We start from the raw sequence: 72,089 nt of genomic DNA, 5'->3' as shown, positions 1-72,089 counted from the left end.
TTCATCCACAGTATATAGATCAAGGAAATTTGTGTTTGTATGTTAAAAAACAAAAAGCTGCTGGAGTAATATTTACTGTTATCTTCAGGGTATAATTTAATTGCAAGTGAAAACATGAATGCATCCCTCCATATACATAAAATATGTGTCTCTCTGATTCATAGCCCCATATCCATACAAACATTCTGAGGAAATGTATTTCTTTTAGAGAACAACTGGGCGTGGTCCATAATTACTTACAAAATGAAGCAGTAAGAAACGAAGGCAATCAATTGATAAGAAATTTGGAAATGTTGAATTAACAGTTTCAAGAACATCTGTATAATGTTCAAAACAGTATTATAAAATATCTTAACACATCAATTCTTACGTTTTCTCACTGAAAACTTGGAAATTTTCAAACTGTAAATGTGCATGAATATATATTCATATATTCATATGTATATGTGCATATATATATATATATACACACACATTGATTCATATATGCTTTCATATATGAACATTAAAGCCCATCATCGGTACGAGCTGTATGGTAGGACCACTTAGCACTCCATTTGACATTCACAGCTTTTCAAATTTTGACTTCACCACTACCTCCAAATAATCTTGTACATATAATTTCAGAGATACATTGATGGAATTTAAATGAAATTATGATCATACTTCTTTAAAGACACAACTGATTTTGGGGTACCTGGGTGGCTTGGTCAGTTGAACATTAGACTTTAGCTCAAGTCATGATCTCGAGGTTCCTGAGTTCAAGCTTCACATTGGGCTCAGTGCTATCAGTACAAAGCCCGATTTGGATCCTCTGTCCCCCTCTCTCTGACCCTCTCCAAATTGTGCTCTCAAAAATAAATAAATATTAAAAAAATTTTTTTAAAGATAAAAAAGAGACACAGCTGATTTCAAATCTTATTTTTATATATCTTAATACTAAAAGTGAAAATGAAAGAGATACTGGTTTCTACCAAACTTTTAAGAGACTGATAGTATGGTCTTCTTTAGTGGAGGATTATTTTTTGAGAATACATATATATATAAGATCATTTATCCAGTTTTTTTTTAACGTTTATTTATTTGTTTTTGAGACAGAGACAGAGCATGAACCGGGGAGGGGCAGAGAGACAGGGAGACACAGAATCGGAAGCAGGCTCCAGGCTCTGAGCCATCAGCCCAGAGCCCGACGCGGGGCTCGAACTCACATACTGTGAGATCGTGACCTGAGCTGAAGTCGGAGGCTTAACCGACTGAGCCACCCAGGCACCCCTCCAGTTTTTAAATTGATTTGTATCACAGTCCCAAATTTCTATTCATTCATTCATTCAACAAACATTTATTTAGCATCTATAGGGGTACCCACTGTGCTGATACTAAAGATAATAGGGCAGGGGAGCCTGGGTGGCTCAGTCAGTTAAACTGCTGACTCTTAATTTTGGCTCAGGTCATGATCTTGCAGTTCATGAGTTTGGGCCTCACATCAGGCTCTGTGCTCACAGCACAGAGCCTGCTTTGGATCCTCTGTCTCCCTCTCGATGCCCTTTCCCCACTATCTCTCTCTCTCTCAAAAATAAATAAATGTTAAAAAAAAATTTTTTTAAGATAATAGTGCAACATTTTTATCCTCAAGAAATATACTAAATGCACTGTATTGTAAGGGGAGGAAGACATATAAACAAACAAACACAAATGTTATAGTTGATTTGAGAAAAGTCTGTCCTACATACATGACATTGTGAATGGCAAAAATGAATTAATAACTTCTAAGAATCAAGACAATGGCACAGATCAAGTTACACTTGAAGCAGAATTTATATTTTAGGTATGGTTTTTTTTTGGTGGTGGTGTTTTTTTTTTTTTTGTTTGTGGTTTTTTGTTTTTGTTTTTTTTTTTGTCTGGAGAGGGAGAGAGAGAGTGTGTCCAGCGTGGAGACTTAGAGCTCAATCTCATAACAGTAAAATCATGACCTGAACTGAAATCAAGAGTTAAAACACTTAAGCCACTGAGCCACACAGGTACCCTGAGAAGTTATATTTTAAATGAATATTGAAAGTTAAGTAAATTTCACTAATTCACAGAAGAGAAAACAAAGCATGAGCAATGAGCCAGGGGGTATGAAACAATATGATGCATTTGGGGTCCTCTAGGCTATTCACTATGGTTGATTTTCAGATAGGTCATGGAAAGACACATTAAAAGATGAGGCTGGAGACCTAGCAAGAACCTGCCATTGATCTTGTATTTGAAGTAGTGAGATTTGTTTCTGTATTGTTCAAGAAGATAGCCACAGCCATATGTGGTTGTTTATTTTTATTATTTTTTTTAACGTTTATTTATTTTTGAGACAGAGAGAGACAGAGCATGAATGGGGGAGGGTCAGAGAGAGAAGGAGACACAGAATCTGAAACAGGCTCCAGGCTCTGAGCGGTCAGCACAGAGCCTGTCGCGGGGCTGGAACTCACGGACCGTGAGATCATGACCTGAGCCGAAGTCGGACGCTTAACTGACTGAGCCACCCAGGTGCCCCCATATGTGGTTGTTTAAATTTAACTTCAATAAATTAAAATTAAATATAATTAGAATTAAATTGCACCACCACCTCAGCCACATTTCAAGTGCTTAATTGCCTCTATGTCTAGTGGCTGCTATTTGGGACAGTACAGATATTGATCATTTTTATCATTGTGGAAAGTGATCTATATCATTTACACTGGGAATCCCAAATTTTAATGCCTACAAAGGCCAGACATATAAAAAAATAAATGAAAATCTGGCTATATATATATATATATATATCATGTAAAATGCCTATGGGACATCCCAGAGGGAATGTTCAGTAAAAAGAGGAATCGAAAATTATAGAGAGCAGAGCAAATGTCCAGACAGTAGTGCAGTGTTTTGTAAATAAAGGCTATTGACACAACAGCATGCACACTTATTTACTTAATGTCTATAGCTGCCTTTTGGTCTACAATGACAGAGCTAAATAGTTACAAAAGAGACTTATGGCCCAGACATCAAAAAAAATTAATACCTGGATTTTTTCTTAGAAAAAGTTTTCTGACTCCTGCTCTAGAGCAAGAGATTAGTTTACTCCATAGTAAACGCACATTGCTCAACCAAATGTGTGGCTTAAGCCCATTCATTCATTCATTTAATCAATTTGAAAATATTATTTATTAAGAAGTATTTGTGTGCCAGGATTAGATTAACATATGATACATGGAAATTCTTCAGGAAAAGGATGCATCTTTTAAAAGGATGCAGATATAATCATGATCTGGGAAAGGACTTAATAATAAAGACTTTTTTTTTCCTCAAGACATCACAAGGAAAATCATACCAAGGCAAATATGTGAGTCCTTCCAGTTTTAACAGTCTTCAGTTTTGTTTAGGCTCATGCAAATTTTTACTGGAATGTTAGGTGATATTGGCTTCTCTGTCATTTCATCCAGAGTAATTCAACTTAAATAATCAACAATCCAGAAATGTGAAAAGGATTCCAGACTGACATCTGAAAACTCCAAAAGAACTTCTAGCACAAGTAGGTCATTGATGCTGTGGTTTGAAGAGAGGACTGTTCCTGGCATAACTACAACTCCAATAAACTAGGTGACCATTCACCTATGCAATCACTCATTCATCCATCCATTTATTTAGCAAACATTCTTGAAGTGCCTACTGTTTACCAAGAACTGTTTTGACCTTGCAGATAAAAAAGAAAAATGAACAAAGAAAAACGATTCTAGGAACCAACATAGATATTAACCTAGCTGAGGAAATTATGTCTTATAGAGTCCTAAGGGAATATAATGGTAAAGTTTAAATAGCTGGTGGAAAATTGAACAATTTCATCAACTTCTATTTCTTTACCAGATCCCATTAAGATAGCAATAAAAAGAGACTTTTTAAAAAAATGTTTATTTTTGAGAGACAGAGCGCACATGTGCGCGTGCTTGTGCAAGTGGGGGAGGGGGAGAGAGAAAGGAGGACAGAGGATCTGAAGCAGGCTTTGTGCTGACAGCAGCGAGCCCAGTGTAAGGCTTGAACTGCGAGATCATGACCTGAGCCAAAGTCAGATGCTCAACTGACTGAACCACCCAGGCACCTCAAAAAGTCTTAAAAAATATGTCAAAAAGGATGGTAAAAAGAGAAAATAAGACTGTGGCAATAGAACTTTGGAAGCCAGAAAGAAGGATAAAGCTCACTGACTTAAAAGAACTAAGACATTTCCAGTTTCAGCAACAATGTATAAGAATCTTGGAAGTAACTCCTGTTCCAGTAAGAAAAAGCTGAACAAACTGAGCAGCAGTGACCTTCTTGGACTCATAAGAAAATGGAGGTTTCAGGGCAAAATACTATACTGAAATCTGGGTAAACAGGTGAATTCAGAGTCACAGCCGGAATGTGCTTAAGTGGAGCAGAAGCCACTGTAGCCATAAACTGACACAAACACATAAGTGGTACTTTTGAGCAGTCACTGAAGGCTGAATGTGTACTACCACGACAATGAGAAACTTGGTCTTCAATGTTAAGGTGACCTTACATTTTCAGGATTTTTGCCTCTGGAAACTCTACCAGATTCTCAAGCTGAAGATCTGAGGAAGATCTTCTTGTGGCTTTGGAATGGGAGAAGATGAGTAAATACTATGTAATGTACCTGGAATGTTCCCTGTAACAAAGATCTATTTCAGGGAAAAGGCTTGACCGGAGCCTTATCCCAGTTGGGGGAAGGGGGGTTCCTACTGCTCCAGCTTGTCCAGCCTTCATGTTGTACCAAAGCAAGTTTGGGGTTGGAGGGGGATGAGGCTATACCAGGGGACAGATAGTTGTGAAGGTCACAGCCCAGACATATAGGCACACTAAAAACTAAGATTTCATTGTGAGACTATTGAATGCCTCCCCCTTCCTTTTCATAACACAATAAGCTCCATTATTGGGATGCCTGGGTAGCTCAATTGGTTAAGCAACCAATTTTTGATTTCAGCTCAGGTCATGATCTCATAGTTCCTGAGATCAAGCCCACGTAGGGCTCTGTGCTAACAATGCAGATCCTGCTTGGGATTCTCTTTCTCCCTGTCTCTTTGCCCATCTCTCTCTCTCTCTATCTGTCTCTCAAAAACAAATAAATAAACTTAAACAAATAATATGCTCCATTATAACAACAGTAGATTATTGTAAAAAGAGCTTCATGGCACTCCCTCTGAGGAAGGGTACTTAGGAAAATCCAAAGGCAAGTGAGGAGACAAGGGCATTAGAAGATTTTGAAACTTTTGTCACTTAAAGCCACAAAAAATACACAGTCCAATTCCTAAACATATTAATGCACATCCTCATGCTACAGGCCTATTGACCTCAGTTCTCACCTAATGCAACATGCTTGGCTCTCAACAAAAAATTATAAGGCAAGCTAAAAAGCAAGGAAAAATAAGAAACAAAGTAATCCCAACGTATATGTTAACGTTAACGTATAACGTAGATGTTGGCATATTCACAGGGGATTTTTTAAAACTTTGATAATGTGTGGCAGTTCTAATGGAAAAAATAGACAACATGAAAGAACAGTTGAGTAACAGTAGAGAGATGGAAACCCAGAGGAAAATTACAGAAGAAATGCTAGAAATCCCAAATTCATAACAGATACAAAGAATGCCCGTGACACGTGCATTAGTAAATTAGATATAAGACATGTCTGAAGAAAGAATCAGTGAGCTTGAAGATAGATCAATAGAAACTTCACAAACTGGCATTTGAAGAGAAAGAGACAATGAGAAAAAACAAAACAACAAAACAAAACGAAACAAAACCCAGAACATCCCCAAACTGTAGAATAATGTCAAAGGATATAACATACTCATAATTGTAATAGCAGAAAAAGAAAGAAAACGTTGATGTTATAATGGCTGAAAGTCTTCCAAAATTTATAATAGATACCAAACCACAGATCCAGGAAGGTCAGAAAACACTAAGCAGGATCCACACCAGAACACAACATCAAGGCAATTTGTATTTAGAGCCTCTCTCCCACCTCCCCAAAAGAGAGAGACAAAAAAAGTTCTCCAGAGGGGAACAAATGTACTTACCTATAGAGGAACAAGTAAACAGTGGACTTCTTTTTATAAGAAATCATGTAAGGAAGAACAAGGCGGGATGAATTGAAAATGTTGAGAGGAAAGAAATAAGTACCAGCCAGGAATTCTATATCTGGAAAAATCATCCTTCAAAGTGAAAGATAAATAAAAACTTCCTTAGACAAAAACTGAAGAAATTTATTGCCAGCATACCTGTATGCACACACAAAAATATGTCAAAAGATTTCTTTAGGCAGAAGGAAAATGATATAAGCCACAAACTTGGATCTACGTAAAGAAGACTGTCAGAGGAAAAAATAAAGAAAGACAAAATAAAAATATTTTACTTTTTATTCTTATTTGATATAAAATATAACTTTTATAAAGTCATAATAGCTGGGTGCCCGAGTGGCTCAGTCAGTTAAGCATCTGACGCTGGTGGTTTCAGCTCAGGTCGTGATCTGACAGTTTGTGAGTTTGAGCCCCACGTAGGGCTCTGGCCTGCTTGGGAATCTCTCTCTCCCTCTCTTTGTCCTTCCCCCACTTACTAAATAAATAAATAAATAAATAAATAAAGTAAATAAATGTATTTAAAAAAACAGACAAAGCATAAAAGGGGAAAAAAGAAAGAAGGAACAAGTTCGGCAAATAGAACAAAGTTACAAACATGTTAGATATTAACCAAACTATGTCAAGAATAGTTCTCCATGTGAATGGTCAAAACACCAATTAAAATTCAGAAACTGTCAGAATGGATAAAAAAGCAAGGCCCGCCTTCACATTGTCTCACAGAAACCAACTTTAAAAACAAAGTCTCAGATTGGTTAAAAGGGATAGAGCAAAATAGGCTAACAATAAGCAAAATAAAACTAAAGAAGTTGTATTAATTGCAAACAAAACATACTTCAGAGCAAGGAAAATTATCATGGGTAAATGAGCATCACATCATGATAAAGAAGTAAATTTTAATTTCTCTTAAATGTGTACATACTTAACAACAAAGTGCCAAGTCAAGTTAGACAAAAGCTGATAACATTGAAGGCAGGTATGAACAAATTCACCACTAAAGTTGATGCCTTCAACACTACTCTTTCAGTAAGTAATAGATCAAGCAGAAAATTGGAATATATATAACCTGGATATCACTATCAATCAACTTGATCTAACTGATATTTATGGAATGCTCCAACCAATGACAACAGAGGACACATCCTTCACCAGCTTGCACAGAACAGTCATCAGTATTGAACACATGCTGGGACATAAAATATGCCTTAACCAAGTTAATAGATTAGAAAACATACAAGGTATGTTCTCAAACTCCGTGGAAATAAGAGATAGTGGTCAAAACCCCAAATATTTGAAATTAGACAACATACTTTTAAATAACTTTTGGGTTAAAGAAGACGAGTGTTTGGGTCAAAGAAGAGAAAGTTTCATTTGAAGCAAATGAAAATGAGAATACAAATTATCAAAATTTGTGGAATACCATAAAAACAGTGGTGAGAAGGAATTTATAGCAATAAGTGCATATATTACAAAAGAAGACAGATCTATAGCCAATTTCATCTTAAAAAAACTAGACAAAATTCAAAAAAATTAATTTTATAGGGGTGCTTGGGTGACTCAGTTGGTTAAGCATCAGACTCTTAATTTCAGCTCAGGTCATGATCTCACGGTTCATGAGATTGATCCCTGTGTCAGGCTCTATGCTGATAGCATGGAGCTTACCTGGGATTCTCTCTCTCTCTCTCTCTCTCTCTGCCCATCCCCTGTTCTCTCTCACTCTCTCTCAAAATAAATAAATAAACATTAAAAAATTAATCTTATGAAGAGCCAAATTTTAAAAAAATGACATGGTACCTCTAATTTTTATATGCCTGTAATGATCTGGCTTTAGAGCTATTTGTAAATATGAGAAATTGGAGTACAGTGTGTTATAAACTCAATGTTTGTATTCCCCCCAAATTCATATACTGAAATCTGATCCTCAGTGTGAAGGTACTTGGAGGCAGGGACTTTGAGAGGTAGTTATGTCATGAGGGTTGGGCCCTCATGAGTGGGATTCACGCTCCTATAAAAGAGGCCTGAGAGAAGGTGCCGTGTGAGATTATAGCAAAAAGACGATGGTCTCTGAACCAGGAAGCAGGAGCTCACCAAACACGGAATCTGCCAATGCCTGTTCCTGGACTTCCCAGCCTCCAGAAGCGTGAGAAAAAAATACCTTGTTTGTAAGCCACACAGTGTCTGGTATTCTATTGTAATGGCCGGTACGGACCGAGACACCATGTTTTCTTCACAGATGTACTAGGAAATGACTGTTGGACACTGTTAGATTTTTATGGGCCTTTTTCTTAGGGATGGGATCACGTGAACATAAAATGTCAGTATTGCCCTAGCTGCAGAGGGGCTTGGGGGAGAATCAGATACCACTTTCCTCAACCTTCACATGGTAGCATGTTTGAAAACCCCTGGATTAAGTTATAATTCATCACACTTTATAACAAAATCAAAAATATAGTCCACTTAGCATTTCTAGCCTGTCAACAATATATAAACAGTTATGTATGAGTCTGTTAGCCCATTTCATGACTTTTATATACTATTAATCCATTGTATTTTGTTTAGGGACTTGTGCCAAATGTCTAGTGGTTTAGTTTCAATGATTGAACAATTATGGAGCAACCATATGACCGATACGTCAGGAATGATGAAGTTGAAAAGACATGGCCCCTACATTTAACCAACTCATAGTGTAGCGAGATAAACAATTACAAAGACCTTTTCAAAGTAATGGAAAATACTATGAACTCTCTCTTTTTTTTTTTTTTTGAGTTTAGTTATTTACTTTGGGAGAGAGAATGTGGAAGGGGCAGAGAGATAAAGAAAGAGAAAGAATTCCAAGCAGGCTCCACACTGTTGGCACAAGGCACAAGGCCTGATGTCGGGCTCGAACCCATGAGCCGTGAGATCATGACCTGAGCCAAAGTTGGACACTTAACTGACTGAGCCACAAAGGTGCCCCATGTGAGCTTGATTCATGTGAAAACATAGCTTGTTTTTCCCTACATGATAGGACTGGAAGCCCTTGTGCCTGCTGTCGTGGGCCACAGACCATCGCCCAGATCTCTCTCCTCAGCAGAGATTGAGACACTCACCTTCTAGCTACCAGAATTTTTGAAGACTGACAGTTCACAGCAGGGTCCCATTGGTGAAGGGAGCTACCTTGCCTAAAGATTAGCCCCTTCCCAAGGATGATTCCTCTGGCTGATGTTGGGGAACGGAAGTTCAGCTGCCTTGCCAAAGGAATTCAAGTTAAGTCTCAAGTCCTTTCAGCTTCAGAGCTTCCTGCCTGACCAGCTGAGGCTGAGGTTGTCACTGCAATGCAGCACCAATGCTCCATATGTCTCATCCTGCTTCCTCTCTGCCTTACAAGGGTTGTTTCTGAGCGCTTTCTCCAGTCAACCTCCCAAAAGAAAGCTTTGGCTCAGAATCTGCTTCCTGGTGAACCTGACCTGAGATATCTCTGACTATAGGCACACATAAGCGTCCCAAGTGTCAAGGAAAATCCTGAGGGGCCAGACTGGACACAGGATTAGGCATTAATTAAGGGAATCAGTTAGGAAAGATTTAATGTGGGATTTATAGGGTATTAGAAGATCCTTGAGACTTAGACTACTGACACCTGCTTCAGTAACTTCACCCAGTAAGAGCAGAGTGGCTGATCAGCCCGGGACCCATTTAGAGTAGTTTTAACACATAGAAAATAAGATTATCGTAGCCCTTACACTGCTGCTATTGGGAGTCTCTGTGCCATTTCAGAAACATGAAGAACTAAGGATATATTTCCCACCTGATTCCAACAAACTAAAGCAGCCTTAGGTGGGAAGCCCCCAAATATGTATATGCCTGACATCTATTATGGACTAATCATTACTAACATTAAATTAAATATAAAATACTGGAATTTGATTTTTAAAGTCTTGGGTTAGGGGTTATTAAATATTTCCCAAGGAGTAAAACCTCTGCCATTGATAACAGGCGATGCGATTTTAGATGATCCATCGATGAACAGTTTTATTAGAATAATTTCATATTTCCTTAAGCATGTAACAGAAAATACAGCTGCCATACAATGATGTGGTTTTTCAGATTTTGTTATTGTTTAGAACAATAACCATTAAGTAAATAAGGAATGATCAATAAGTAACATACATAATCATGGAGGAAAACAGGAGATGATAAAAACTTATGCCATTGGTCATCAGCTGACTGAATTTTGAGTGTCCCTAACTTATGGGGGAAATGGCAGTGGTAACGGAAAGTTGCAGTGTGGAAAAGCTTGGGCTTGGAAATGGAAGTGGAGAGGCACATAAGAAAAAATTTAGACAGATGTGATTTTGCTATTCTATGTGTGAGTGCCTGGGTGTCATCTGTGGGGCTTTGAAGGACAAACAGGGATGGTGATGTCTCAACTCTGCAGTAAGGCAGGGAAGCTGGAAGGGCTGAGCTCCTCAAAATTACCCCTCCGAAATGGTACTCGGCTTAGGTGGCACTTTGACTTGATCCTCTGCCAATCTAAGGGGACTTTGTCAGCAAAGACAGGTTCTTCTAGTTGTTTAAGGGCAGGTAACACGGAAGAAATGAATGTGGGTGCCTTGGGGTTTGTGGAACCTTAGGTCCTAAGGGCTAATTTTCAACAACTATTTACCTTGTCCCACTATGTGCTGTACCTGTTTGAAGGATAAGAGACAGAGCAGTAAACAAAAGAAGCACATATCCCTGCCCCAATGGAGTTTTCATTCCGGTACCCACATCCTGACTGTGGGTATACGTTAAGTATGTATACATTAAGTTATAATAAGTTATACATTAGTATACATTAAGTTTGTGGTGAACTACATTATGGCTCTTAAATGATCACTGAAAGAAACTTCACATCTCCCGAGGTACCTTTGGTCTAATACTGATTTTTTTTCCCTCAAAATCTTTATATGATGCTTAAATTATTTCTCTTGTTTGGAATTAAACATTTAAGTGGTTAGTTGTTAATTTCAACATACTCAATATTTTGAAAGCGCTTTACAGAAATAGATGCTATTCTTTCAGAAAGAACGTGTTTTTAGTACTTTCCTCAAAACAGCCAGCTTGTGTAGAAAATATTTCTAGCAAGACCAAGGTTTATTTGACTATGCTAAGTTGGTCTAACTGTATTTTATAATCACAAAACATGGCCTTATATTCCTGGTTTCACAGAACTGCCGTGACAAGACACAGATACTTTACTGAAGCTCGGTTATCAAGACTGAGCAGAGAACTGAAAATAAATGCCTGGTGATAAGGAGTTAGTACCATCATTCCAAATGCATTAGCTGGTCTTCAGATTATGTCCTCAATGCTTGTAAACAAACACTTGGTGACATTAAAACTTTCTGGGTGAATTGCTTTCTATAGACAATCTGTGTATTTTAATTGTTATGCTCAGTTTGGTGATGATTTTAATTAAAAATGTGAGGTGTCTTTCAATTTCCTCTATGACATAAACATAGCAAGCCCCCAGGCCCAATGACTAGGATTTATTGGTTGAGATCAGGGATGTTCTCCAAGAAAAAACCCTTTCTTTTGAAGAAGCCCTTGTGATAATTTCCTTACATTTCACTATCTTCTCACTTAAATATATACATAGTTTTAAACTAGCAAACAAAAAAAAAGAAAGCTTTTTTTTGTAAATTAAAAATTTATTGTATGATTTTACTTAAATAAGGTATCTAGAATAGGCAAATCTATGGGGATTGTAGAATAGGGTTTACTGAGGACAAAGGGGAGAAAGAAATGAGTTATGGTTTAGTGGGTACAGAGTTTCTGTGTGGGATGATAAAAAGTTCTGGAAATGGAGAGTAGTGGTGGATGCTTTGTAAATGTACTTAATGCCCCCAAATTGAACATTTAAAATATAAAGTGTAACATGTTATGTATATCTTTACCACACACGCGGGCGCGCGGGCACGCACACACACACACACACACACACACACACACAAATACACACACAGCCTTTGAAACCACCAGATTTGCAAAGGCATCACTAAATACTTCCTAGTGTAATGTGGGTGTCACCATGTATGAAAACATTCCAGCTAGCCACCATCAAGATCTGCAACTGATGAGGTTTTTTTTTGGGGGGGGGTGACAGTGGGGTTTGTGGGTCCAGAGTCGATAACCAAGAAAGAATTCTTGAAGGTGTCTTTGGTGCAAAAAGGTGATTTGATTGAAACACAGGGACAGGACCCATAGGCAGGAAGAGCTGCCCAGGGACCATGAGGAAAGACTGGTTATATACTATGGGGTTGGGGGAGGTAAAGTCCAGGGGAAGTTTCCAGTGAGATTTTCATATGCTAAAGAAGACTTCAGCCATAGTGGAAGCCTAGCTATTGTCAGGCTAAAAAGTTGCTTTTCCCTCTAGCCAATCATTAACATGAAGACAGTAAAGGAGTTCCTGGAGAAACATTTTACTCTGCCTGCCTCAAGTATTTGTCAATGGGCTTCAGGTTATAAGGAAATTTAGTTCTATCTGCCGTCTCCTTCTTTGTTTCCCACATTACTATAGAGGGGTGATGGAGACTTAGGTCCTGCAGGATGATGGTTTCTATCAGTTAGCCATTTGTTTTTCCCCTTTCCTTTGTTCTTGGGCAGCCAGGAGTGCCTGAGGAACATCACACATATCCCGCCTGGGTGGGGGGTTGGGGGTGGTGTTTGCGGCCTGGCCTGTCAGCTTGCCTTATGCTCCCTCATCACAACTATATGAAAAAAAAAAAGCTCAATATTTCCTATAATCTCTCAGCAGCTTTTGCTATGTGGTTTTACTCTCATCAGAGAGGCACATAATGTTCTTATCATTCAGAAGTTTACCAAATCACCTATTTAAAGTGCTGCTTTGATAACACAAACTTCTATGGTTGTTGGCCTATGGGAAGAATTAAATGCTCTGTTTCTGGTTAGATTTCGTATTGTTTCAGACCATGAGTAATGCTAGGGAAGTTACTGAAAATGGCCTCCAGGAATGAAGATGTTTCATGAGAAGCCAACCTTTTGATGAAGAAAGCTCCAAAGAGATTTAAACCTGATACACCAAATGTGATCATGCCTCAATTTTCTTTTTTATCCCCATAGACTCATAATTATAAAGTAAGTGCTCATATTGGTGATTTAATCCTTTTATAAATGATATGCTTAGACATCATTCTATTAAAAATGAGCATATAAATCATTTGTGAAGAGTAATATTTCCTCAAGTATTTGAAGTGGATTTATTCAAAATACAGGATTGTTTCCAAATATAAAAGCTCTCATATGATTTAAATGGGAAAGCATGTTTCACTTTGTTTGTCATGTTAATATATATCTGCATCAAAAATTCATCTCATGAATTATTAAAGAAATAACCTCAACAAGGCAAATTACAAGGAATGAATTATTGCTATTACAGGGACAACTTGAATCAAATCAAATAGTTCTCAAGGGACTATAACCATCTCAGAAACAAGTTCCTAAACTAAGTCATTATTGTACAGTACAGACATGAGAACAACACTTTTCATGCGTTTGCCTACTTAAATTCTGGAGGGCTCTATTCTGTGGCGGAGCATTTACTTTTCCTAGGATACAAAGTAAATAGAAAGGAGAATATTTACAGACCAAATAGGTGCCACACAGCCAATACACATTGCACAGACATGACCTGCATTTGAGTGCTCCAAACTAAACAGGACAGAACTTTCAGGTTGGAGTACTAATGAAAAACAAGACGAAGAAGAAAACGATCTCTTAGAGTCCTCAGCCCATTCTAACATTTTCATTACTTGACATAAACTCACAGAGCTTCTCCTCCATGGTTCTGTTCTACCCTCTTTACAAATATAGACTCATTGTATCAACCTGTGAAATAAGGTGTGATCAGGAATGGGGAAACCGCCTGAGGTCACACAGATAATCAGTGGCAGAGCCGAGAATCAAACCTGAGTCGTCTGTCTGGCCCCAGGGTCTGTGTACTCAATGATCACACGATGTATGCTACCTCCCTGAAAAATGAAGTGATCTCTGTTGAAAGTAATTACAAATACAGGGTGTTCTTTGTTTCTGCAATTCAGGCATTGCACATTATTTGATTCAATCTTATCTTGGGCTTGAACTCAACTTTCATCCTCATCTAGTATTATTTTCCTTTGTTTGGAAAGGAAGCATAGCATTGCCAAAGGACTGCTTCAGTGGGTTTATGGTAGCAAGCCTTGTTTCCAGTAGCACCAGTCAATTAGTAAGTAAACAGGCAGGAGCTCGGCCAGGAGGTGGTCTTCCAGGAAACGGGAAGGTCTGGCTTTTATCTCTCTCTTTTGTAGTTTCCACTCACTCCCAAGATGCACATCTCCTGAGCTGATGTCCTCTGCAAAATGTCAACAATTCTGCCTTCGCTCATTGTGGGAAGCCTTCATTCAACCTGAAGTCTTACCCTGTGTGAGACTTCGCAGGGAAAGATTCTACATTAATCTTTCCTTTTTTTAAGCCCATAATTCAGATTGCATGATTTCTCCTTAATTTCTCACACCAGAGTCACCATCAAGGCCACAAATCATTTTCGTACCCTAAAAGCTGAATTCATATAAGATGGTCAATTCCTTATGAGTTTTGCAGACATCCAGAGCTTTACGTAGCTTTATTTTGATTGTGACTCTTCTCCATTTAAAGAATGTTCTCCCAGGAGAGAAAGATGCCTGTAAAGAAGTTGACTCTGTCTTTGCTTACATGACAAAAGCATCTGGTTAGGATGGCAGAGCACAGCGAGGGGAGGGCATGGCTTCTTCAAGCCTCAGCTCTGTGCTTTTAGAACTGATTATTCGAAGGGCATCTAGGTGGTTCAGTCAGTAGAACATGTGACTTTTGATCTTGGGGTTGTGAGTTCCAGCCCCACATTGGGTGTAGGAACCACTTAAAAATACAATCTTACAAAAATTGATAACAAGAATTGATTATAATAGTGCCTCAATGATAGGGTTATCATGAGTCTTACCTGAGATAATGCATTGAAAGAACACAACCAAGAACCAGTGTTCCAAACATTCATCCTTAATATATCACAGCAGCTTCCTGGGCAGTGGGCCTGTTTTCACCATGTCCATCTGCTTGTTACTAAGGTATTAATACATCAAGACTAAAGCAAGAACTTCCTTACTAGTTTCCTTGATTCTAGTTTCACCACCCTGCAGAAACTTGTTAGCATTTATTTGCTAAAATAAAACTTTCATCATAGTATTATACATATATTACCTCATCCAAATACCTTTGATAACATCCAGCTGACAACACATTAATTGGTAGATATTAATCACCAAGTGTGTTTGGTGAGCAAATGAATGAGTAAACGGGTGCCCTATGGGAGACTTTCAAGTCTTTTCACAAACCCTACCTTCATTTCTTACTTCAGCTCCTGTTAGTTATGACCATAAACAGGGACATTCATTTACTGCGTGACTTCAACATGTCAGACACCATGGCAGTTGGTGAATATTCAAGGATGACAAAAGGGCCCATGGCTTCTTTGAAAGAAAACATCCACTTAAGCCCCATTGATTTATTTATTGTCTCTCGCCTTCCCATTGCCAAGATTTTGATAGCGTTGTTCTGTCAGACTAAAAAGCTCTCTCTCTTCTTTCACATTCTTTTTGGCCTTCAGGATTCAGCTCAAATTGTACCTTGTTCTCCATAAACACTTACCTAACTATCCATGTGTAAAATGATCTCTCCCCCACCCCTCCTCTGCCTTTCTAAGACAATTATTTTTAATTATATCATACTTTACTTTGCCTAGGAATTATAATTATATAATGCATTATCAGTTTCATGGTATGATAACTCTAAAATGCTATTAAATATATATATTTAAATAAATATATATTCAATATATATAGGTAGATTATGTCCTATCTCCTTACCGATGTGAGTTCTTTAAGGTCATGCCTTTCACATTGCCCTTTTTATTTCCTGGTATCTTCCATAACACCTAGTATTAATATTTTCTCACATGGTGATCCCTCAGTCAGTATTTGCTGGTTGATTGATCAATTATTTGCTAAGTTATGGGAAATTTCCTATGTAACAGAAAGGTATGTTCTTTGTTCACACTACCAGATATTTAATCAATGTTGACTTGTTGTTTCAGTACAAACTACTTAATTTATGAAAACAATAAAAATCCCTTGACTGCCATTGATAAATGAGATGCTCCTGAGTGTTCAAGAAAAGAGGCAGAGAATTCAGGAATTGAATACATCCCTGTGGTAAAAGAGAGCTACATATCTCCATAATTTTTCCTTATCGTCATTCATAACTTTCCATGTCCCATGTTTATTCCTATTACCGTTTCATTGCTCAAGTAGAGATTCTTCACCTAGAGTCTCTGGATCCTTATGAAGTCCATGAATGCCTTTCAGCAGGACATAGAACCCAGAAAGATGTTATACCTAAGGCAAAGCAGACAGTTATTTAGCTGTATGTACTAACCTACTTTAAACCTCCCTGCAAACCTATGAAGTAGGTAATACTATGCTTATCCACATTTTATAGATTAAAAACCTGAGTGTCAGAGAGGTTTGGTTATTTATACAAGGCACAAGTACACTGAACATGATGGTGAGGGGTCTGGGGAGTGGAGGCTTGTGGGAAAGAAAGATGGCCAAGGTCATAGTTTCCTACTACCAGATTGTGTTTCAAGCCACCCGGCATTCAAGGCTGTCCTGAACTTCACCTGAGGCTTCTTTCTTGGCTAAAGAAAAAATACCTGTCCTGGATGACAAAATAAAGCACCCGATAGTCCATTCCAGCCCCTGACCTGACTTTGAAGAGTCGGTCTAAGAATAAACCAGTCACATCAGGTTTGTGAAGATAATCACTTGTTTCCAGACCTCTTAGAAAATAAAAGGGTGTCCAAAGGAGACCTTTCTAAATTCTGGCATGTTTCACATCTTTAATATACAGGTACAATTTAAATCACTTGTATTTGATGTTGGTGAGGAAGAGTGACTAGCCTTGAAATGAACTTTGACAACATGTAGAATATAGTTACCCTGTTAACTAGTGGGTTGTCAGTAGAAATCATAGTTTAAGGGTCTTTAACAGCAGATGTGGTATGTGCTCTGAATTTGAATATTTCGAATAATTATAAGGCAGCCAAGGTTTCAGTAAACCCTACCCCCAAGCATTCCAAGCCAGGGTAAGTTTCAGCTCCCTGCACAAGCACTACTTCTAGCCTCGAAAGTGTTCCATTTCCCACTAGATTGCAAGATACCTGGATTCTGATGATAGCCCCATGGCATCTTTGTGACTTAACTGCATATGACTTTATTGTGTCTTAGTGTCTCCTACCTAAAAGTGGGTGTGACAGTATGCAACTTAACATCTAATTAAACAACAAATTTTATATTTTAAAATGTTTATTTATATATTTCTGACATAGAGAAAGAGAGAGAGAGAGAGAGATCGTGTGAATGTACAAGGGACAGAGAGGGAGAGGGAGAATCCAAAGCAGGCTCCATGCTGTCAGCATAGAGCCTGACGTGGGGCTCAATCTCACCATGGTGAAATCATGACCTGAGCCAAAACCAAGAGTCAGATGCTTAACCGACTGAGTCATCCAGGCACCCTAGAACAGATTTTAAATCAGATGATGTTGGTAAAATCCTTGGGGTTTTAGAAGTGGGGTTCTTACTGAAATTTAAAAAAAGAGGAAAGATTTGTTCTTGCACAAATACAAAGTGTAGAAAGAATTGTAACTTGGTCACAGATCTTGAACTAGTCTGCAAAGACATGTTGCTCAAGAATTTTGCTAATTAGTTTTTTATATCTTAAGAGTTTGATCTTTCTTAAAATCTAGTCCAATAATGGAAAGCTAGATTAGGTTCAAGAAGAACGGGGCATTAGTTTCTGTTGTGCTTCTTACCAGCTCTGTGAACTTGGGCAGATCATTGGACTTCTGTTTTTTAATCTGTAAAATGGAAAGAGTAAAGACTATTTCCCTTGCTCATCTCAAAGGATTGCTGTGATGTACATCAGAACAAAAAAAGCTAACATTTATGGAGAGTTTAATTAACTGGGACATGTTCTGAGTTGTATGCCTTATGTATATTGCTTTATTTAGTTTTCTCTCCAATGTTTCTTTCCAATTTGAATTAGGTAATAATTTTTACCTATCATACAGATATGGGAACTGAGACTCAGATGTTAAGTATTGTCTGAATTTATACACTTACCATCAGAAGAAAGAACCCAGATGTGAACCATAACCAAAATGTCTCTGCTTTATGAAAATATCTACATATCGAGATAATGTGTCATCTTTTCCATTGCCTCTCCTACTTCTTCTTAATATCCTTATCCTCCCACCCCTTTCTCTCTCTTCAGCAACAATTATCGCCATTATTCATTATATACTCTGTGGTAGGGTTGAGTTTTGATAAGGAGCAAACCAGGACTGGGCAAAACAATAATCATGGTGGAATCCATAGCCAAAGATCTGACTGACTTTATGTGGTCATTCACCAAGTGTTTCTTGAGAGTTTACTGTATACCATGACTGTGCTTGGATGCGAGCACTCTATAAAAGAAAATGATGTGCTCCCTCCCTTGGGGTAAGACACATACATAAAAAGCTACAATACGAAGAAGAAGGGATTACCTGTCATATGAAAGAAATAGATACAAGAGGAGTTCAAGAGGAAAATGTAATTGATTCCACATAAGAGGATCATGGACTTTGCACCAATGTCCAGGGAAAATAATTCTTGGCTTTTTTCTAAATGATCCAAATAACTGGGTATGTGGTTATTAGATGTCAAAGAGAGGAGGTGTTGGGCAGGGAGTTGTAAAATTAAGGGAGGCTGGTCTTGGGAAACAAGGAAAAATATCATGTGACAGCACCCCTCCCCTCCTTTAGATATCCACTCAGGAATTTAATTCCTTCAAGTTTCATTAAGGCAGAAGTATTTACTGTAGAATTGTGTAGTTGGATGGCTAGAGGAGGGGAGGGGAAGGTGGAGGAGGGGAGGGTTAACCTCTCATGTTTCACAGATGTGGATTTCAAGTTTCCACCTGGTAACAGCCTAGGGGCCATGGCGTAAAGATACAAGTCAAAACATAGAGACACAGAGGAAAAGAATTAAAGAGCATCCAGCAAGGGAATTAAGAAAAACTCAAAAAAGCTTTCCAGTGGCTAAATAAATATCTTTCCTTGTGTTTACATTTCCTTTTTGCTATTTACTGAAATTTGAAAAGAGCCATAGACTCTGTTGCCTTTTCAAAATTCTGGATTATATAAAAGTGTGGTCCATGAAAATCAAAATTTTCATATACAGGCTAAATTAAAATGAAACCCATTTCTGGTATCTATGTGTTTTATTTAGAAAAACAAAAAGAAACCTAAAGGCTGGTAAACAACAAGAGAGACTATAAACTATGAGTGAGGAAATAATAATAACGTGATATTCTTTTCATAAAAAATCATGACTTTTTTCCAGGACACTAGAAATATGTTCAAAATACACAGGAAAACTCCACAGCAGAGTGCTTGAATTTGCGCAAACAGCCCAAGACAAGTAAGAATCTGAATGAAAATTTTCACATAAATCTACTCATTTATTTCTGCAGACCACATTTAAAATAACTACAAGATTAATTTCGTTCCATTTGCTGGATTTACACATCCTGATAGCAAGAAAAACTGTCATTTTGGAAGTATAAATGCTTCTTATAAACAAGACTAGAAAGGGTGGCTAGTGCAGTGAGGTTGGGGGTGGGGAAGCAAACCCTTTAGCTACAATGTTTTAGGGAAATGAATCCACACACTAAAACAAATTTCAAATCAAGTTGCCCCTCGCTACCACATAAGCAGTTTAGAATCTTAAGCAGATGCAAAAGGAATAAAGCAAATGGGGAGAAAAAAGGTCGATAAACTTTCTGGCTGCAATACAAGAGACATATCATTACCATATGATCTAATGTGGGTGTCAGCCGGATTGTGTTCATTGAGGGAAACCTTATTTTTTAACCGTGCTATGGAGTAGAAGCAGGAGGTTTTCAACCTAGTGACAGTCACAGAGCAGCACCTACCCCCTCCTCCTTTCCACACCTGCAAACTCTTTTGCTGGGGCTGAATATTTAGTGTAATTACATCTCAGCTTTGAGGGCTCCTGTGGCAAATCCCCGGATTAAAAGGTATGGTTTTCAATAATTGTCCTGAACTCTGCTACAGACTAATAAAACTTCGATCAAGTTGAGAGCAAAAAGGAATTGTTTGGTGAGAAAAAGGAGAGAAAAAGAAATCGTGCTAAACTTTTGATAATCTTTATGCAGCATTTTAAACAAGTATTGCTTGAAGACAGAAGTTAAATATTTGGTAAAATGGTTGAATGCATTGTTTTAGTTCTTTCTGTTCTTGCAAAGATGTTTATTAAAAAAACTGTAACCTAACACCATGAGTATCTATATTGATATATGTTGTATTTGTACTAATGAAATGTTTTACCTCTTTAGAAAGTATTTATAAAAAAAGTATTCTAGATCAGCATCGAATTTGTAATTGGGTTATATGTATGTACTTAAGGAGTTAGTCCCCTCCTGAATTCTTGCATATGTTCAGAACTTTTAAAACCTCAGTGATGTGAACTCTGGTGATGAGCTGCAGAAGTTAAATGTATATTTCTACAACCTAGAAAAGAACAGAAATTATCATCACAGAGCTGAAAATAAATATTGCAAATATTATGCTGTGTATTAAAGAAAATCTCACAGTTAGCTACATAATTCCTTACAGGGAAAGATAAGACCCAGTCAGTATTCTCAATGCAAATGAAATTGTATTGTAAGATACATCACTAGGGTGTAGGTTATTTTTCTTGCTAATTTCAAAAGAGGGTACCACCGATGACCACTGGTTAAGTGGGCTCCCAGTGACATAAATTCCTGTGGTTTTGCTTTTCCTATTGCTATTTTGACCAGAAAAAGAACCAAATGCCTCCTATAGCAGCCCTTATTTGTGGATAAATGCCTTTTTTATTGTCTATTTTTAAATCGTTTCTGTTATTATTGAGGTTTTCCATTCACCTAGTGCTGGGGGATTTTTATTTTTGTCTGTAGTTATAGTTTTACTAATCTCCTGAGGGTTAAATTTGGATTTTGAAAGTCACACCAAAGGCATAAATGACATCCTACAAATGGTGATCTGAATTACATAGTGAATTTAATGGGGTGAAGTAGTTTAAGGAGACAGAAATTATTATTTTTGATGAAACACTTAGAAAGTGGGGCAAGTAGCTTTAGTGCAGTAGTGACATTATACCTAACAATTAGCAGGTAGGAAGAAGTCATACTTTTTGAGAATGCTTAAAACAATTTCAAAGAAACTTGGGAAATATAATATGTCAGTAAATGATCTTCTGGTTTCCACAGGGCAACTGCTATTTTGTGTTTATTTTTCTTATATACTAAGGAAGGAAAAATGATGAAAAATTATTAATATCAATAGCCCCCACTAATTGTTTTAAGATGCTGCATCTTCAAGTATGATGACAATAATTTAAAGAAATAATCTCCTGGGGGAATTTGTATAAAGTTTCTTGACATATTCTTCTCCAGGACATTCAGGGTTAAAATGAACAGACACACACACACACACACACACATGCACACGCACACGCACACGCATCAAAGTGATATAATATAAGTAATGAAAGCTATAAACTTCCTGTTTGTGTTCAGCTTTAACCAAGAAAAATATTGTGTAGAGAATTTGCACCATTTTAACAAGAGGAAACACATATAAATGATAATATTCCTCTGAGCTCATGTTCAACATTTCTTTTTTTGAGTTAGTGAAACAACCAGGCGTTCTCTGCTCTGGAGAAAAGATCACAAGGCAACATCTGCGTTAATTCGCATTGCTATTTATTAAATCTGCAATTACTTTGCTTCATTTTTCTCTTAAAATTGTAAGATATTAAATATGCAAGGCTAGCAAACTGTGGTAAACCGTAAACATTGCATTTTAATGTGAAACAGACCAAAAACCACTCCCTGAGATCCAGTCCAAGGAAACACTGCCAAAACAATAGGGTCTCCGTAAAAAGGCTGTGCGGTAAATGAGTGGGAACATACTCCTAGAGAAAACCTGATACCAAATTTAAAGGGGCAGTGTGACTAATAAACTTGGTGGTATTTTTTAAATGAAAAGCCACGACCCGTTCTGTATATGTGCTGCCTTATACACACCTCAGTAATAAGTAGAAACTAAGAACAAAAGTGTAAGAAATCCAAAAACTGTTTTTCCCTCTCTAGTGGACCTAGCCAAGATTTTCCAGAAGATCCTTAGATACCTTAAGGTCAGGGCGTACAAAGTTGCTTGTTTTGTTGTTGTTGTTTGTTTTTTGGGTTTCTTTCTTCCTTCTTTCTTTTTTCTTTTCTTTTCTTTTTTTTTTTTTTGCATATGCTACCATTGGCTGCTGACAAAAAAATCATTCTTTAAGTCTAGTTATGAATTTGCAGCTTTAATATGTTCCTTGTAAGTGTACAATTCAACGTAGATGTGGCAAAACTAAAGATAGTATCTACAATGTGTTTTTGGAATCCTTAGAACATTTCCAGTGGTGTTTTAAAATATATCAGCTCAAAAATAGACTGTTTATTCTCCATATGATCAACTACTTTTTGTCAATTAAGATTTAGTTCACTTCAGCTAACAAAACAACAAATTCAACAACAGATATATAAATCTAAAGGGCTTATTGAATGAATGGAGAAGTACATGGATTTGTCAAAACTGTACTTTTGTTTCTTTACAAAAAACCAGGTAACATGGGAGTCATATAAAAATCAGTAGGATTTTCCATAGATGTTTATTTGTTTTTTTAAAAAATGATCAGTTTGAGAAACTGGTCAATAGATTTATTTTGAAAAGTAAACTGTGCTTATACCAAATTTAAGTTTTGGATCGGTTACCTTCCTCATGCTAGAAATTTGCTATTGAAAAAATATAACTTTGTGTTTTAAAAAATCAGACTGGTTGCTTGGAACAAACCGAATAACGTGTATTGTTAATAAATTGATGGTCAATTGAGTCATTTTTGTGCTAAATATTGTGCAAGGCCTGGGTACAGAACAAAGAATAATAAGACACGCCCTGAAGGAGTGCATCTTCTAGCTGGGGGGGACAGACCAAGCACGCCAAACAAATTACAGTATAATGTGATAAGTTCTTTAAAAGAGGTAAGAGCAACGTGCTTTGGGACACAGAAGAGGGAGGAAGCAGCATCCTGTGTGGATGAGCCAGGGAATACACAAGGGAAGTCCATTATCTCATTCAATCTTTACAACTCTCTCCCAAGGTAGGTATTTTAAAGGGCAATTAGCTTTGAGTGTCAGGGCTGTGGTGGGGGTCGGGAGTGGAGGAGTGGAGAGGAAATGGAGAGAAACAGGGCTTGAAACATCGGCACCAAATTGTGAATGGTCTCACTTGCAGCAAAGGGGATGTGGACCTGATGGGCAAGCCTTGAGAAGTCAACAAGGAGTTTTCAGTAGAATAGAAATACAATGAAATCTGATTTTCTGAACATGACTTGGGCAGCAGAGTTGAAGATGGCCTGGAGTAGAGGAAATCTTCAAGGCCAAGGCCGAGACCAGTTGGAAGCTCTTGTGAAAGTTCAGGGAGTGATGAGAAAGGTCTGGACCAAGATAAATACAGTGGGATGGAGAGAGGAGATTGGCTTCCAGACACAGGAATTGGAGATCTCTCATGTGTATAGATGAAATTTTATTTGACCGTAGCATGGCTTATGTTGAATGAGCATTGAAAATTCCAACGTGATCTATCATCTTAAAGATTTTGCAAATGATGTGAATATATATTGCCTTAATTCAGACTCCAAATTCAAGCAAGCAGATTTCGAGAACATTCACATTTCTTTACATAAGTAAATAGCTGTGCCAGGTAGTCTATTGTGTACCTTTCAAATACATTTCAATATTCGGCTTCCTAACAATAAATGAAATATGGTTTTTTTTATGCTTTACACTCACTCTACTGTGGGGTGTCATATCAGAGATAACACCGTAACCAGGCAGTACTACTCCTCTAAACCTTTCGTTTGTTTCCCAGGTTCCTTGGCAGTGAAAATACATGAGATAAATCATGAAGGCAACTATCATCTTCCTCCTGCTTGCACAAGTTTCCTGGGCTGGGCCGTTCCAACAGAGAGGCTTATTTGACTTTATGCTAGAAGATGAGGCTTCTGGGATAGGCCCAGAAGAGCACGCTCCTGTTGATGCTGAATTAGAGCCTCTGGGGCCAGTGTGTCCTTTCCGCTGTCAGTGCCACCTTCGAGTTGTGCAGTGTTCTGATTTGGGTGAGTAGGTGCAGGGGGCTCTCTTCCCTTACCTTGTTTTATGTTCTATTTTTTTGTTACTGTTTGTTTCAAATAGTTAGTTAACATATCCCCTACCCTGTTGTGTTCACAGGAATGGGCTTCCTTGAGAGTTAAAATATTTTCATTTTGAATCCCCGCAGTTCCAAATGTGAGAGACAGTGCCACCTATGGAGAAGCAAAGGAAGCGGAATAGCATAGAAAGAAGTAGCCTTGAAGTTAGGAGACTGTTTTCTTCCCTTTTTTAAAGTAGGGGCTCCATCACTTGCACAATCTTGGACAAATCACGTTTTGAAAAATCTTTCTGAGCTTCATGGTCCCCCTTCTTTGAAATAAAATTTTGAACAAATCACTGTCCTATGATTCCAAAGTGAAGGCTCATTTTAATTCAGTGATTTGCTTTCAAGAAATACTAGATATTAAGACGTGGGTGATGTCTCTACTCTTGGCTTAGCCCAGATAACGGTGTTTGAACATTACTAAATTGTAAAGTATGTAGAGTTATCAGAAGTAAAACAAGTAAAGTTTTAGAACAAAAAATTATCTTTCAAGGACCGAACTACTCCCTTAATCTCTGGGTCTTAGTTTTGGCTTTACATTTGGCATTCTGTAATCTAGCTATTTATATTCTTTAGAAAGTTTCAAAAGCAATCTTTACAGCCAAGATATGGTGTAAATATCCAATATAATCACGAGACATATAACTTTAGCCCAACACTGTATACACTTTGATTTATCATGTTTCAGGAAAAATTTGGCCTGGGAATTCCAAGAGCAATACACTCAAAAGATAAATCTCCAGAAAGTTTGAGGCCCCAGCAGATGGGCCAAAGGGGAATGAATGTAGTTGACATGACAGTTGATTTGTATCTCTCTCTCTCTCTCTCGGTTCATTTATTATAAGGAAAAATAAAGAAAAAAAAATCCCCACAGAATGACTTTACCATGGGGTATGGAGTATTTCCTTACAGGAGAAACTCCATAGTGTAGTAGGGTACTTCTTTTCGACACTCTATATTTATTCAGAACATGCTTTCTAGCAATATTTTGCAGGGAAATTTGCCATTAATTTCTATAGTTGGAATAAACTACAAACTAGAACCCAGGAAAACATAAAACATGTTCAATACTAACAACTGAAAATCAAACACTTCAAGATAGCTTTTTCAGTGCTGACGTATAGCCATTTAACCCCCTCCCCACTAAAGTGTGTAGAAGGCTTTAAAAAGGCTACAGGATAATTCCACTGGATTCATGTATTCATTCAGCAAATACATTGTGACCCCACAATGTTGTAAGCCCTGGGAAGAAAGGAATGAGGAAGACAAATATGGTCCTTATTCATGTGGGTCTGATATTATATTAGTGGTGATTATTTCTTTTTTGAATTGTATATTCACTACAAGGGGGATTAGATTGCTATCAAATTCTACAGAAACTATTATAAGCATCTAGAGATTACCTGCCTTACTCATATAGGCAGAAAAATAATGGAGATGAAAATATCTGAACAGAGGAATCATCATATGATGGATATACTAGTGGTAAACTTTTGTTTTTTTAATGTTTATTTATTTATTTATGAGAGAGAGAGAGAGAGAGACAGAGAGACAGAGAGAGACAGAGAGAGGCAGAGAGAGAGGGTGACAGAGAATCCCAAGCAGGCTCTGTGCTACCATCACAGAGACTGATGTGGGGTTCAAACTCAAGAACCATGAGATCATGACCTGAGCTAAAATTAAGGGTCAGATGCTTAATCAGCTGAGCCACCAGGTGCCCCAAGTGGTAGACTTTCAAAAAATTTATTAAATGGCCAAGTTCCTAAGACATGTGATACACGTTAAATCTCACTTGGCCTCTCGTAACGACGTTAAAAAGATTCATGATTATTCCCACTACATATAATACCGACAATGAACAGTTGATAATTTTAAGGAGCAAAGACTTGTTCGGTCACTTCACTGGTTTTATTTTTCCATAGATGTGGCTTTATTTTGCTCACATGATAAATAGTTTATAAAGCTTGACTCTGATGAAAGCATTGAAGACAGTTTTATACTGGTCTTTCATAAAAAAGGCCTAAGGCTATTTCTCAAAACTAAACAGAAAAATCCAGTCTCAGGAAACATCAAGTTCATTGACTTGGGCGTCTCATGATACGGCTTTGTTGTTGTCCTTGTTATTATTTTGTATTGTTTATTTTGAGTTGTTTTTTGATAAGGAAATTTTTTACGTGTTACCTTTATCTAAGAGCCCAGAGTGCACGTCTTTCCTGTAAAAGGTTTACTGACATTATATACCAAAGAAGTAGCCAACATTGTGATAATGATTTGTTTGGGGAAACCCTATATAATTAAGAGAACTGAGTTCCCATGAGCAATGGTCTCATCTAAGTTACTTTTAGTTTCTGTTAAATTCATATTTAAATATATTGTAAATAATTTTGGTCAGATATTTCTAAAACAGAAAATACATTTTTAAGTGTTTATTTATTTATTTTGAGAGGGGGGGGTGGGGGAGGGGCAGAGAGAGGGGGAGAGAGAATCCCAAGCAGGCTCTGCACTGTCAGCATGGAGCCCAACCTGGGGCTCGAACTCACGAACTGTGTGATCATGCCCTGAGCTGAAATCAAGACATGGGCGCTCAACTGATTGAGCCACCCAGGTGCCCCAATATATATTTTCCAAATGAGGATTCTATGGAATAAAGGCTGAAAGATATGTAAAAAAGAAAAAAAAAGGAAGTAGAAATAGGCAACCTTGTTCATAGTAAAGGCGATGCAGTTTATTTTTTGGTTTAAATTTTCTAGTGATCTGAACATGAAGCTTGAATTATTATAACAGAGAAAAAAAATGTAATGCACTTTGGAACGAGAAATGTGAATGCTTATCTGCATCAAAGGCTAATGTTTTCTTAAGGATTATCCTTGCCAGAGCTTCTAATGAGGGAGAGGACCTACAGTGTTGAAGGACAGTAGGCCTTTGTCATCTAAACAATGTTTAACAGAAGCAAACATTTCTTATTAAAACATTTGACTATTTTTGCCACTAAGAAGTATTTTTAACAAAGTTAAATGGCATCAAATTTGTAAACAGTTCTTTCAAAGCTGAGATGTTAAAACTGTGAAGTTACAATTGAATAATTAGTCCATGGGAAAATTCGAGGTGGTTCAAGAAGACACATTGACTGCTTTCATCCTTCATTCTAATGTATCTGAATAGCATTATGATATATTTTCATTCGCATGTTTATTATTTCTATAGCATCCAGGATTGAGAAAGTGAGCATATTTCAACCTGTCCAAGAAATAATGAATGCTCCATAGATATTGGCCAAGTTGTTTGGCTGAATTTCTTGTACTTTCTTGTAATTGCAGTTTGGATCAGAATTTTATGAAACCTCTATCTTCCTTCTTTCTTTTTCCTCTTAAGACATAAAGCAATTTACTCTGAAATGTAACATTTATTACAAAAATAAAATAAACATAAGCTTAGCAAATTTGAAATCTGAGAGTTCCCTTAAAATCAAAAAGGCACCAATGTAACTCATTTTAGTGAAATCTTTTCCAAATGTTCTAATATTGATCCTGTGATTGGAAGTTCTGTTTTACGCACCTAATATCTTGCAGGAAAACAGTCCCCTTACTTATACGTATCCTCTTTGGCCCAAGTGTTATCAGGTAACCGTTCGTCTTTGGCTCACATGTTACCAGGTAGCATTTTTTGGTACTTTCATCTTGCTGCTAAAAGGCAGATCGACCCTGGCAGGTAAAATAAGAATCAGCATTGTTTTTTGACTATTATTCCAAACTTAAATAATACTTGTCGATGCATTTCCTATAGGCAAACTTGAAAAGAATTTAAATACCTTTTAAAATTATTTAATAGTTGAAAGAACTTGGGTTATGCCGTTCAATACCTCTGAACTCAAGTTCTGCTTTACCATTTACTACCTGTAACTTTGCAACTTTCATTGGGTAAGTGGGAATAGATCCCATTTCGTTAGGTAAGAATAGAAATGTTTGTAATAGTGTCTACCATTCTGTTGTATTTAGCTTACCATTTCAGACAAAGTTGGCTAGTCACATGAGGCCATTCCTCATAATGTTCTTGTATTTTTCTTTGAAATTGAGAATCTCTAAGAAGTACATGGCTTGTCAAGATTGATATAAAATAACACCTTCTCTCCCCTGCCTCCCAAAGGGACTGTATCACCTCCAGCTATAAGCAGACATGAATTAGAAAATGCTGCAATTATCAAGCAGTTCACTCTTCTCCAAACACTATTCCTTTGAATAAAAGGGGTTTGGTTAAGTGGAGAACAATGAAACATTTGGCTATTTTATAATCATAAATGATTCACAACCCACCTAGTTAGCTCTCTAGAGATGATGTCAGAAGATGTAACATTTTATTTTTCCCTGTAAAAGCAGTACAAATAGTTACTGGTTCCTAAAATGTACTTCATATGGCAAAGGATATTTTAGTTTAAAACAAATCTTAGCAAAAAATAAAAATACAAGCCTTCAAGTTGCATAGAGTTACTTTTCTTCTTTTTAATCATTTTGCTTCAACTGGTGAAAATTTTGTTAGTGGCCACCACTTGAGACATATATGCCATAGCTTGTTTCTTGTCTGGGGAAACTGGTTTTCCAGAAGCAATTTTTATCCATGAGGTAAAGGAACCATTACACTTACTCTGTGAAATCAACTCCGAAGAATAAGTTAGGGCTGTTTTGTAGAGGGGCAGAGAGAATGCTGGAAGTTCAGTTGCTTTTATAGTTTTTGTTGCAGCAGCAGGGACATGGGTGACCCTCACTGGGAGTTTCAGATGCAGCCAAAGCGTATGTCTAAGACATGGTGCGGGAAGGAGGCTGTGCACCGAGCATGCCCAATGGGTTGCCTAAATTATTATTGGGTAGGGTGGAGTATGGCAGATCTTTAGATGCAGCAAGAGGAATTCTCATGCGACTCGGATGGCCGAGGTTCCTGACATCAGGGGTCAAAGATGGGGAGGAGGAAGAAAGGAGTCCGAGAAAGCCACAGGAAACATCTGTCTTCTTGAGCTGACTGAGAACTGACACATCCCTGGTTTCATTCTCAGTCCCAGGAGGGAGAGAGAGGCAGCTGTGTGAGATCAAGGCATTTGGTCAGACTGCAGCTGTGATGTGTTCTCCTCTGCAAGATCATCCTGGCTCCAGAGGACAGGCTGAGAATAGGTTACCGGAATATCAACTCCCTGAGCAAAAGAAATGCAGGGGACCCTCTAATCTTAACTTTTCTCCTTCAGAAAATAGCAAAGAGATTATATATTTCCTTGAAAATAAGGATAAAGGAGAATTAATCCACTTTTTATTCCAGTCTCAATAAAAGGAGAAAGCCCTGAAGCAACTACACTATAACACTCAAGGTTCAATTAATCCTTGACTTAGTTGGCGGATTGCTTTCCTGTAGCTTGTCTACTTCTGTGCTTTCACTATAATCTACATTTTCCTTGATTATTCTTATATATTTATATATATATATTATATATATAACATATATATAGTAGTTATTCAGTATATTTTATTTATTTACTGAAACATTTCCTTCCAATACCCTAAGGAAAGTATACTGATAACTTACTTTGTATACCCTGTACTCAACAAAATGCCTTATACTTATTAGGCTCTCAAACACCAATAATTGCCTGACGAATGAATAAGTGAATATATGCATGACGCTAGTGCTTGGATGAGTGCATAATTCTACAATATTCCTGATTCTATCAAGCTGGAGAAAGGAGAAAACATGGCTGACTAGGGGTCCTGGAGCTGTGGGGCTCAGCATTTTTGTTTTTTGGTTGTTGTTTTGTTTGTTTGTTTGTTTGTTTGAGGATGGCCATACGATCAGGAAGCTTAAACCTTCCTTGAGTTTATTTGAAAAGAGAATCAAATTAAAGGGGGAATCTCCTATTTCTGAAACCCAATGCAACTGCCATCACAATCAAATTGCTGTTTTTAAGAGGGGAATCAGGAAACATGTATGCCTTGAACAGAAAGGTTTTTGGTGGAGCTGAGACTCCAACCTGTTGTATCTGTCATGTGCCCAAAACTGAAGTGTGTCACTCTTGTCTTCATTATTAAATTGAAGACAGCATTATTAAAAAATATTGTTGGCAGTCAACAAGAATAAATTGTGGAGTTTGGACCCCTGCCACAGAACAGGGGAGGGGGGGAAAGCATGATGTCTTAGGGCAACCTGGCCTTTGTCCAACGTGCAGTTTACCAGATTGCTGACATTTGCTAAGAGAACCATGCTATTCATCACTGGGGCAACTAGAAAAAAAAAAGTACAATTTGTCATTAGCCTTCATTTCAGAAATGATTTTCTGGTAGTATCTTAAGTAGAATCTTATTTACTTTAACAAATAGCCCTATTTTAACGAAGATAAAGTTCCTTTTACAGAATTTGGGAGAACAAATAAATAATTCAGACTCGCCTTAGAAACAATTGCATTTCAATGGAAAATTTAGAATCACATTAAAGGAAGCTTATTGAAAAATAATTGAATGGAGAGAATCACTCTGTCCCTGTTACTATTATTGAATAAACACTATCTCAAAACTTGACCATGTAAAAAGATAATTTTGCTTTGCTCATTATTTAAGGACAGGAGATTTGACTTGGGGTCTCTCCTGCATTTCAGTCAGGTGTTGGCTGGGGCCGGGGCCATGGGGAGTCTATCACACCCAAAACAGCTCCCTCATAACTGGCAGTTGTTGCTGCTATTGCCTATGAGCCCAGCTGTTCTGTCATCTGGAGTGCTTCAGATGGCCCCTGCAGCAGGGTGGTCTCAGCTTAGACAGGCTTTTTACATGGCCCCTGGCTGCTCCCAGAGCAAGCTTCCCAGAAGAACTGGGTAGCAGCTGTACAACCTTTTTTGACCTGGCCTCAAAAGTCACGCCATGTCTCCTCTGGCCCATTCCATTAGGTCATAGAGACATTGTAAGGCCAGCCCAGGTTCGAAAGGAGGGGGATTTGACTTCATCTTTTTATTGTTATTGAATAAGAGCATATGAGATGGGAGAAAGAATTAATGTCATCTTTGGAAACTATGACCTTCTACAAGCTCACTTGGATTTATATATGTTTCTAATGAGAAACATAGGCATAAGTTATGTATTCTATGTGGAAAGTCCACAGATATTACATGTCCCTGTGAAGGTCATTATTTAACTACATAAGAGGTCAAGTCAATGATAATGAAAATTAATTGACAAGTTTACTTCATAGTTACTGAAACTTTCTACTTGAGTTTAAGAAAGGCATTGAATCATATCTTCATAGTTTTTTTTCCATCGTAGAAGTATCGTTTTTAATAAAATGCTTATTTATTCATTTTTTAGAGAGACAGAGAAAGTGGGGGGGGGCAGAGAGAGAGAGAGAGAGAGAGAGAGAAAGAGAATCCCAAGCAGACTCCACGCTGTCAAAACAGCGCCCAACATGGGGCTTGATCCCTCGAACTGTGAGATCATGACCTGAGCCAAAACAGGAGTCGGGCGCTTAACTGAACCCCTCAGCACCCCTGTAGAATATCTTTTTTGAAGCAAGTTTTACCTTGAAAATTGGTATTTCATTTAAAATGCCTAAAAGGTTAGAGAGGGAGGGAGCCAAAACATAAGAGACTCTTAAAAACTGAGAACAAACTGAGGGTTGACTGAGGGGGTGTGGGGTGATGGGCATTGAGGAGGGCACCTGTTGGGATGAGCCCTGGGTGTTGTATGGAAACCAATTTGACAATAAATTTCATATGAGAATAAAATAAAATAAAATAAAATACAATAAAATACTTAACATCTTACTTTCCATATAGTTTTAGGAATTAATATAAAATTCATCAGTATCAGTAGGAATGGTTTAGTTAAAATCATAGACGGTTAATAAAATCATATATAAACATTTATTTATTTTTGGGACAGAGAGAGACAGAGCACGAACGGGGGAGGGGCAGAGAGAGAGGGAGACACAGAATCGGAAACAGGCTCCAGGCTCTGAGCCATCAGCCCAGAGCCTGACGCGGGGCTCGAACTCACGGACCGCGAGATCGTGACCTGGCTGAAGTCAGATGCTCAACCGACTGCGCCACCCAGGCGCCCCAATAAAATCATATATAAAGACAGAATTTGAGGGTTTTTTTTAATTTAAAAGCTTGAGATAAAAATATACTTAAGATTGAACAACTGTCTGCTTGTATGCTATCTGAAGATTAGTTTTAGTTCAAGTAAACAATTTTTAACTAAAATAAAGTTTTTTAATCACCTCAAAGTAATCTTTAACTTTAGGATTTCCACCCTAGTCTACTTCATGCTCAGCGTTTTAAGATCAAGAAGTAGAAGCGTTATATACGTGAATATAATGAGTTAAAGGTCCCAGTTATCTCTGGTTGGCGTCTGAGTTGATGTTAAGACGAAGTCGCTCTGACTCTAAAGATGATAATGTTGACCAAAACAAATAGCCCAATGCAAAAATGACTGAAATTTTCCGAACTTGCCAAAGGAGTGTAGCATTTGCCACTATTAAAATATAGTTAAATGGAACAGCAACAGCTTTGGGGAGGCCGAGTTAGTTGTTGGAGAACATGTGCTTCCTGAAATGAGGAGATACCAGCAAAAGGCAGAGCTTTGTAGACAAGCTCTCTAGAGACCTTGAGCATCAAAGACCGTGAACGTCTTTAGAGACTTTGAACGTCACGGGAGCAAGGATGAATGCAACAAGACCACACGGGGTTTGGTAAGAAGAGCCAACCCAGGAGTAAGAACTATAAATGAAAAATGTGTGTGTGACACATAGGCAGAGCGGATGTCAGCTTCCAGGATAATACGTGTTATCATTGTATTGATTACAGGGAAAAACCCCTGAAAAACAGTCACTTTGCCACAGATTTACAGACTAATAATCAGCAAGATAATCGGAGCGGCACCCTTTTGTCTCCTTATTGAAAATACTTGTAGGTACCAGTAATTGAGGCCCTGCTCTGCAAGATGGTAAGAAATTATGTTGTAGGACAATAAATTGAATCCTCACAAAACTTCTTTGAAAGCTGCAAGAAAACTGAGGCATAGACAGCTTAAGCAACTTACCCAAGGATGTTAAGGATCAAAAAAGAGGAACCAGGATTAAAATTCAAATAACAGCCTTATTTAAAGGTTATAGGAAGATTTTTAAATATACAAAATCTGCAAAATAAGAAATCTTGTACATTCATCACCAGGCTTCAACAACTGTCAACTAATGCCTGTATTTTTCTACATATCTCCACCCACCTTCCCCCTTCCATATTATTTTCTTTAATTTTTAAATTTTTAATTTTTTAAAATTTATTCATTTTTGAGACATAGAGAGACAGAGTGTGAGCTGGGGAGGAACACAGAGAGAGGGAGACACAGAATCTGAAGCAGGCTGCAGGCTCTGAGCGGTCAGCATGGAGCCCGATGTGGGGCTCGAACCCACTGACTGGGAGATCATGACCTGAGCTGAAGTTGGATGCTTAACTGACTGAGCCACCCAGGCGCCTCTGCCTTCCATGTTATTTTTTTTTTTCAACGTTTATTTATTTTTGGGTCAGAGAGAGACAGAGCATGAACGGGGGAGGGGCAGAGAGAGAGGGAGACACAGAATCGGAAACAGGCTCCAGGCTCTGAGCCATCAGCCCAGAGCCCGACACGGGGCTCGAACTCACGGACCGCGAGATCGTGACCTGGCTGAAGTCGGACGCTTAACCGACTGCGCCACCCAGGCGCCCTCTTCCATGTTATTTTAAAGCAAATTTCAGTTGTCCTATCATTTTATCCAATAATGTATCGGTATGTTTCTCTGAAAGATTAGAGCTCTTAATTCATACAATCACAACAACCAGATCACATCTAAAATTTAAGATCATTTCTTAATATCATCTGAGATTCATTCAGTGTACACATTTTCAACCATCGCATAAATATTACAAATGTTTAATTTTACAGTTTGTGTGAATTAGGGTCCAAATGAAGTACATACACTGCAATTATTTAAATAGTTTCCTGGGGCGCCTGGGTGGCTCAGTCGGTTAAGCGTCAGACTTCAGCTCAGGTCACGATCTCGCGGTCTGTGAGTTCGAGCCCTGCGTTGGGCTCTGGGCTGATGGCTCAGAGCCTGGAGCCTGCTTCTGATTCTGTGTCTCCCTCTCTCTCTGCCCCTCCCCCGTTCATGCTCTGTCTCTCTCTGTCTCAAAAATAAATAAACGTTGAAAAAAAATTAAAAAAAAAATAAATAGCTTTAAAGTCTTGTAAACTATAAATGATTGAAAAACAAGCCTTTCTTTACTTGCCCTGTGGTTTATCTGTTGAGGAAATAGGGATTTTGTTGAATCCATTTCTTTATTTTTGTTTACGTTTTTATTTTGATTCTAGTGAGTTAACATACAATGTTATATTAATTTCAGGTGTACAATGTAGGAATTCAACAGTTCCACACATCACCCTGTGCTCATCAAGACAACTGCACTTCTTTTTTTTTTTTTTTTTAACATTTTTATTTATTTTTGGACAGAGAGAGACAGAGCATGAACGGGGGAGGGGCAGAGAGAGAGGGAGACACAGAATCGGAAACAGGCTCCAGGCTCCGAGCCATCAGCGCAGAGCCTGACGCGGGGCTCGAACTCATGGACCGCGAGATCGTGACCTGGCTGAAGTCGGACGCTTAACCGACTGCGCCACCCAGATGCCCCAAGACAACTGCACTTCTTAATCTCCATCTCTTATTTAACCCATCCCCCACTCCCCTCCCCTCTGGTAACCATCAGTATGTTTTCTGTAATTAAGAATTTATTTCTCTCTCTCTCTCTCTCTCTCTCTCTCATTTTTGTTCCCTTTTGCTTATTTGTTTCTTAAATTCCACATATGAGTGAAATCATATAGTATTTGTTTTTCTCCGACTGAATTATTTTATGTAGCAATATACTCTCTAGATCCATCCATGCCATGTCAAATGACAAGATTTAATTCCTTCTTATGGCTGGATAATATTCCTTTGTGTGTGTGTATGTGTGTGTGTGTGTGTGTGTGTGTGTATACACCACATCTTTTTTATTCATTAATCACTGGGCACTTGGGCCCCTTCCATATCTTGGCCATTGTAAATAATGTTGCTATAAACCCAGGAGTGCATGCTTCCCTTGAATTAGTGTTCTTGTATTCTTTGGGTAATTACCCAGTAGTGTGACTGCTGGATCCTAAGGTAGTTCCATTTTTAATGTTTTAAGGAACCTCCATACTGTCTTCCACACTGGCTGTACCAGTTTGCATTCCCACGAACAGTGCTTGAGGGTTCCTTTTTCTTCACATTCTCACCAATGCTGGTTGTTTCTTGTGTTATGGATGTTAGCCATTGTAACAGGTGTGAGGTGATATCTCATCGGAGTTTTGATCTGTATTTCTTTGATAATGGGTGATGTTGAGCTTCTTTTCATGTATCTGCTGGCCATCTGTATGCTTTCTTTGGAGAAATGTCTGTTCATGTCTTCTGCCCATTTTTTAATTGACATTGTTGAATCCATTTCTTTAATAGACTTAAGCGTATACCTTTGACTTCTGTATCTCTTGTAAATTGGGAGTTACATCTACAGGCTTAATCAGATTCAGTATTCATTATTTGCTTGATTGTTTTTGATAATACTTATCTATAAGTGAGGGTCTGTTCCTCCATCCAAGGGTTTACAATTGATCTCTTCCCTTGAGAAATATATGTCATACAAAGAAACTGTTACCATTGTATCAGTTACCACGTGGGACAGAAAAGGTGGTATACTTCAGACATATGTGAACAAAGTTTCCTCACAAATATGTCATAGACACAGAAGAAATTGAGAGCAGTTTTCAGGTGCAGATAATGGGGACAGCATATTTGATGGTAGTGTTCATTACTAAAATGTTTCTAGCTAAACCAAGAATCAGAAAGAAAATTCTGATTATTATAGCCAGTTGTATTCTAGTACTTCTGAGGAAAAGTAAGAACCGTTATGAAAGCAGGATGCAAAGAGATGATTGTAACAAAACATAGCAGAAAAGATCTTGAAGTCATGACCATGAGCATTTCACCAAGGACAGCAGGACAGATAATGATTTTCCAACTAATCAATCAACAAGTTACCTTCATGTGTAAAGCAGTAAGACCACAGCTCTCATGAAATATAGTCATTTGTTCCTGCTTGCCCAGAATTTACAGAAAAGAAAGAAAACTAAAGTGCAGGACAATACCTCATAAGATTATACATAAGGAGTTTGTGGCAGAGGGGTCACTGTTATCTGGTGTGGTTAGGATGAATATTATAGAGGAGGGGGTGAAGGGCACACTTTAAGGGGTTATTAGAATGAAGCTAGAAGGACTTGAGTGGGTGGAATATTCCATAAAACATAAATTGTAAATAAAAACAAGTATTTAAGAATCAGCACAGTATGTTTAAGGAAGTATGTTTAAGTATGTTTAAGTATGATTAAAAGATCAGCATCTTTTAAAAAAAACATGTACCGTTTTTACATACATCCATGGCACGTCAGGTAGATCTAGAGTGAGGACTCATGTCACCTTGTTCTTGGTTTAGGTTAAACATGAGATGCCTTAGACAAGCCATATAACTCCATTAAATTTAAATTACCTATAAAAGAGAGCCTCGGTCTATATTTGAAGTTTCCTAATTTCTGGGACAAGTCAAGTTTTGAATGTTGAACAAGTTAATTTCTTGTAAGATCAAAACCAAATTCAACGAAGTAACAACAACCTGCCATCTGCTATCAGAATTATTTTTTTAAGAAGGTATATCTGAAATGGAGGCAGATGCTAGTCTCAGAAATGTGTGTGTGTGTGTTTGTGTATATGTGGGTGTGGGTGTGTAATTTACATTAAAAACAAACTCAGTTGCACTTATTTTTGTCGAATTTTGTTTGATGTAGACTGGTAGGAATCTCATTGTAGTGTCTCTCTGATCAGCATTTGGGAATCATAGACAAGCTGTTACTTAATGGTCCTTTCCTTTGTGGCATTTTAAGAAATCATAACTGGGATAATGTCCCCATTGTACTCTGCCTTTAGTTGTTGAGCAAGTTCAGTGCCCTGTCTAGACCTTAAATGTACAACATGTGATTGCATCTGACATCAGAATAGTTCTGGGGTGCTTGCGTGGCTCAGTCTGTTGCGCATCAGACTTCAGCTCAGGTCATGATCCCCGGTTCATGGGTTTGAGCCCCATGTCAGTCTCTGGGCTGACAGCTCCCTCTCTCTCTGCCCCTCCCCTGTCTCTTTCTCTTCCTTTCAAAGCTAAATAAACATTAAAAAAAATTTTTTTTTTTAAATAGCTCTTGTTGGGGATACAGGAAAATTGTGTTCTAGTCTGCACTTTGACCCTCTTATGTGAGTTGTTCACGGCATGAAGCCTTTTCTAAAAATCATCTGGAAAAGTAAAATCACCCTACAGCCTTACCTATCTTGCCAGATTGATGTAAGTTAAATAAGATAACATATTTTCAGTTTTTATAAAGTATAAAGCGACATCAGTAGAAAGCTTTAATAAAAATACTGATCTATAAAATCCTCCAAATAGATATAAATTTACTAGTAGCTCAGAGTAGATGGTAGAGTTATGATTTTAATCGAGAAAATGACTTTCTAAGCACTAAAATGCAAAAATCACAAGCCTGAAGATTTTTTGACATTAAATCTTCAGAAAAATGACGTATATAATTCACCTCAAGCAGTTCCTAAAATTCCAGGACAAAATAATCAAAATTGTTAGCCAAGTAGATATATCATTTTTTTCCTCTCCACATCTGACATTTATCTGCACTTTGGCATTAAACAAATGTTAAGAGAGTCACTAGGATTTAAGTTCAATAATATATAAACGTAAGCATAAGTGGAGATTAAAACTTTGACAGAGAAGCCCACAGACTAATAATGAAATGTAGATGGGAACTTTTTTCCAAAGGAAAGGAAATGTGTCTTTTCTTGGTTGGAGAACACTAATTATCAATGATTTGGCAGAAGCCTACCACTCCTAATTGCATGAAATTATCAATCTGACATTTCTGAAAATGGCAGCAATCATGACTGCATAGAGCAGTTAAATATCCTCCTACAAGATAGCTGTTCATCGCTGAAAACACTTCACTCTTGTTACTTCTCTGTGAACTGTTTCTGTAGTGAGTTCTTGGAATATATTTATACATGTTTAGCATCGCCTGCATTTCGCTATTTAAATTTATAATCATAGTTGATCTCTGATAATGTGGCAATGTAAGTAAAAAATTATTTGCAGAGAACTTAGAAGGTAGGTGATTTCAGGAATATTCTCTGCAATTTTCATGGAAGACACGAATATAGCACTATGACTGCAATGGTAATTCCACAGTCTGTACTTCCGTAAAATTCAACATTGGAAAGATACCTTTGCAACATAGCAGTTGTAGTCCCTGTAGAAATTTGCTTTGTAGGGGCGCCTGGGTGGCGCAGTCGGTTAAGCGTCCGACTTCAGCCAGGTCACGCTCTCGCGGTCCGTGAGTTCGAGCCCCGCGTCGGGCTCTGGGCTGATGGCTCAGAGCCTGGAGCCTGTTTCTGATTCTGTGTCTCCCTCTCTCTCTGCCCCAACCCCGTTCATGCTCTGTCTCTCTCTGTCCCAAAAATAAATAAACGTTGAAAAAAAATTTAAAAAAAAAAAAAAAAAAGAAATTTTCTTTGTAATTGAAAACATTGAATTATATGTTCTGTGGGGATGTGGACAATTTCTGTCTTGTTCCTGCTGTGTCCCCCGGGCCTAATAAATTGATGGTGTCTAGGAAGTATTCCGTAAAGCTTTGTTGAATGAATGAAAGAATTCAAGTTTCAGATATGATGGAGAGGTTAAACAACTTTTCTGATTTATGTGATACAACCTAAAATATAGAAATGATCACATGAATTTGAGTCAATAGAATATCAAATTTTTGCTTAACGACCTACACCAATATGAAACAAAGCCAATGGAAGAGAGAGAGGCATTTTAATTTTTTTAATCTTAATTATTTTTGAGACACACAGAGAGAGACAGAGTGTGAGCGGGGGAGGAGCAGAGAGAGAGGGAGACACAGAATTCAAAGCATGCTCTAGGCTCTGAGCTGTCAGCACAGAGCCTGATGCAGGGCTCAAACTCCCAAACCATGCGAGATTGACGCTTAACCAACTGAGCCACCAGACGCCCCAAGAGAGGCATTTTAAATGTAGATCTGTGGCAATGTCATGTTAGGTCTAAAGGATCTTTGATGATTTGGCTGAAGCTCTTCTCTACTCATGGTATATATATTTTTTTAAACATACTTTTTTTTCAACGTTTATTTATTTTTGGGACAGAGAGAGACAGAGCATGAACGGGGGAGGGGCAGAGAGAGAGGGAGACACAGAATCGGAAACAGGCTCCAGGCTCTGAGCCATCAGCCCAGAGCCCGACGCGGGGCTCGAACTCACGGACCGCGAGATCGTGACCTGGCTGAAGTCGGACGCTTAACCGACTGCGCCACCCAGGTGCCCCTACTCATGGTATATTTATGTAGAAAGTATAGATTTAGAGGTCGCTTGCACTTAACATTTATCAAAGGAATTGATTGTTAAAATAAGAACAGTAGGTAAAACAATGTGCACTGAGAAATTTGAGCCACTCGCTTAAAAAAATATAAATTTTACTTTTATTCAGAAAAGTAATTACATGGGGAAGATGATGTGTTTATTTATACTTGAATATACATATATGTAACCTTTATATATATGTATCCTTTGTATACATCCTTTGACTTCTTTGGGAAAAATAAAGCAGATATTTTAAACTACAATTGGTATAATTCCTAGAAGAAGAAAATTATGGTACTGGTAAAATTTTCATTGTAACACTGATTTCTTTGCAAACACATCCTTCGTGATTGTGTAGTCATGTGCCCCTTTTACTGACTATACACCACTTTTACTCTCACGCAAGGTTTGGAAAAAGTGCCAAAAGAGCTCCCTCCTGACACTACGCTGCTGGACTTGCAAAACAACAAAATAACCGAAATCAAAGATGGAGACTTCAAGAACCTGAAGAACCTTCATGTAAGGACTCTTTGTGTATTTGTTTGTTGGTTGGTTTGTGAGTTGTAACAAGATCTGACTCGGGAGATTTTTCAAAACAAAACTCAGGTAAGGCCTGGAGTACTATATGGTAATAAATCAACACATAAGTGTTGATTAAATTCTCTGTTTAGGGAGCGATAGGGGAGCAAAGCATCGTATTCATTAACCCCTAAAAGTCAGCCAGTTTTCTTGCATATACCCCATATATCTTTAGTATTTGCTTCCTAAAAATATATATCTTAATCTTCTCTTATGTTTCATGAATAAAAGTCTTTATCTCCCCAGTTAGATAGTACTTCATTAGGCAAACAAAATGGACTACTGATCTTAGCATTCATTTATTTCTTTTTGTTTTCTTTCATTCATTTTCTAAGAGGTGCAAGTGTTTTAAAGGCTCAAAGATTGGCACCAATAGAAAAAGGGATAAACATCCATGTTTTACTTAGTAAATATAATTCTATCTCCAAACATCTATATCTATATATCTAGATCTTGCTTTGTATGCAGGAGTATGCATGCTTCATTCTTATCTGTATCTGTGCTTTTATTGTCATTATTATAGTGTCACACATCCAGTGTACCGGATAGGATTCCAGCAGAAAATTAATGGCACTCTCAAAAGGGTTCACAGAGAAGGCTTTACTGAAGGGACTATTTACAAAGGGATATAGGAGCCAACAAAGCGTTATGAAGTACGCAAGCCCACCTTGAGAGAAGTGGGGAACTGTATTCCCACCTCCTGATTTCCTGTCAGTGTCTCCTATGGATGAACCTAATGAGAGGTCAGAGGTTAGGGTCATCTGGGTTAGGCAGTTTCCAAGTTCACTTCCCAGGACATAGAGGAAGGTCACAAAGAACAAAGAATGAGTATAACTGTAGTTGGGAGAAAGTACGTTATAAATGGAGAATGACCAACCCAATCAATAGGGTTAAGTATTGCTAAGGCAGCCTTCTGTAAGAGAAAGTGCATTGCCTTTTCAGGTAGGTCATCAGAATCCCTATGAACTGTATTTTTAGTCCAGCTCTCTACCTGTGGGATGAGTAGAATGTAGTCTCCCCTCAGAATATCATTGCACGTTTATTATAAAGAAGCTGGGTTTCAATGTCCATAATAAATGCCAAACACCTCACTGTAGGCCCCTCTTGAAGTATTGAGGCTGTTCCTGGGCAAGACATTTTTAGAAGGGCATTAACCTTTAAGTATCTTCAGAATGATCATCATGGGGATAAAGAATCTGGAAATCATCTCTTATAGGCACAGTTGACAGAGATGTGGATATCTAAATTGAATGAAAAAAGGTCACGAGTGACATATATGAAGGGCCATATTGGAGAAGAGAAATTGAATTTACTTACTTCAACTACAAAGTGACAGAATTGTCCTATTGGCAACTGAGTGGAAATTTCAGGGGAGCAGAGTTTTGCTTAACATTAAAAATACAATGTAAAGCATTAGAATTTTCAGAAAAAAAAGGGAGAGAATTGTTTAGTTATGAGATGTAGAGATAATGTTATGGGTACTAAGAAAGAGTCAAATCAGACATATCCTACATCAGGTTACCAGTTAGTATTTGAGAGAATATTGGACAAAGGATCTAGAGGGTTAGCAGAATTTTGAAAGGAAGAGAAGAAAAGAGGGTTTTCTGTGTGAAAGGACAGGCAAGGCAAATAAAATAAGCAGATACAGGAGTTGGCTGGAGGGAAAGATACAGGCTGCAAAGAGTGAAGATAAGGCATGAGCTAGAGATCTCAAATCTTGAAGCAATGGGATCCATTTCTACTGATAAGATACGGACCTGAGCCCCACCTCACGTTTTCTCTGCCTTCATGGTATGTTTTCACTCGGAGTGAGCTGATGGTGATACCAACACAGTTTGCCAATGACTCTTCAAACTGTCACTGAATATGTTAGAAGATTAAGAAAAATTTAATGTTATTTCCAATGAGCTAAAATTTAAAGGCGTCATTTTATTTTTATAACTTCACCCTAAAGGGACTTTTTTAAGGAAGGAGAATTCTCTTACTCTAATCTCAAATTACTGTATGTTTAAGTATAATCTGAATAATTTGTTTGACCTCCTTATAGCCTTAAATAAGAGATATCTAGTTTCTGTGACACTCTCTTTAAATCTGGCATTTGTAATAAGATGTTCTTTCTTTTCCATGTCTCCTTCTCAGTATGTTTTAGACAACTACTATCTTGGAATCTCTTTCCTTCTACTTCAAAGTATACATTGAAGAGAGGAAGAGTTTATTAGAGCTTCCAACTGTTCAGGGAATGTTAACCGGCTATTTTTCTCTTACTCTTTCATTCATGATCATTTCTAAACTTGTTATTTTGCAAATAAACGTTATAATTTCAGCCAGGAAAGGCACGCTTGAATGAGAAGGAAGAAGAGAAATGAAAATTTAGCAAAGATTAAAATAGAAAGGATTTAACAGAAAGCTTCCTTTTTTCTCAATAATTTGATCAATTTAAACTCTGTGTCTCATAATGAGTAGTATATGCTGTGCAAGAGTAGTTTTATACTTACAGAAATGTAATATAATACTTTCCTATGTAATAGAAAAAACAGAATTATTCTGTGAAATAATGGAAAATTAAGTATTACGATGCCAACTTTTAATATATTTCCTTTGAATAAATGCTTAATAAATCTAGTAAGGAAGTTCTTTTTAATTAAAAATAAAAAAAATTGTCAAAAGTTTCATAATAACGAACATTTGTGTATCAATTACTACATACTAGGCTTAATACCTATATACAGTCACTTACGTAATTCTTACAACTCTTCTTATGAGGTAGACACTCTTGATAACTCCCTTATACAGGTGAGGACACTCAGGCACAGAGAGGTTACTTATTCAGTTACTTGTTCCTAGTCACACAGCAAACAAGAGCCAAATCTTGAGATCTAAACTTGAGAGCATTCTGAATTAACTCTGTACATTTGTTGCCTATAAATATGATAGTAACCATACAGTCCCTTAAAACGATACCTGGTACAGAGTAAACCTGCATTAGTGGTTTTGGGGAAATAATACGAAGTCAGGCTTTAACATTTTTTTGTTTCAATTGTGTTGAAATATAATTGACACACAGCACTGTATGAGTTTAAGGTATACAGCATAATGACTTCATATATTGCAAAGTGATCACCACAATAAGTTTAGTTAATATCCTTCATCTTGGACAATATATATATATATGTGTGTGTGTGTGTGTGTGTGTGTGTGAAAAGAAAAAAAATGTATTTTTTCTTGTGACCTTGCGAGGAGACCTTTTAAGACTTACTGTCGGGGCGCCTGGGTGGCGCAGTCGGTTAAGCATCCGACTTCAGCCAGGTCACGATCTCGCGGTCCGTGAGTTCGAGCCCCGCGTCGGGCTCTGGGCTGATGGCTCAGAGCCTGGAGCCTGTTTCCGATTCTGTGTCTCCCTCTCTCTCTGCCCCTCCCCCGTTCATGCTCTGTCTCTCTCTGTCCCAAAAATAAATAAACGTTGAAAAAAAAAAATTAAAAAAAAAAAGACTTACTGTCTTAGCACCCTTCAAATATAACATACCCCAGTGTTGGCTGCAGTCGTAATGTTGTACCTTACATCCCAGCCCTCATTTAACTGGAAGTTTGTAACTTTCGATCACCTTCTTGGATGAAGGTGGTGAAAATGCTTTTATTCTTTCTTCCACTCCATTTCCATTGCCTGTTATCTTTTCATCACCTCTCCCATACCTCCCAGGCTAGATCCCTTTTTATTTAGTTACCAGGGAAAGGAAGTAGGTTGTGCTGATTTTTGAGGCTATGCTTCGATTTTAGTTTATGTGATGCTCAAGTCGTTTCCTGCCCGCAAGCAGCAAGTTCTCTTCTCCTCTGACTTCTCTCACCTCTTAGCAAAGTCTTGATGAGTCGATTCTACTTTTCTTTCTCTCTCTTTTCTCTTTTTTCTTTCTTTTTTCTTTCTTTCTTTTTTTCTTTCTTCTTTCTTTCTTTCTTTCTTTCTTTCTTCTTTTTCTTTTCTTTCTGTTTTCACTCTTGTTTGCATTTATCTTATGCAGAATTGACTCCGGGCCATAAGTTTTTGTTTCTTCAGTTTCTTCTGTGATATCTTTTTGTTCTGTGCATCCTCCTCTTCTGATTTAAGAGGAATCTGCTCTTTTACAGTAAGGATTATCTCAGGTAGGGGTTAATCCAACCATAAGCCCTGTAAGTTTAACTTCTGCATCTTGGCTTTGTTCACTTGGATGTGCTCAATGACCAGAGAATCTACATCTAAACCCTTAAGTTCAGCTCTACTCTCTGCATTTTTTAAGCATATTCAGTAAAAACTCGGCACTCTTTCTGAGCCACCTGTGTCCAGCTTCACTCTCTGGCCTGGGCACAGCTACCAACTCCACGATCGTAGTGACAGGATGGCACATGTGGCTTCTGCAAAGTGACATCCTTCAGATAATCGGTGGCTTTTCCTTGATGTCCTGGGAAATCTCATGTGCGTTTTTAAAGTGAACACAAAGATTTGATTGTCTCGACTTGCATGATTTTGTAGGATTTTCTGGATCAAGTGAGAGGTGAACCATTTTCAGAGATCATCTCAGGCTGTTTATGGGAAGAGGTTCCTTCTTTTCATTAGCTGATCTCCTGATGACTACCTGAGGTTCACCTTTGACTCTTTCTCTGCTTTCGCTGGCCTTTGGCGTTAGCCAATGTAATTAGTTTATTCCTATCTTACAATCTTGTCATTGCCTGTTATTTTATGAGTGTGCTTTCTTAAATAGGTATCAGCGTGCATGGAACTAACATCAACCATCTTTACCAATACTGTATATACACAAATAACTTTGTTTTCGCTTGTGGATCTGTTTTATGTGAAGTTCTAGCTCATATAGCTCTTAAAAGTTTACCTCATTATGACCGAAATTTTCATAGCTTATATTTATTTTTCAAATGTATTTTAATTTGAAAGCAGGTGTGATTTCTACTGGATTAAAACATTCAACCGGCAATGCCATTTGAAAAGTGCTTTGCAAAGAAGTCCATATGCATCACTGTGCTTTGACTCTCACAATAACCCCCTGTAGGTGCTATTATTATTCCCAGTGTACTGAAGAAATAATTGGGGCAAGTGTCCTACTGCCACTAAAACTTAACGGCGGATAGTACTATGACGTGCTCACAGGTAGAGGTGTTATTTAATTATTACCTAGTGAACAAAGTAATATTTTATTGGCTGAAATAACAGGTAATACATCATCAGGGTGATTCTGCATAATAGGTTTTGACATTTAACGTAAAATAAGCAGATTTGCAGACCATGTTTAATATATTTACTGATGCCAAGCTTTCAGAGTTTTCTTCCATAGATGGCAATAGATGCTCTCCTCTTTCTTCATAATTAATTAAGCAGCTGCCATGTTGGGTGTCTTTCAACGATGCAGCTCCTCTTAGACCGCTCTTCTAGCTCTGCTTTTACTGATTTCCTGGACATTTTGCTTGTAAATATTAATATCCTATGACTTGAACCATGGCGAGTGTTTGAATTTTTTGTAATACGCTTTGGGATTTCCTGGGATTTTGTCTTAACCAACCCATGCATCTTTTAGGATCAGTTAAAAGATTGTTACTTGTGATAAGGTTTAATTAGTCGAATAATGGGAACAACATGAGGATGTACATGGGTTAACCTACCAGCTGTTACCTTCGGAAAGTATTTCTGCATTTCTGATAGTGTAAGTTCTCATTGTTTTATTTTTTGTCCCTGTGCATTTTCATATATGCACAAAGTGCACTACAACTGAAAAGCAAGTTTCTCAGACCTGGATAAAATTATCCCGAATCCCATAGGATTAGTTGACAAGAAGACTTGGAATAATAAGAAGTATGGTTCTATAGACATACATATCATTGGAAAAGAAAGAAGTAGCCCAAAACTAAGTTTAGCAATAGCTATATGTGTAACAATAAGGAATGAGAAGTAATTTTCTATATTAGGAGAAGGCAGGAACAAAAATTTAAGAATTACCAAAAATATTAACATACTTGACTATATAAAACCTTACATGTAAAAAGGACAAAAACAGAATAAAAAGTATTAAGGCTCTGCATTTCATGTTAACTATATCCTTATTTTCTATAAACCAGTTATTAAATATATGAAAACGTAATAAAAATGAGAAGTATTGTGATCATGCAAATCTTTCTTTCCATAAAATACCGAACAAAAGGAAATTGATTTTACCTTTCAAGTGACCAAGAAATCCAAAGAAATTACAGTGAGCTACAACATAATATACCAATTTGGCAAACTTTTGGGGAAAAGTTTTATCTAAATTTGTAAGGCTGCAAGAAAATTTTATGTCTTGCATTGCTGATGACGGGACAAATCAATGCCATCCTATTGTAGTGGAATCTGTGACAGCAGTCAATGAATATGGATTTTTAGGTTAAAACGTTGACTGGGGGATGGATGCCCGTGGCATTGGCTTGTTTTCAGGCATTTTGGGTTACTCTCATAATTTCAATCTTTAGGAGTATTTACTGTTGAAAAATTAAGTGTCTCTGTATCTGTATTATAATCTATATTTCATCACCTTAATTTCTGATGTTCAGATCCTCATTACACTTCTGAAATGAAAGAATCACATTTGGCTAATTCTTTTCTGATCTCTTGCAATTTTGTAGATTTCTCTGCTAGTCTCATGAATGAAATAAATAAACTACACACCTATTATATATATATGTTGTTTTTGTTCACTATCTACAGACGTTGATCCTTGTCAACAACAAAATTAGCAAAATCAGCCCTGGAGCATTTACACCTTTGTTGAAATTGGAACGACTTTATCTGTCCAAGAATCATCTGAAGGAATTGCCAGAAAAAATGCCCAAAACTCTTCAGGAGCTGCGTGCTCATGAGAATGAGATCACCAAAGTGCGAAAAGCTGTGTTCAATGGCCTGAACCAGATGATCGTCGTAGGTACAGATATTCTTATAACTCTAAGGCCAGGATTGAAGGTTCACCTTAAAAGATTCCAAGTAAGCTTTAGCTGCAGGAAGGGAAATTAGCTAGAACTGGCATGTCTTTAGCCTATACCAGGAACAGTAGCAAGACCAGCAGAAATGAGATTTTGAATCTGTGCCTTACAATGTTTTTGTTCCTCAATCTTAAGGATCTGGGAGTGTGGAGAAAACTGTAGGCCCAAAGTCACCCTCATGTATGGCCAAGATGCAATGGAATGGATGGAATTAAGTAGTAATTAATTAGAGATATGTGGGGGATACCTTTCCACTGTGGGGATTGTTTCTATTGTGAACATTCATAAATCATTTGTTTTAACAAATGTGTTCTAATCGTGATAACAAATGGCGATTTTATAATTGGCTTACAAAATGCTAGTTTCAGATTATTTAGCGTTGTAACTCATCTCAGGAAAGTAATAGCTCCATCATAAGTGTGACTTATAAACACTTGTGTTTGTTGATTTCCGGGTAAACCTATTGCTTTTACCATAAATCTTTGTGTTTTATTGTTATTGTTTGGTTTTTGTTTGTTTTAATGAGAGAAAATTTTACCTTAGTTTGCCATCCCTATGAAGAGCGTGTTCATTAATTTCTGCTTTGTTTTTCAGTCAAGCTGTTATTGACCCAAATTTCTCTTAAACCCCTTGTTGAAACAGACACGACTCTGATTTGCAATATCCTAATATTGTTCTCTAAGAACTTTGCACTTTTTGCATTTGTAGAACTGGGCACCAACCCGCTGAAGAGCTCGGGAATTGAAAATGGAGCCTTCCAGGGAATGAAGAAGCTGTCCTACATCCGCATTGCCGACACCAATATAACCACCATCCCGCAAGGTGATAGAAAATTCTCCAAAGCAGTTTGAACATCCAAATGTAACAACTTTAACATTCAAGAAAATTGTTTTGGAAATTTAAACGGTGACTGAAGCAGCCAACGTTATTTCCAGTAAATTGTCTACCCTTGTTTCTATTGAGCCTGGACGACCCCTGGGCCATTTAGGCTCATTGTAGAGATGGCGAGACCTATAAAGTCTCTTCTAAGATATAACTTACACATAATGATTTCATATTAAAGAATTGTGAGAGCACAGGGGAAAATGTACAGTTATTTAAAGAATAGAATCCCTTGCTGGTGTTAAAGGAAAAAAGATACATGGGAACACCTCAGAAATTGAGCCAACTTTTACTTTGAGTCTCCAATCTTTTAGTGAATTCCTTTCCATCTTACTCTCTGAATAAGAGGATCCATAGTGGCCACTTATATAATAAGTCTTATATAATAGTGTTGTAGAGAATATGGATTTTGGTCTATTTGGTCTGTTTGTCCCTAACTGGCTCTAAGACCGTGGACGAGTTATTCAATATTTATGCCTTAACTTCTTTATTGGTAAAGTGGTAATAACACCAACATACAACTCCATTAGATTGTCTAATGATTAAATAACTAATTAGAAAAATATCAGGCATGTAAATAAATAGTGGATTAATATTACCTTTTATTATTTGTAAAAATGTTTTAACACTCATTTTTCTTAGGCAAAGTACCAAACACTGGAGACAGGACAGTGAATAGGGTATACTGCCTGCCTTCATGGACCTTATTACCTACAGCAAAGCCGGAAAATAAATAGCAATCACTACACAGCCATGGGGTTAAGGTCATTGTGCTAAGGGCTACCTGGGAGAGACACATAAGCCATAAAGAAAAGAAATCTAATCACCATAAAGAAATTCCTCTAATTTTCACATTTTACCTGGCCCAGGGTTTTAGTCTTTCAAAAACCCAGCTGTATTCTCCAAGTTTCCCCTCCATCTGGCCCTTTCTCAGCTTAGATATCTTGTTCTTGGACTGGGCACAAAATGTAGGTTCTTGCCCACAGAAAACAATTACCTTTTATTGTGCTTCCACAGAAACGTCAGCTCCTGTGAGTACATATTCCATAGAATGGTTTCTTACTACCCCTTGCTCTCTCCATAGTCTTTTTGCTACAGAAGATGTTTTTATGCCCATAACAGCAACTACTGTTATAGATAGATAGATAGATAATAGATAGATAGATAGATAGATGATAGATGCTCATTTATAGTTTATAAAGCACTTTCATATTGAGCCTCCAACTTGTTGCATGTAACGAGTGTCATTCTTTAAAAAAAATATTTATTTACTTTGAGAAAGAGAGTGCGAGAGTGTAAGACAGAGAGGGAGAGGGGCAGAGAGGATCCCAAGCAGGCTTCACGCTCAATGTGGGGCTCGATGCAGGGTTCATTCCCACGACTGTGAGATCATGACCTGAGTGGAAGTCAGATGCTCAACAGACTGAACCACCCAGGCACATCAGTTTTAGTAATATTTTAATTATTTAATTATATTTTTGTATAGAATATATACACATACATTTTGCCTAAGGCCATAGAGCTATAGAAGGCTAAATAAAAAAACTGGAACCAGTCTTTGATTTTGCTGTCCTTTTTAATGCATCCTCCAAAATATCTTTCAGTGACACATTTCATCACTTAGGGATCTATATTCCTCACATCTTCTCCCTATTCTATGTACTCTCTTCTCACCATTTCTAGCTTACTTTTATTTATTAAACACTTACTATAAAAATTACAGTAACTAAATTTTGTTCAGCCCTTATTTAGTAGCAGGTATTGTGCCAAATGCTTTTTGTGGATTTTTCTATATGAATCTCAAACCATTCCTCTCTAGGAATATTATCATGCCTGCTTAATAAATACGGAAAACCAAAGCTTAACGACATGAAGTAAATTGTGACCAAGGTCTTGGAGTTTGGAGGTGGCCAAGCTGGGACTGTGCTGTGCTGATGTCAGAGCCCATGTGCGTGACCACTGTATTCTGCTGCTTACCTAAGTCCTCTCTCTTATGCATATTTATGCTGATGAAATACATGAGTCTGCCTTTCTTAGGCTGGATTCTTACACCAGAACATCAGCTGCCTCTGGGAGGCTTAATGTCCACATTAATGGTCTACCATCACTGATGGAAACACAAGGCCGTGGAATGAAGTGATGAGTTATGGTTTCTCCACTTAGAAAACAGGAGTGAGAGGTCTGGCTCAGCCACTTAGTCTTTCTGTGACTTTAGGCTAGTTATTGCACATCTCTAAAACCTCAGTTTTACTATCTATGGAGGTATTAGTGACACCTATCTTCTAGTATATTTGTGAGGATAGACACAAATAAGACTTGAATGTGCATGCATAGTATCTGGCCCAAGGTAAGCTCTCATATTTACCTTAAAAATGAAAAGGGAAAGGAACAAAAAAAGTAACTAGAGTATAGGTTCCTTAGCTCAACGCTACGGTGGCAAAGATTAATGGTATTCTTTGCAAATTTGCCTCTCTCTATCTTATTGCAAAGTTTTCTTCCACAAACTTTCTCCTGGCTACCTTAACTTTGGGGAAACTGACATTGCAAAAGGGAAGACACTTAGAACCTTGGTAAGAGTTATGGATGTGATGATAATTGTTGTTCTAGAGACACTACATTTTAATACTATCTTTTCATGGTGATAGGGAAGAAAGGATGTGTATTCAATATGGTTCGTTATAAAGTCACTCATTAATTACATATGGGAGTATTTTAAAAATCCACACTTGTGTATTCTAAAGAGACTTGAATGGTTAGAATCCCTTCTTCCAAGAGTTTGCATGATATTTAGTCATAAGAACTGTGCAATTGTGATTTTGTTACCGGACCCCGGAGACTAGGTTCTTGAGTCTCAGTGTCATAGAAATGAACACTGAACTGAAGGGAAAGAGTGTGGGTGGAGTTTATTGGAGATAACTTGTGTACAAGGGAGCCGACAAGAAAGAGAACTGTTGCTCTCTGAAAGGGTATTGTGCAAGACTTGTAAAGGCATTTTTCCTAGGGGAGAGGGGCTAGGATTTGGGAAGCATTCTTCAATCCCACGGTCATTATCTGCGGTCGTTAGTTTTCAGTGGACAAGAGACAATCCCAGAATGCCTTTCTCTATGGTTGACATTCTTTTAGGGCTCCTGGAAAATAGAAATACTTGTGCAAGCAGGCTTTAAATTGTTACTTCTAATTTTGCCCAGACAACCATTACTCGTAATGACTATTATCTCATTTGTTCGCTTTCCCAGAAGGAGGTATTTGTCTCTAAGTATATGGAAACTTTTAACCTTTGCCTCAGACCAGTGGCTTTATGGGAGTTAAGTCCCTCTTGCTTCTCTCATACTGTCTCAACTTCATTTCATTCAGTTAAGAGCAACTATAGTTCAATTTAACTCCTTTTGACTGTCTGGGAACATTTTACCTTCCCTACTTAGCAGCTAGATAGTCTCCAAATTTGTAACTTTGAGTCTCTGTTTCTTCGTCTATGAACAGGGATTAACAAAAAAAGTTCGTAAACTGAAACAAGTAAATGAGCTAAGTTAGGGAAAGTGCCAGTATCAGTGTTGACCACGTTTCAGACTTGCAGGGACTAGAAATTCCTTCCTTAGCAGCTCCCACACAAAACATAGAGAAACTAGTACTAACGTCAAATCAAATATGGACTAAACTTTTACATTAAATAGACAGTACTGATAGAATTCACTGACACGCAATGACAATTTCATGTCGAACATAACCTGCAGTTTTCCAATTTTGTTCTTTATGGACAGATAACCGACACTCTCTGCTAAGCAGATGTTAGTTCTACATGTAACCAATTTGCTCTTTTCTTTGTGGTTGGTGCTGTTCTTGTAAGTGGAACAATATGCCCTTTAAAAAGCTGTATAAAAACATAATGCATCCTCAGATGGCAGGAGGAAATGAAAATAAAATATTTAAACTTTTATATTAATATTACTAAATTTTTCGAAGTCCTAGCCTTTCAAGAAGCACTATCCAGAGGTTTTGTGGATACTTTGGATCTGAAATTATTTCCCCAGGTGTTCTACATATGGCAGGTCGCTTGATTATAGGCCTCCACATTCCTCTTGTGTAGGGGAACAGTCTTGATTTGAAAGGTTCAAGTAATCGTTAGCTCTTTGGACACATCCGTGTTGCAGAGGAACTTGATGTTGGGTTTGTTTTTGCATTTGATTTATTTAAAAGTTTTTCTTGTTTCTTTTTTTATTTTTGAGAGACAGAGAGAGAGAGAGCATGAGTGGGGGAGGGACAGAGGGAAACACAGAATCCGAAGCAGGCTCCAGGCTCCGAGCTGTCAGCACAGAGCCCAATGTGGGGCTCGAGCCCATGAAACCGTGAGATCATGACCTGAGCTGAAGTCAGACGCTTAAACCTACTGAGCCACCCAGGCGTCCCATGTGTTTGATTTTTAATGCAGAAAAGCTGATTAAGACTGAAGCCAGCACAGTGTATCAGCGTCAATTATTAATAATGCCCATGAATGAGATACTTAGTTAAATTTGCCTATAGGTTTAACTTATACATGATCTCTTTATTATAGCTCAAATGCTATAATAAAGCATATAATAAAGAGTTGTCATCTTGTATCCACGGTAGTGTTAACTTATTAACAGAAGTGTAAGAAACTAATGAGATTCAGGGTTTGACCTCAGTTCTACAATTGTATCCTAAGAATTCCTGAGACAAAAATCTACTATGAGAGAAACCACAGTCCATGTTTTTGTTTAAAATCAAACTACGAGAAAAGGAAAAAGCCCCTGTACTACTTCTAGAAGTGTATATTGTTATGAAAGGGATGAAGAAAAAAGATAAAAATCAAAACCAATGAAAATGATGTAAAGCAAATCCTTTGACACTCTGTCTTTTAGAAAATTGGTGGCCTTTGTCTTCATTAAGTCTTTACATCCCATCATTACGTTTACCTACTAATGTAACATTTTGTATTTCTGTATTCCAGGTCTTCCTCCTTCCCTTACTGAATTACATCTTGAAGGCAACAAAATCTCCAAAGTTGATGCAGCTAGCCTGAAAGGACTGAATAATTTGGCTAAGTAATAATATTCTTTCATAACCTTATGTCTGTAAAATGGCTAGATGTATAGGTGCCCACATGCTCAGAACTAGAAATGCCACGGGCAATTTCTGACCATACCACGTTTTTTGCTGTTGGTCCCAACAATCTCAGACCTCAGCATGCTCAATTATTTCTTTAAAAAGCCATGAAATAGTGTACTTAGCATAACCATGACATATCTCATGTACAATGTACCTGATTAAATCAACATGCTTATTCAGTAGGTTCTAACTTAATTGAATTCAACAGAAGGTTGATTACGTTATAACCCAGTGTTCAGAATTTGAAAATGCCTTAAAATGAAAGCTACCAGGACATGGAAATACTGGGCATCCCACACCATTGTATCTGGATGATTATGATGAGATTCTCATATCTCTATTCTCTGAAGAGTTTAAAATGTCTCTGGACATTTAATGTAGTCTTACAAAAGTCATTGGGTCGTGTGTGTGTGTGTGTGTGTGTGTGTGTTTCTGGGCCTTGTTAACTTTTTTTTTTTCTGATAGATAATCATTAGTTCCTTTCCTGACTTCTAGCCTAACTTTAATCTTTTTACGTTTGCAATCTGGTTAAGTAATAAAAAGAGGAGAAGGCTTGCAAACTATTTGCTTTATCTTCAAAAAACACTGTGCTCTTGAACTGTGTTGCTGAATGTTCTTACGAAGGAGCGTAGTGTTATGCCAAATTGACTCACTTCTCTTTTTTTCTTTATAAATTTTATGGGAGACAAATAAAGTATATCATTTATCCTTGAGAAATAGCTAAGACAAGATGATATATAACACAGCTTTTCCCATTGCTGTGGATATTCCCCAGTGAGCTGGTGGGTGGTGAGAGCTGACGGTGAGCATATGGATGTGACTGTAACACAGTGTATTACCCTAAGTCTCAGATGAGAAGAAATCTAAAGTCATTTTCATTACAGCCTCTAATATAGAAAATATATTTTGAAATAGCATTGTGCATCACTGACCTTTTTTTGTTGATTTGGTCCCTCTAGCTGCAGAAAAATGTAGGAAGATCAGTTGCATTGCCTATTGTATAGAACTGTCTTTAGGACAGCTGTTAGTGGTAGCAGAGGTAGAGATGTACAATAGTCTAATTCCAAATATGGTAAGCCACTAATAATATCTGTGCCTTTTTGGAATAAAAGTTTATTTTATACTGAAAGTGGTATGGAATTTTTTTTTTAACTCCATTCATTAAATTGGAGCAGATTGACCCATTGGCCAAGCAAATTTTTCCAATTCTTGAATTTATCAGACAAATTTCTTTTTGGAATCAAGTCCAGAAAAACATGTCTATGAAACCATCAAATCCTCATGTTGTTTACTCTTCACTGATGTTGGGACATGAGAAGTATTTTGGTATTGAAAATCAAAACTGGGAAAAGAAGGAAAAAAGCAGCCACTGATCTCAGAACGTTGTGGGCCAAATATTCCAATTAGTTATTAGGAACATGTGGGGAGAAATAGTATATGCCTCTCTCCAAAAATATAAGATGGCTTTGGGGCACACTTTCCTTTTTGTTACATATGTATACATATATCATCATCTCCCTTATTTGATGAAATACTCTTCAATGGAAAGAATCATTGGTTTTGAGCCATGTGTCCTCTGCCTTCATAAGGCTAGAATAATATCTTGAACATAACAGGTCCTCAAAAATATTTATTGATTGAACATATAAATAAATCACCATAAAATTGAAGTTTCTTTGAATCAGTTATTAAGAATATTATATTCTAATGTATTAGCCCAAAATTGGATATGGGATTTGGAGTGTTGTAAGAAATAGGAGACCTGACTCTGTGATAGAAGAGATAAGATCAGAAACAAGAAATAAATGTCTAAGACTGGGGAAGCTGGGGTAGTGGGGAAACAACGTGTTCTCTGCCAAGATGCCAGGTTAATAATCAATAGCTAAGATAAATCCACTGTCTTATTAATAGCTTAGAATTAACATACTATAATCTCAGTTATTTCAAATACCAAGTCATGATTAAAACTGAGAGACTTGGGTTACATAAACCAGAATCTAAATCTCAGAAGGGCTCAAAAATCAGAACTAGCTGAAGGCAAGCTGAAACGATCCTACAGAAAGTTTCCAAGCCTATTCCACATCATGTGAAGGAGCCCAATAGACTCCTCCTCTTTCTCTCCCTTTGAGTTTGCTGGTTCTCTTTCATTACCTTGTTGCCTCATCCCAGGTATCTCCTCTCTGCCCTTTAGGATTGACAGCACCCTAGTTTGACAGAGTCATTCATCTTTAGAATGCCAAATACATCAACCTTGTCTCCATGTTAACCTCTTCTGACTTTTGAATCCCATTTACTAGGAAGGGACTGCACGGCTGCAGAACTTTCACTTGTTATGCACTTAATTTTAAAAAAGCAGCCCAAAACTTTGAGTGGTATTGTAGAAGAAATGTTAAAGGGCCAAGAAACAGACATGTAGGTCAGAGGTCAGGGTCAGAAGCCAGGAATGCTGGCACCAGGCAAATTCTGATAGTAGCAGATGATCACTGATAAACTCAAACGAAAGCAAATGCTAATTCTGTTAACCTTCCTGGCAGATATGTTTACTGATTCATTGGAACCTTCTACCTTTTATTTCCAATGAAGAAATGTATATAATAAATATACAATTGTTTGATTTCTAAAGTGACCCAAATGATAATAGTACTCCTTTGAGTATTCTACGGAGTGAATTCATTATATGTATTATACATAGAATCAATTCAGCAGCGACTCATTGATCATAAGAAGTTTTCTGTTAGGACTGGATATGCTGCAAAACAGTCACTTTTCTCTAGGAGAGACCACAAGTACACAGTCCCTTGAATTTTTTAAGAGGGTGCTAACAGGATGCTATAGGAGCATTTACTAGGGGTACCTATCTAGTTTGGTAGGATCAGACGAGTTTCAAAGAGAGTAAGTTGGGGTGCCTGGGTGGTTTAGTCAGTTAAACCCAAGACTCTTGATTTCAGCTCAAGTCATGGTCTTTGGTTCGGAGCCTAAGGTTGGGCTCTGCACCGACAGTGCAGAGCCTGTTTGGGATTATCTCTCTCTCTCTCTCTCTCTCTCTCTCTCTCCCTCCCCTGCTTGCACGCATGTGCTTTTGCTCTCTTTCTCTCAAAATAAATAAACATTTAAAAAAAAAGAGAAAGTGACTCTATGGTGGGAACTTTGGAACAAATGGGCTTTATGTAGGCTCAGCAAGTTTGGAAAAAAGTACTCTAAGCAAAGGGAACAGTAAATGCAAAGACAAAGAACGTCCTTGCTGTTGACTTGATAAATCACACAGCACCTGTGAAGAAAGCATCCATGTGTCCTGAGCAGAGGACATGCATTCATTTCCGCTTCCTTTTGCAGGTTGGGGCTGAGTTTTAACAGCATCTCTGCTATTGACAATGGCACTCTGGCCAACACTCCTCATTTGAGGGAGCTTCACTTGGACAACAATAAGCTTATCAGAGTACCTGGTGGGCTGGCGGAGCACAAATACATCCAGGTAATGCAACACCACTAAACCTGTAAGGGGTCTCTAGGGAGCAAACCCTCCCTACTGGGATGCTAGGAGGCAGGTAGCTCTGCCTGGCAATATTTTTGCAGAAAGATATTTTTCATGTTTCCACATCAGTATTCATTCTGGTTTCCTGAAAAATACAGGCTTGAATTATTATTTTTTTAATAGGACTATTACCTTAACCTTATTATAATGCTATCTTCCAGAATAGAGTATGTTTTAGGAAGCAGGCAAGGTAGTTTCAAGCCATAGATCAGTGTAACAAAAACATATTGGTTGAAGAAGATGAGATCATTTGTGATGAATAGATATGGAATAAAAGAGAAGTTTTAAATTTTAGCTTTAGCAGATGCAAGCTGGTCAAAAGGAATGTTCTGTGACTGAGTTAACTTCATGTCAGTTATCAAGCTATATATAGTACATGCATAAGGATAAGAAGATATGGTCCAATGGCCCATGGTGATAATAGAGCTTTGTAGTATGTAAACCTATAAATGTAAGGCATGCTCATCAGTTTAAATAGTGATAATTTTTTTTCACATATAACAAAATAATATTTCCACTGTTACTCAGGAAATTGCACAAATATGTTATTCAAATTTTATATTCAGAAGTTAATGTGGTTATTCATAGATTTTATGTATTGGCTTATTTTATCTAATTTTTCAGCTTCAATAAAGGTCAGATTTAAATTGCTTCTGTCAGATATTTACCTAGGTACTTAGTTGAACCATGATGATTCAGAAATTATATCTTGATATTGATGCTCTATTATAGATAAAACCTTTTTATAAAGTTGCCATTTTGGTAATCTAGTATCTCAACTTTTTTGCTTGTGGTTCAAGATAGGTTTATCCCTTACTCTGCCGTCAGTTCTGTCAAAATGTGATGGACGTCTTTTTTTTTTATTGGTTTGTGACAAAAACTCCAAGCAAAATAGCTATAAGGATTCACGTTAGCTAGATTTCAATAAAGTATCTGAATTATAAGTACAAAGATGACACTTGAAAACACTGTATTTCACGCGGATTCTTTTTTAGTGGGTCTTTGGTGGTGATAGGACAATGAGTAAGCAGATCTGAAGGCACAAGCAAAAGCAAGACACTCAAGTAATAGCTACCATTGTTACTATTAAGATTTCTGTTGGTGGTGGGCATTTTTGGGGGGCTTCGGGGATTGGTTTGTTTTCATTTTTATATCCCAGAATAATCCGTTTTCTCTTCTTGATTGCCATTTTTCAAATTTCAGTCTGGACATATTATTGAGTTCATAAAATAAGTTTGATGAGTTAATTAACATGTATGGGATAAGAAAGGATAGGATAGGATGCATGGAAAGAAAATACCACTGTAATGGTAAGGATTTCGTAAAAATGTTGTTTAAATGCATAGTTGCATATATACTAAACCTTAGTGTATAATGTGTTCTTATTGTGAGTCACAGAGAAAAATTTATAAAACATGCTATTTTGAAATCTTTGTTGAATGTCAGCAAATCTCATGGGCATTCACACAGGGTCTCACGTTCAGAAGGGTCTCATTCTTGGTTTTTCATCTCTAATTGGCTATCCGTGCACCCATTTCACATCCCTTCTTATAGGCTCTTCGAGATTTCACCCATATCACTGCCTTTTTCATAAGCATATAACTCAGTTATTTTTAGCGAAATTATATAGTTGTTCAACCGTCACCACAATCCAGTTCTAGCACTTATGTTACCCCCAAATATTCCTCATATCCATTTCTGGTCAATTTTCAATCTCATCCCCTTTCACAGGAAATCATTAATCTACTTTATACCTCTGTGGATTTGCCTTTCCTGGACATTTCATATAAATAGAATGACTTATTGTAATGATTTTAGGTCACCCATAACAACATGTATCAGTAATTCTTCCATTTTTATCAGTGAATAACATTCCATTGTATGGATATACCACATTTTGCTTGCTAGCACTATGCTTTTTGATTACTATAGCCTTTGGTTGTGTTTTGAAGTTGGGAGTGAAGGTCTTCTAACATTGTTCTTATTTTTCAAAAATAAGAACTATTCTTGTTTCTTTGCGTTTTCATATAAATTTTAGAATCAGCTTTTTTAAAAAAAAATTTTTTTTTCAACGTTCATTTATTTTTGGGACAGAGAGAGACAGAGCATGAACGGGGGAGGGGCAGAGACAGAGGGAGACACAGAATCGGAAACAGGCTCCAGGCTCTGAGCCATCAGGCCAGAGCCCGACGCGGGGCTTGAACTCACGGACCGCGAGATCGTGACCTGGCTGAAGTTGGACACTTAACCGACTGCGCCACCCAGGCGCCCCTAGAATCAGCTTTTAATTTTTGCAAAAATAACCTGCAAAATAGGGATTGTGTTGAATCTATAGATCAATTAGGGGTGAATTGTCATCTGAACAATATTGAGTCCTCTAATTCATAAACATGGAATATCTCTCTATTTCATATTATTTAACTTCTCACAGAAATGTTTTGTCATTTTTAGTATACATGTCTCACAATTATCTTACTAAGTTTATTGTCATTTTCTTTATTATTTTTGATGCTGTTGTGAATGGTTACCTTAATTTCATTTTTGCATTTTTTTTTGCTAGTACAGTAAAACCTTGGTTTGTGAGTATAATTCATTCCAGAATCATGCTTGTAATCCAGATTAATCAAAGTTAATTTCAAGAACAATTGGCTCAGTTGTGACCATGTGACATTTGTCATCACATACTACTCGTATTGCGAGACATCATGGCTCATTTATCAAGTTAAAATGTATTAGAAGCATTTGCTAATCTTGCAGAACACTCGCAAAGCAAGTTACTTGCAATCCAAGGTTTTACTGTATATGTAAATATAATTCATTTTTGTTTATTGATCTTCTATCCAGGTACTGTGCTGAAATTTTTTTCGTTGCAGAAGTCTTTGTGCACGTCTTTGGATATTCTGTATTTGGGATCATGTCATTTGTAAATAAATACAGTTTTAGTTATTCTTTTCCTATCTGAATTATTTTCATTTATTTTTCTTGCTTCATTGTACTGGCTAGAATCTCCAGTACAATATTGAATAGAAGTGATGAAATTAGACATCTTTGGCTTGTTTTCTATTTTAAGAGAGGGTGGACATTCAAGTTTTTACCATTCAGTGTGATGTTAGCTACAGGTCTTTTGTAGATGCTCTTTGTCAAGTTAAGAAGATACTTTTATTAGTTTATTGAAAGTTTTTGTAGTGAATTTTTCAGATGCTTTTTCTGTGTCTGTTGAGATGATCACGTGGTTTTGGTTGTTTATTCTTTTAATAGAGTAAATTAAATTAATTAATTTCCAGTTAAAGCAATTTTACATCCCTGAGATAAATTATGCTTCATCTTGGTCATGGTGTATAATCTTTTTATATTTTGTGAGATACAGTTTCCTAATATTTTGTTAAAGTTCTTTATCTATGCTAATATGAAATATTTGCAGGTAGGTTGTGTGTGTGTGTGTGTGTGTGTGTGTGATGATGATGATGATGAACATGATTTTTGCCTGGTTTTAATAATAGAAATAATGACCTTATAAAATGAGTTGAGAATCTAATTTTCTTTTTTACACAGACTAATACTTGGTTTATGTCTTGACATTTTCTTCTCTCACCTTCAGTATTAGCCCTAAATTCTAACCCAACATGTGCCCCCTTTATTGCTAGTCACTGCCAGGAAATAGAGAATGGCAAATGAGAAGAAATTTTCAAAGTTTGAAAGTTATGAAAAAATACTTATAGCTATTGTTTGGCTTTAATATCACTTGTTTCTGTTTTTATTGTCTTCCTTCTAAAACCTTTCTTAAACAAGGCCTTTTTCACCTGCATATAAGTAGGAGTGTTCTGGGTTAATTATTTTAAGGAAGCATCTCATAGGCTTTATAACACACTTTAGAAACTGTCATGTTACTATTATATTTTAATTTAGGTTGTATGATAAGTCACTTCTCACTCTTCAGAAATCACATCTACATGAAAACCCATTTCTAAAGCCCTTTCATAAGTCTAATATTTAATATCCTTGAGAAAAATTTAGGAACAAGTTACCATTATCTTAAACATAATCATAAAATACATTTCAGAAAAAATTCTAATGAACTATAGAATTCTATTCATAAGATAGAATTTGTAACATGGAATAAATTTTTATTAAAAATTTCTAGGTCTGGGGTGTCTGGGTGGCTCAGTCATTTGAGTGTCTGACTCTTGATTTGGGCTTAGATCATGATCTCGCAGTTCATGAATTTGAGCCCCACATCAGGCTTGGTGCTGACAGTGTGGAGCCTGCTTGGGATTCTCTTTCTCCCTGTCTCTCCGCCCCTTCCCTGCATGCTCTCTGTATCTCTCTCAAAATAAATAAATAAACTTAAAAAACACTTTCTAGGTCTATTCATTCCAAATGCTATGGCACTCAAGTGTTTCTTAGACTTTGTGATTATTTTGATTCAAATACTATGCACACTCTTCTTGTTCATTATATATTACTTCCTCATTCTGCATAATCTTGTTCAAAGGTCCCTCATTTTATCTTTGCCTTGAAAACAGCCCATGTAGACACAATTTATGAAATAACATAAATTTATTCATGTATTCATTTAATGTATATTTATTGGACACCTACTGTGTTTAATAGACACTGAAGATACAGTCATGAACAAAACAAAACAAGTTTCCTTCCTCATGGAGCGTTTATTCTAGAGAAGGAAAACAGGTGAAACAAACAAACAAATATATAATATGCTGTATAGTGATAATTACTGTGAAGATTTAAAGTAGTGTGACTGGGATGGAGAATGAATGGCAGCATTGGATAGTCAGGGAAGACATCTCTGGTAAGGAGAAGTTACATAAACTACGTGAAAGAGTAAGCCTTGTAGATATCGTGGAGAAGATAAGGCCAGGTAGAGGAAACAATGTGTGCCAACCTAAGGAAGGACCTTGATCTTTGTAATAGAGGAAAAGCAGGTAGGCCAGTTAGATTGAATAGTGAGGGGAGATGAGGTCAGAGCAGAAGGATGGCAGACCATGTTGGATTTGTGGGTCATTGTGAGAACTTTGGACTTTATTCTGCATGAGATGGGAAGCCATTGGAGTGTTGAAGCAAAGAATATATAACTTGGCTCAATTTTTAAAATAATTGTTCTATGGGCTAACTTACAGGGTTACAGAAAATAAAAAAGAAAAAGGAAGGAAGGAGGGAGGGAGGGGAAGAAGGAAGGAAGGAAGGAGAGAAGAAAGGAAGGAAGGGAAACTGACTTCAGAGCAAAAGAGGAAGCAGGAAAGACAACAATAAAGGCAGCTTGAATCATCCAGGAGGAGATAATGGCAGTTTTGGACAATGTTGTAGAAGTCGATGTGGGGATACGGACTGGGTTCTGGGTACATTTTGAAGATCAAGCTAGCAGCATTTGTTGATGGTTGGGCAGAAAGTGTAAGAGAAAGGATGGGTCTAGGATAAAGAGTAAATAATAAAAGAAAAAGAATAAGGTATTTGCATGAATGGCTTAGTATATTTAGAGGAAAATAATCATTCTCCATTATTTCATTTTGCAGGTTGTCTACCTTCATAACAACAATATCTCTGCAGTCGGGTCTAACGACTTCTGCCCACCTGGATACAACACCAAAAAGGCTTCTTATTCAGGTGTGAGCCTTTTCAGCAACCCAGTCCAGTACTGGGAGATCCAACCATCCACCTTCCGATGTGTCTATGTGCGTTCCGCCATCCAGCTTGGAAATTATAAATAACTCCCAAGAAAGCCCTCATTTTCATAACCTGGCAAAATCCCATTAATATCGTTGCTCAAAAAAAAAAAAAAAAAAAAAAAAGAAAGCTAGATACTGAAAACCTAACTGCAATGTGGATCTTTTCCCCACATGATTTATAATGCATATAAAGCCAAATATGCAGTTTAAATAATTGCCTACAATAAAAAAAATAATTTGCCTGCCATTTTCAGAATTCTTTTTTGAAGCTTTCTGTTGATGTTAACTGAGTTATTGCAGATATTCTTATTTCCCTAAACGTAAAATTTGGAGTAAATGTGTATATATATATATATATATATATACACACACATGTCAACAATTTAGTAAATCTTTTCTTGTCTAATTTTCAGAAGGAATCAAATAAAAAATGTTGATCTTCTGTAACTCATAGGGTCTTAGATTCTTTGACATAACGTTGAACTTCAAATTCTATCTAGCTCTGTATTAAACCCCATTATTACTGGTAAAGCCTCATTTGAATATGTAAATTCAATACAGGCTATGTAAAATTTTTGCTAATGTCGTCATTTTGAAACAAATAAATTTACAAATACATTCAAACTTACTATTGTATAGAAGTGTAATTGTAATCTTCCCTAAACTCAATTTTCTGAAGAGAGCAGACATTGTGTTCTTGGCAAAAATAGCACATCTTTTCAAGTTCTCAGATATTTCGTCTCCTCCTGTTTTTTGACCCTTGTGTATCACAACTTACATTACCTATATTCAGTGCTGAGCTGATAAAGCGCAAAGCTGATTTTTCCTGATTGGTCTAGAAAGCTGGTATTTTCAGTTACTAAGATACTAAACAGGTTTAAAACATCATGTGTATAACCAGGGCGCTCGCTTGAATATTTCTATAATTACTCGATTAATATTCTAATATGGTAAATATTAGAAACATTTCTTGCTTTTAGTTAAATCTTCAAATTTAGATTTATTTTCTGCAGGGTTTATAAAGACCTATCAAAGCAGACCACTCAGCAAGCCTGGGGTAATAGGCTGACTTACAAAAAGTAGAGATTTATCATAAACTACATTTATGCTCTCCACATCCAATAAGCAAATATGTGAGAAGAGTTGTTTTTTTTCTACAATGTTGCATCTTTTGTGTTTGCAAATCCTGACAACCAAATCCAAACTGGTTTAAACCGCAAAGGAAAACTCAAACCGTCCTGCCATTGGAGGAGCCCGTAGGTACAATTTGATCAGAGTTCCAGCCAAGTTTCTCTGCATCTCTTTCAACTTTGTCTTTCTTCATTACCTTTTCAGGCTGGCTTCCTTATGGTCAAAAAAATGAGTCTCCCTCATTATTTACCACTCAGAACACAAAAGCTTATCAACACAAAATTTCCAGGAGAAGTCATGAGATTCCCTCTCATTATTACATAGCAACTTCACAGCCTTACAGAGTATACATGAGTCAATACTAATGTTATTCCCATTTTGTAGAAAAGTCAAATACTGGTAAATACGTGGCAACAGAGTGTTCTCTTTTGATCTTTGTGTAAATCAGCGCCTGACAGAAAACGGAATTTACCTCTGAGAGTTCCAATGAAGGGACTATTATACAGTTTGCACAGAGTTCACTGCACCAAGCAAAGGACGACAAGGCACCAAAAGATGGCAGTTGGTGAAAAGCCATTGTTACCCCAATGGCTACATGGACAGGGGAAGAACTGAGTTTCTGGATCCAAGCAAGAGAACAGCTTTGGAGAATTTCTGTGCCCAGGGAGCTATGTTTCTGGAAGGTTGTCACATCTGCCAGAGGTGAGGTCCTGAAACAGGGTCTCTTTCCTCACCTTTTATGTCAGATCCTCCCACTGATTAAGCCTAAATGAAAGACAACCGTCAAGAAAGCTAGAAAGATGAAAGCTCTTCTTGGGGCAAGACGGAGATGGGAGAAAAATAGATCTGGTCAGGGCACTTGGAGAACAACTAATTAGCCCAGGCACTATAATTTTATCTGTAGGATTATTACACAAAATTCACCAGCTACAGAGAAACATTATATTCCCCTCCTATGTCATCCCAGGTGCCTTTTCTGAAACCCAATTATTTTTAGACTTTTCTGCATTGATCGGAGTTGCTAACAAAACAATATTTGATGAAACTTTGTCAAGTGATTAACTGAATCTGGTTTTCCATTAGGAAACACGGGCTATTTTTATAATGGCTTTGACTAAAGCAGCGTTTACTTCTTTAAAGAAATACGGCCAGTGTTAAAAATCAAAGTGCAAACATAAAATTTACACCGTCAATATTAATGGACGGTCAATTATATAGTATGCATAAATTTGGCAGGAAATAAAAATAATATTTGGATAATCCTGAGAACCAGAGCTTACAGATCTAAGCTCTAGCAAAGTCCTATTCTCCATTACAGCAGTCACCACCTGAAAAGCACAGTGCTTTGGGTGAGCTATTTAATCACATGCTCGTCTTTCATGAAGTAATCATGTTAGTGATATTTATTTACAGTGTGGCATCAGGCAATAGCTAGGAGAGGCTATTTATTGATTTGGCTTACTCCATTCATTCATACATTCATCCATTCAATAAACTTTTTTTTTTTTTTGTAAATATAAGTCCTGGTAGAAAGATAACAACCACAACATACATTTATTTCTGGAGTTTATTCCGTGCATACAAAGCTTCTGTGCTAGGCTCTTTCTGGTCCACATCTGCTTATCACAAAACTCCCATAAGAATGTACTGTTCCTATTTCACAGATGATGAAATTTAGAAAGAGTAAGTGCAGAGTCAGAATTATAACCGCAATGTGTGCTGAGCCAGTTAGGATCGGCCTCCGCTTTTGCAATAGTTTCTACAACTCAAAGCATGTCGAGGCCAAAGGGGGTAGTCGTGAAAACTGAGAAGATAATCTATTCATGGCTCTTAGCAGTCCCTCTGCATTGTGGCAACAGGTGAGTGTCCTGAGGCTCAGGTGCCATAGAGATAAAAACTATCCTTTATTCAACTCTATGTCTTAATTGGACATACAGTATCTCATTTAATACTTACATTAGCCCTGGGGACTACGTGTGGTTATTTAATACCTTTTTAAATCAGCAAATGAAGCCCCAGAGAAGTCAAATAATTTCCGCATGGATACACAGCTTGTAAGAAAAGGCAAACATTTCATTCCTTCAATGTGTTGCCTCCTGCTACTTTAGAAAAGAATGAGTTTGTGTCCAACCATGAACAATCACTCCACACCCACAGCATCTTTTATCTTTGCCCTCTTATGCAGGGCTATAAGATAATGGGTCATCCCACCAACGTGATTTGTTACATTTCAAAAAGGACACATTTGTTTGCAAAAAAAAAAAAAAATGAAACTACAACACTGTTCACCCTTGAAAATGTTCTGTATCAGCACTGTCCAATATGGTACCTATTACCATAGGTAATAGAAAGGTGATAAAGAACTGATTTTTAAATTTTGTGTAATTGTAGTTAAAGTTAGTAGCCGTATGTCGCTTAGTGACATCATATTGGATGTCACATTTGAAATACTCCTAACGAGTTTAATTATGATTTTCATGGTATGATGTGTATTTCTGGTCATGCAAAAATATTTACTAGGCCTGTGTCTAACTGGAGAGGTAAGAATGAAGAAGATGCCATCCTTGACTTTAAGGGGATCATAGTTTAACAAAGACACAATCGTGTAACCAAATAATAGAAATACAGAGGAATAAATTTTATCATTGGAAATAGTGGTATACCTCATTTTACTGTGCTTTACTGTCCTGCACTTTGCAGATATTGTGGTTTTTGAAAATGGCAGGTTTGGGGCACCTGGTTGGCTCAGTCGCTTGAGGGTCCGATTTTGGCCCAGGTCATGATCTCGCGGTTTGTGAGTTCCAACCCCCCCTGTTGGGCTCTGTGCTGACAGCTCAGAGCCTGGAGCCCGCTTCAGATTCTGTGTCTCCCTCTCTCTCTCTGCCCCTCCCCTGCTCATGCTCTGTCTTTCTCTCTCTCTCAAAAATAAATAAGCATTTAAAAAAATTTAGAAATTAAAGTAAATTAAATAAATAAATAAATAAATAAGGCAGGTTTGTGGCAATCTTCCATAATCCTCCATGGAGCCAGTTTATAGACATGTGCTCATTTTGTGTCTCTGTCACATTTTAGTAATTCCTGCAATATTTCAAGTTTTTTCTTTATTATTGTATTTGTCATGGTGATCGTTTACCAGTGATTATGACTCACTGAAAGCTCAGACGATGGTTAGTATTTTTTAGCTATAAAGAATTTTTAATTAAGGTATGTACATTATTTAGACATAATGCTATTGCACACTTAATAGACTACAGTATATTGTACATATAACTTTTATATGCACTGGAAACTAAAAAATACATTTGACTCAATTTATAGGGATATTCACTCTACTGCAATGGTCTTTACCTTCTTCTGAAACCGATGTAGTAGTTTATATTTACCTTCAATGTATACAGGGGTCAAGGTGATATCAGAGGAAGCCACTCTTTTCCTTTTTTCCAGTCTTGCTGGCCCGCAAAACATCGATCTCCCAGAACGTTCAACAGGAGGGAGGAAAGGCTTTATCTTCCTTCTCTCTTACACCTCCCGAGAGATCTCATTCTCATGACAGTGAAAAGGGAGTTTCTGTTGGAAGGCATTCGGGTGTTCACGGTCCATGGCTTCACTAGATTATTTTCTTCAGAGCTGGACCTTGAATGCCACGCTCTCTTCTCTAGTCCTGCCTCCTGCATGTGGGAGCCTTCCTGTCGGAGGAGAAAGTCTGCTGTTACCTGCTGCTTAACCTACAACTGGGTGAAGAATGGGTCAAGACAGAGAAACAGAGACCACCATTTTGGACTTTGATCTGCAAAGCACATCTTCAAATACATCTTTTCCAGCAGCTTCCAATTTTGTTCAGGACACAGAGAGTGGAGAGGCCTGGCCCTTCAGGACCCCTCTCTCAAGTAATAAGACAACTTCTTTCTTCTATATTTTTCCTTTGAAATAAAGATAAATATGGCTTGTTTCCCTGACTTCAACAGTTGTCATTTGCCCAACTTAGCAAAATTACTCAACCTTTCTGTGAGTCATTTCCTTATCTGCAAAATGGGAATGATAATAGTACCTACCTCGCAGGCTGGTGTGTGGATTAAGCGGGTTAACCTAGTGTGTAACTTTTAGACTGGAGCCCAGCACATGGAAAGGGCTCACACAGGTTGACCGCCAGGTCACAGAGTTTGGGCTGCAATCGCCTCAAGGGCAATTAGGTCTTGGGTCCGGGATGGGGTCTGAAATTGTGCATCTCGACCAGGTTCCCAGAAAGGCTGCTGCTTCTTGGTCCGTACTTTGAGGAACAAAACAACAGAGTCCTCTATTTCATGCTGGATTGGGTCTGTCTCCTGTCCCCCCTACTGTTTGGCTCCTGTGAGAAAACCCCATTGTGTTAGTTTCCTAGAGCTGCTCTAACAAAGTACCTCAAACCTAGGAGCTTGAAATGGCAGAAATTTACCCTCTCACAATTCTGGATTCTAGAAGTTCAAAATCAAGGCGTTGCCAGGGCCCCGCTCCCTCTGAACCTCTAGGGAAGAATGCCTCCTTGCTTTTCCGCAAGGCTCAGTCCCTGCCACCATCTCCACAGGACCGTCTTCTCCTGTGTGTCTCTGTCTCTTCTCTTCCTGTAAGGACATCGGTTATAGCAGATTAGGCCCCACCCCAATTGAGCAGGAATTCATTTAACTTGATCCCATCTGCAAAGACCTTATTTCCAAATAAGGTCACCCACACTTACAGGTCCTAGAGATTAGACTTTGAACATATCTTTGTGGCGGTGTGAAGGGGGCACAATTCAACCATTAGCATCCACTTTCTTTTTATCTTTATGAAATACTTGGTGTTTGTTCTTACTTTTGCTAACAATTGTGCTTGATTGCGTGTGGATTACGTAAGAGGTTGGGAAGTGTCTTTTCGCCTCTGACCCTTTGTGGTTGGGCAAGCACCCTTCACACGTTCTTGCTAGTTTTAAGCCATCTTTCCATATTCAAGCGACCCAAGTTTTCCAGAACACAGCATTTATGTTCTTTTGAATGCATTCTTCTTCAATGACCTTGATCTGGCAAAGAAAATTACTATGTCATTCTCATCACATAAATCAGGCGTAAACTGGGTCTCTGCTTTCCTTCTGGTTCACTCATTTTACTGAATCATCATCATTATTTTTCTTTCCTTATTTTCCCTTCCTCCTTCTCCATAATGCTATTCCAAGGCACTCCATCCCCCGGTTTATGGCAGCTGCAGATGAATGCCCTCACTGCCTTATTGTCCACGCGAACAAAGAAATGCCTAATCCCTCAAGTAAACTAAAACGTTACAGACAGCAGTTTCCCATTCATCCAGAGTTCCTTCTGGAAGACTGCCCCCAACGCACACACAGCTCTTTGCTAGTCTCCATTGCCCGTCAGACTCTGATCTCCCACAGCAGCGGTATTACAGGTTGTTGACTTGATATCACAGCCATTTCATTCTTCACTCGGCTGCTCATGTTTTGTTTCATTCCCACATTTACCGCCGAGGAATTTTTTTAGGGGCTCGGCTTCTGTATCCCAGCACACCATCTGTCAGAGTTACTTGGAATCTCAGGTCTGCGACAGACTGCCGATTTCACACTACAAAGCAGAACAGTGGGAAACAAAAGAAAAAGCAAGAGAGGGAAAACACCCAACTCAATGAAGTCAAAGACGAACTTACACATCCTGGAATGTAAAACAACCTTCACATGGATTGAAATAATTTTGAAGTAAGAGACGGTCCACGTGTTCCCCTCAGTGTGAGAGAAGCAGGAAAGGACTGACTTGGGGAGTGGTGCCTCGTGTGTATATGGCTCAGCAGAGCGTGAGCCATTGGTGACCCTGAGACTTTCTCCCCAGGCCACTGATGGACCGTGAGGGCTAAGTGAATGCTTCCAGGTCGTCGTGAACAAGCACAGGAACACAAATCAACTTTAAAGTTTACATAAAAAATCAAAATAATCCAACTCTCCTGCCCAGGTCTGATATGTTGTCGGGCACATAGGTTTATTCAACAGAAGTTTATGAAAGCCCAGCTAGGTGCCTGACAGTGTCCTAGGGGCTGAGGTAGAGCACAGAAGGGTGTCTCACCGCCAAGCAGCAGACGTCACAGTGGGAGGGGACACCACAGGGAACGACAAATGAAACAGGGAACCAGGCATGTGGGGTGGGGGGGGGGCAGGACTTGCTATTTGCTATTTGATATAAGATAGTCAGAAAGAGACCTTCAGATAAAGTGACATGTGAGCAGGGATATGAAAGACAGAAGGAAGCAAGCCCCACCTCATCCCCCATCCCCACTCCCACCCCCCCAAAAAAACAAAAGCAAGGGTGCATGGCAGGTTCTAGTGACTTCAGAGGGGTCAAATGTGAACAGAGTAAAGGGAATAAGGAGAGGCCAAGTCAAGGAGGGAACGGGAACCTCTACCAAGTAAGACTTTGTAGGCAATTTTAAAGACTACCTTTCCTCTGAGCAAGACAGGAAACTATTGAAGACTTCTCAGCAGAAAAATGACTTGATTCAACCGCCTCTGAAGGGACATCTCCGACCGCAAAAATCATAAGGCAACAAGGACGGACGCAGGAAGGCTAGTTAGGATGCTACGACAGCAACCACGCACGATATGATGCTGGTTAGTGGCAGCATATGACCGGGATGGTAGCAGAGAATTTGCTGAGAAGGGTCACACCGTGGAGGTGTTTTAAAGATACAGAGGACAAGGATGGCTGAGAAACCAAATAGGGAGAGAGAGAGAATAGAGACAGGAATGACGCCAAGAATTTTGACCTGAGCCACTGAGAGGATGAAATCACCATCGCCCAAGATGGGAAAGACTGAGGAGGCGGAGGGGGAGAAAGAGGGGCAGAAAAGCAAAGTTTGCTTTTGGATCGGTTCGTTTTGAGATTCCGATTCAATTTCCACATAGAGGTATCGAGGAGGCTTTGGATTTAGGAGTCTGGCTCCGGGGAGAGGGTTGAGCTACAGACACAAATTTGGGAGATGCCAGAATATAGACTGTCCTTTATCAGTGCAGGAATGACTTGACTTAATCCAAACTAAGCAATCCCACCATACATGCTAGCAGCACATTTTACAGGGCCAATTCTGGCCGTTTGCAATGTTCTCGTGGTTTCTAAGATAAATAAACATATTATATGTTTCCCTCTGGATGCCTTTGCTAAGATCATGTCAATATTTCCAAAACAGTCCTTGCCTAAACAACACTGAGAAAGTAAAACCTCTTGAGGAGAAAGGATTTTATTGTTTTTGAAAAGGTCCCTGTATTTTCTCTTACGAGTTTAGAATTGTATAAAAATGGTTTAGTTTCTGTTTCCCTCAAGAACTCCTATTACCAAAAGTGCAGCTTGGTGCCTGTCTTGAATGTGGGCTGATAACTTGCTGATGATTTGACAGTTATGAATAAACAGTTCTGTACCATAAGGCAAACATATTCCTGAAACTGCAGAAGGTCTCAGCGGGCCTCAGACACTGTACCAGGACATTTAACTAGAAAACCTTGTGCAAACTCCACAGCCAAAGTGATTTTTTTATGGAATCCTAGCATAGACAATCCTGTAATAACTTATATTGATCACTAGTTTATCAAAATTCCACACGGTCATTTGATCTGGAACCGATATATGATAAATAGAAGATAATTCTCTGGAAATAATTGAGCTTTTCCCCTCTTTTCACAAAACCAGTTATCTGCATGTGTGGGGGGGATGGGGGCAAGCCCCCTTGCAATGCTATTATGATCCTAAGGAAAAAAAAAAAACCTTTTAATTAAATTGATCGTTCATTTATTCCTTTAATTCACACATTTACCAAAGATTTAGAATATGACAGGAACTATGATAGGTCCGGAGATAATAAAAACAAAAAATATATATATTTTCCCCTGTAATAAATAACTGAGGCATGTGAAAGTGAGAAATTCTTTCAAGAGACTTTAAAAACGAATTCAAAGGTAAGGTCTGAGAAGTTTCTGAGAGGAAATGAAAACCAAGAGTATTGTGTATTCCTTCATGATTAAAAATTATAATGTT

The 72,089-nt window shown here is 37.7% G+C and overlaps 1 protein-coding gene across 2 annotated transcripts; it reads left to right on the top strand.

Annotated features, from left to right (window-relative positions):
* Window positions 1–19,910: 19,910 nt before the first annotated feature.
* DCN (decorin) lies at window positions 19,911–63,550 on the top strand. Of its 2 annotated transcripts, none has more exons than XM_043562055.1 (8): window positions 19,911–20,330; window positions 24,265–24,511; window positions 40,541–40,653; window positions 47,429–47,642; window positions 48,409–48,522; window positions 53,549–53,642; window positions 57,040–57,178; window positions 62,770–63,550. In XM_043562055.1, the coding sequence occupies exons 2-8, from the start codon at window positions 24,298–24,300 to the stop codon at window positions 62,962–62,964; spliced, it is 1,083 nt and encodes a 360-aa protein (XP_043417990.1). In that variant the 5' UTR covers window positions 19,911–20,330; window positions 24,265–24,297; the 3' UTR covers window positions 62,965–63,550. The 2 variants fall into 2 exon arrangements, with proteins under 2 accessions (XP_043417990.1, XP_043417991.1); XM_043562056.1 differs by lacking the exon at window positions 19,911–20,330 and adding an exon at window positions 23,241–23,494.
* The last annotated feature ends 8,539 nt before the right edge of the window (window positions 63,551–72,089 follow it).

The sequence above is a fragment of the Prionailurus bengalensis genome, chromosome B4, assembly GCF_016509475.1.
Source record: "Prionailurus bengalensis isolate Pbe53 chromosome B4, Fcat_Pben_1.1_paternal_pri, whole genome shotgun sequence".
In the NCBI taxonomy this organism is placed as follows: domain Eukaryota; kingdom Metazoa; phylum Chordata; class Mammalia; order Carnivora; family Felidae; genus Prionailurus; species Prionailurus bengalensis.
Note: the sequence above shows the minus strand (reverse complement) of the source record. Positions and strands in the feature narration are given on the sequence as shown.

Bases quoted from the DNA above. Each gene is read 5' to 3' on its own strand.
- DCN (XM_043562055.1), top strand. From the start codon at position 24,298: ATGAAGGCAACTATCATCTTCCTCCTGCTTGCACAAGTTTCCTGGGCT. The intron at 53,643-57,039 runs GTAATAATATTC...TTCCTTTTGCAG, and splicing joins GGACTGAATAATTTGGCTAA to GTTGGGGCTGAGTTTTAACA. The intron at 57,179-62,769 runs GTAATGCAACAC...TTCATTTTGCAG, and splicing joins CGGAGCACAAATACATCCAG to GTTGTCTACCTTCATAACAA.